Raw genomic sequence first — 66145 nt, 5'->3', positions numbered from 1 at the left:
CTGCGTTTTCAAGAAGCAGCCATTCTTTCAATCAGCAACAAGCTGCTGATTCGTAGTAAAGTTTAAGGTCTGGCAAGGCAAATCCACCTCTTTCCTTTGCATCTGTTAATATTTTAAATTTTATTCTTGGTTTCTTGCCCTGCCAGACAAATCTAGATATATCTTTCTGCCACTTCTTGAAACAATCCATTTTGTCAATAATTTGCAATGTTTGAAACAAAAACAGCATTCTAGGCAATACATTCATTTTTATCACAGCAATACGGCCTAGCAGTGAAAGCTTCAAATTTGACCAGATTTCTAAATCTTTCTTCACCTCCGTCCAACATTTTTCATAATTGTCTTTAAATAAATTCCCATTCTTAGCTGTCATATTAATCCCCAGGTATTTCACTTTCTTAACCACTGTCAAACCTGTCTCATTCTGAAACCTCTCTCTCTCATTTTCTGTTATTTTTCCCCCAAAACCTTTGTTTTTAATTTATTCAATTTAAATCCTGCTACTTGACCAAATTCTTGAATCAGTTCTAAAACTCTTTTTGTACTAGATTCTGGCTCCTGTAAAGTCAAAACTAGGTCATCTGCAAATGCTCTTAATTTATATTGTTTGGCTCCGACCTGTATCCCTTTAACCAATTGGTCCCTTCTAATCATGTTCAAAAGGACCTCCAGGACCGATATAAAGAGCAGTAGGGAGATTGGGCAACCTTGTCGTGCTCCTTTTTCTATCCTGAACTCCTCCGTCACAACATTATTAACAATTAATTTGGCCTTTTGTTCAGAATAAATTGCACCTATACCATTTTCAAATTCTTGTCCTACCCCCATCCCCTGGAGATTCTTCTTCATAAAACTCCAAGAAATATTGTCAAAGGCTTTCTCCGCGTCCACAAAAATCAGAACTGCCTTAGTATTAATTTTTTCTTGTAGTAATTCCAAAATATCAATTACATTTCTCACATTGTCAGATAGATGTCTGCCCGGGAGAAAGCCTGCTTGGTCTTTATGAATCTCCTCTACTAGAACTTTCTTTAATCTTCTGCCCAAAATGTCTGCAAAGATTTTGTAATCCACATTTAGCAACGATATAGGGCGGTAGTTCTTAAGTTGTGTCTTTTCAGTCTCTGTTTTTGGTATAAGTGTGATATACGCTTCCTTCCACGATTCTGGTGCCCTTCTCCCTTCCAGTATTTCATTACAGACTTCCTTCAAAGGTTGTATCAACCATTCTTTCAGCGATTTGTAATATCTAGAAGTCAGGCCATCCGGCCCTGGAGATTTACCCAATTGCATATTCTGAATGGCACTTTCTACCTCTTGTTCAGTTATTTTGTAGTTCAACCTTAGTTTATTTTCTTGAGAGATTCTTTGTAGTCCATTTATTTTCAAAAATTGATCTATATCCGCCTCTTTCTATGGCCGTTGTGTATACAGCTGTTTAAAATACCTCTGAAAACATTTTCTGATCTCAGCTGGGTTCTGTATAGTCCTTCCTTCAACCTCTAAATTGGTGATGGTGTTTAATTTTTGTCTTTTTCTCATTTGCCAAGCTAACAATTTCCCACACTTGTTTGCCGATTCAAATGTCTTTTGTCTCATTTGTCTAATTTTCCATTCTATCTCTTGATTTATCATTTGCATATATTGTATTTGATATAACTATATCTCTCTCAAAATTTCCTGTGACTTTGGTTTTGTTCTCAATCTCTTCTCACATTCCTTTATCTTCTCCAAAATTTTATCTTTCTTTTCATGTTGCACTCTCTTCTTTAGTGAGTTTTGTTGTATAAAGAACCCTCTCATAACAGCTTTGCTTGCATCCCAGATTACTCTTTTCTCTACTGTAGTGTTCATATTTATCTCAAAATAGTCTCTCAAGGTTTCTTGGGCCTTCTTGATCACTTCTTCATCTCTAAATAAAGTGGCATTCATCCTCTATCTGAAGGAGCCAATTGGTGCTAAATTCATCTCCATCTTCACCGCGTTATGGTCGGAGCAAGTCTTTGGGCAGATTTCCACTTTTTTTGTCTTTGGTGCCATACCTCTAGTTATCCAAATTTGGTCAATTCTTGTCCATGTCATTTTGGCTTCAGAAAAGAAGGTTCCCTCTCTCCCCAGGGGGTTCTTCATTCTCCAAATATCCACTAAGTCCAGGTTATCTGTCATCTCAAAAAAGGTTTTCGGTAGTCTGCCATCTTTAGTGACTACCTGTCGTTGCGCCTTATCCATATTTGTAGATACTACTCCGTTCATATCCCCCATCAAAATCACATTGTAATCCAAATATTCTATCAATGTCTCATGCAACTTTTTTAAAAATTCAGATTTCCCCTCATTTGGTGCATATACACCTACTATCAAAAACTTCTCTCCATGTATTTGAATTTCAATTGCCACAAATCTTCCTTGGTCATCTTTGAAGATAAATTTCGGTGATAGGCTCTCCTTTGCATAAATCACTACTCCTCTTTTTTTAACTCTGTCCGATGAAATAAACTCCTGGCCCAGTCTCTTGTTAATCAGTACTTTTCTATGTAGCCTTATCACATGGGTTTCCTGTAAACAAATCAAGTCCAATTCTTCCTTTTTTAATAAATGAAAAATCATTTTCCTTTTCTGCAGAGAGTTCAAACCATTACAATTCCAGCTTAATAGTTGCAGAGCCATGATGTATTTACCTTGCTTTTCCTCCAGTTGCTCCCAATGCGTCTTCTTGCTCTGTCGGTGTCTGTGGTGTCACCTTCTCCAAGTTGTCCAATCCAAGAAGTGCTTTTGCCTTGTCTATTGTTCCTCTTTCTGGTACTCTTTGCTCCTTTAAAAGTTCTTTCTGTAAGTCTTCCTCGTAGTCTTTCAGAAATCTGTCCTTGTCTTCCACTGATCTTATTTTGATCTTTCTTCCTTTGATGCTAAAAGAAAGGCCTTGGGGAAATTCCCACCTAAAGATGATACTATTTCTTCTCAGCAGGGCGACCAAGTCTCCGTAGTTAGATCTAAGTTCCAAAAGATGTTTCGGGATATCCTTAAATATCTCCACTCTTGACTGATTTATTTTCAGGGCCTTTTGGAAATGCAGTCCCAAGATTTTATCTCTCTCCTCTTTTGATCTGAGAGTAATCAGACAGTCTCTCACCTTAGTCTTCTTTCCCCCTCTTCCAAGTCTAAATGCACTCACTATCTTGAATTCTTCCTTCCGCAGATCTAAGTCCCAAAAGTCTGCAAATTCCTGCGTAAGAAAGTCACTTAGCTTGTCTTGTTCAAGTTCAGGTATTGCCCTGATCCTCAAGTTTGTTTGTTTCTCCTTCAATTCAATCATAGACAACATTGATCTATGGTCCTCCAGTTGTCTATGTATCAGTGGTATTTTCTCCTCTGCAGCCTCTGCTATCTCCTTTGCTTCCTCCGCCATCTTTCGGATCGTGGTAGATTCCTGTAACAATTTCTGTATGGTCTCCGTGTTAGTAGTGACCTTTTGACCCAAGTTATTAATACTTGCAGTATTTTGTTCTATTTTAGATGATCCTTCCACAACTCGTTTATTTGTTTCAGCTACTTCTGCTGTCAAGTTATTCAAAGATTCCTGAATTTTGGCTAATCCCGCAGCTAAAACTTCTTCGGTTGACATACCTTTTGGTTTAGGTTGTGCAGGAGCACCCCCTGATGGGCCAGATGCTGAAGCTCTTCTCTGGTGTCCAATATCCGTGCGAAAAGATCTACCAGACCTTGTTGTTTTTTCCTGAAGCAATTCTATCTTTTCTTTCCCATCTGCCATACCACTCTAGATAAAACTCAAGGTCGATCCCACAGCTGAGGTTGTTTTGCAATACAGTGGAAATTTCCCCTAGCCCAATTATTTTTGTAACAGTTCCAACATCCACTAGGGGGACACAGTAACAGTCAACTTGCTACTTTAGTAAAAATGTCCTCTTTTTTTCTTCTCCCCCTTTCTCCAAATAAACGATAGTATCGATTTTCCCTTAGTCCCAGATACTTTAATACCAGAAGAGACCCAACAGAAACTCTGTAACTCTCCTTGCAGAGTTAACTGTCAAAAAGGTGCTTTAGCGCTTTCCTCTATACGGCATACTACTGTCCATTGACAGCCCGATTCCAGGTTTTTAAGCGGTGGATTTTAAAACTTTATCTTCTTATCTTGCAGGAAATATATCATTCCATCCTTTCCCCCCTCCTCTCCTGCCACCAGGAGGGGAGATCTCTCATTTGACATTCGGATTTTAGTCCTTTTCAAAAATGTATTTAAAAGTTTTAGCTCGCAGTCTCTTTGCTTTGATCTATTTACAGAAAGCGGAAGGCGGACTTCCTGTTTGTACCTTACCGCTTCGGTTCCAAATTAGTCTCTTTCTCTTTCTTTCTTTGTATCCAATTTTTATATCCAATTTTATATCCAAATTTCTTTATATCCAGTTTTTCCCCTACTCACGGATAATTGCTTTTAAGTCCAAATTGTCCCAGGAAAAAGCCGGCGCTCTCTGATAACAGCTGTGCGGCTTCGCTCCAAAGAAGAAGCAGTCGACTCTCAGCACCGTGCCACACTCCCCGCTTCGCTCCGGAGCCCATAACCGGGTTCCTTTGCCAATTGGGGGGGGCGCAAAGGGTGCCTGCCGAGTCCCACGTTCGTAAGCTTCACCCGCCTACAATTCAAGGGGTCCCCGCTTCGCCGCAGCAGTACAGACCAGATTTCTTTGGAGCTCGTCCCTCCAGAGATCAGAGGGATTCCGCCATTACCGAAGGCGCTGACCCGGAAGTCTATCCAGCATTTTATTTTTTAAATATATATTCTGCTTCACTTCGGCTAGGGCAGGGGTTGGGGATGTGTGACACTTCAAATGCTGATGTATTCCAAAACCCACCAACCCCAGTCAGTATGGAAAATGGTCAGCAATGATGAGGGCTGTAGTCTAGAAATATCTGGAGGGCTATTGGCTTCCCATCCCTGCACTAGGGGGACGGAAAGCAGATAGCAAGATAAGAAATAATGTTTTACAGTGTTTTTATATCTGCTGTAAGCCACCCAAAGTGGCTGGGGAAACCCAGCCAGATGGGTGGGTTATAAATAATAATTTTTTTACTATCATTATCATCATTATTTGCACTACCTCTGTCCATTCCTGTCACCACTTGAATATCTGGACCTTCTGCAAGGGGGGCACAATCTTATAGACACTCATTAACAAGCATAGTTAGCTTGCTGTATAACAGTACAGATGTCTACTCAGAAATAAGTGTTTTAAGATTTAATGGGCCTTGCTCCCTGAAAAGTGAGCACAAGCTGACAATTTAGGCTCTGGTTTATGGTTGAAATTAAGAGAAAGCTGTGGCTTTGTGCCCTTAAGAGCTGTATAACAGGAGGTATAATTCAGAGGTTAAGCCTGGATTCTAGAAAGCTGAGGTCCGTTATGGGAATACACATACAACCTGAAGTCTCTTTGTCCTCTTTGATTCTACTTTCAATCTGATTAAGCTCTGGTTTACTTGTATTCTCCATTCATCATGGTTAGGTCTAATCAATTTTATCTGCTAATCAAACGTTGGCTGAAGGATGCCAACAGTAAGGGGAAAGTCCAAAAATATACTTTCCACAAATACATTACATATTTGTGTTAAGAATATAGTGTTCTGATCCATGACTTGTGTTGGTGAAAATAAAACGTTTCAGTTGCGGCTTTGTCGAATGCTTTGCCCAGTGAACTGTGCATGGTTCTTTGTTGCCATCTTTTCCAAGCACCAGGGCAGAAATCATTCACACTTTCTTATCTAGTTCTCTGAATTTCACCAAGGAGACCTGATTCAGACAAAATGTTGGGGGGAGGGAACCCAATTCAACAGGGGGTATGTTATTTCACAGTACATAGATAATTTATGGAACTCACTGCCATAGGAAGGAATGGTGGAGACACTGCATTTGCTTTTGGATATGGCTTGAAGGTTTAATCTCACTGTAAAAAAGTGGTACAGTGACAATAAATTATTTCTATTTCCCACAGCAATCTGGTTGGTCAGTGTGAGTACAGGCTACCATACAAGATGGGCCATTGGCCTGACTTAAGAGAATCATCTTACATTTCTACGATCTTGAGTATGGATAGGTTGATGATGAAATCTGACGGTGAGCAGTAGAGAACAATAGACCATAAATGAATACGCAAATATTCCATGGCTGCAATAGTACAGTTTCACATTATGCTGAAAGCTGTGAGAATTAAGGCTAGATACAGATTTGCTTACATTTATATTTTGACAAGAATTGCTCTGTTACCTTGTCAACACATGCTATAAGAGAATAATGTTTTTCCCAGTAGTTATATATGGAAGTGAAAGCTGGACCATAAAGAAGGCTGATCGCGGAAGAATTGATGCTTTTGAATTATGGTGCTGGAGGAGACTGTTGAGAGTCCCATGGACTGCAAGCAGATCAAACGTATCCATTCTTCAGGAAATCAGCCCTGTGTGCTCACTGGAAGGACATATTGTGAAGCTGAGGCTCCAATACTTTGGCCACCTCATGAGAAGAGAAGACTCCCTGGAAAAGACCCTGATGTTGGGAAAGATTGAGGGCACAAGGAGAAGGGGACGACAGAGGACAAGATGGGTGGAAAGTGTTCTCGAAGCTACACACATGAGTCTGACCAAACTGTGGGAGGCAGTGGAAGACAGAAGTGCCTGGCGTGCTCTGGTCCATGGGGTCACGGAGAGTCAGACACGACTAAACAACAACAAATTTATGGTTGTTTTCCTCAAAGCAAATAAGTCAATTTTACAAAGGATATTTCAACTATGGGAATTTGGAGTCTAGAAAAAATTGTTAAAGTGAGCAGCTGAACTTATATTTCTAACTATTCTACTGTAAACACAGAGAAAAACACAAAATACAGCAGATGACAGGTTTCTCATTTCTTTAATTTTTCTTTCTTATTAGCTGTTCCCTATTGTTCAGCTCAGGCCTCAGAATGATTATGTAACATTTGGGGAAGAAGATGCAACCCAGCAACCCACCACCAGAGGCTAAGATGGAGAAGATCTCCACAGCTACCATATATTTTCCCTTGGTGCTCAGGTAGGAGGGAATAAAGGACAGCCAAACACTGCAGAAGACCAACATGCTGAAAGTGATAAACTTGGCTTCATTGAAACTGTCCGGTAACTTCCTGGCGAGGAAAGCCACAGCAAAACTTACAGTGGCCAGGCAGCTCATGTAGATGAGGACACAGTAAAACATGGCCACAGACCCTTCATTACATTCTAGTATCATTTGTTCTGTCATTGAATGCATGTCCACATCAGGGTATGGGGGAGAGGTTGCCAGCCACACAGTGCATATGCCTGCTTGAACTATGGAGCAGGAAAGGAGAATGGAGTGGCCTAGTCCTTTGCCCACCCATTTCCTCATCCTGGATTCTGGTTTTGTAGCCATGAAGGCCAAAACCACCATGAAGGTTTTTGCCAGGACACAAGAAACAGCGGTTGAGAAGATGATACCAAAAGCTGTTTGCCGGAGGAGGCACGTCACCTTCTCAGGTCGGCCAATGAAGAGCAATGCACAAAGGAAGCAGAGCAGGAGAGAGATGAGCAGAGCGTAGGTGAGGTTTCGGTTGTTTGCAATGACAATGGGTGTGTCGTGGTGTTTTATAAACGTACCTAGTACCAGAGCTGTTATCAAGGAAAGGAAAAGAGAGAAACAGGCTAAACTGATGCCCAAAGGTTCTTCATACGACAAGAAGCTTATATCCTTGGGTAGACATGCATCCCGGTTCTTGCTTGGATAGTCTTGGTCTGGGCATTTATGACAGTCATTCATATCTGGTGGGAAAAAAATATATATTAGGTCATATATTTTAGCTTGCTGAAATGTTTACTTTCTGTCTGAGAAGAAAAGAGCTCTGTTTAAATCAAAGCACATGTTTAGTACTGCCTGATGCTCTGTAATGTGGTATTGTTGCAATCTAAGCTTTCTCTATGTCATGCATATGCCAATAAACCACATGAGACCGTGAGGGGAAAAGTTCAGTGGTACCTCAGGTTACATACGCTTCAGGTTACATGAGCTTCAAGTTACAGACTCTGCTAACCCAGAAATAGTGCTTCAGGTTATGTACCGTATTTTGCGCCCCATAGGACGCACCGGCCCATAGGACCCACCTAGTTTTTTGGGGGGAAAATAAAGAAATAAAATCCCCCCCCCAAGGTGTGGGGCTGGAAGAACCAGGTCGGGGAACAGCGAGAAGGTGCGCTCCGCCTCCCCGCTGTCCCCAGAGCTTGTGGGGCTGGCGATGGGGAGAAGTGCGCTGAGCCCGGGACTGGAGGCAGTTCTGTGCGGCCATCGGGAGCCAGGCAGGACCCACAAACCAGCTCCTTGTTAGAATAAAATTCACACTGACACAGAATCTTGGTTTAAGGTTATTGGGCAAAATTTTGGGCGCTGAGCCCGGGACTGCAGTCAGCTTTGCGCGGCCATTGGGAGCCGGACGAAGAAGAAGGAGAAGAAGTGCTTTAAACCACATACCATCGAACTACTCTGAATGCATGGTCATTCTCATCTGATTAGCATATTTAAACTATCTGAAAGGCAATGATCAGAAAGAGGCAGGATCACACACACAGTAGATTATCTCTTTTGAAAAGTAAACTCAGCCATCCTTACAACACCTTTCAATTATTAGTGCTGAGTCTTGATCTATTTAATCTATTTATTCCTCCTACCATCCTGGATTGCAATCTTTCCCTCTGCACATGGGATGCAATCGTAGCAGCAAGGTGGCTGTCCCTCCTTCACTTTCTTGCTGGATCCCGGAAGACATCTCTCAGTACAGAGCGAAAGAGGCCGAGTCTATTCCGTAAATGAAAGAGCAGAAGGATCAGCAAAAGAACAATGAGTTTCGAAATCTTCGTGTTCCTGGGCCCCTCTCTATGTTACTAAGCTGAGTTAGCATTTCAGAAATATGTAAAATGGTTATTTTTTTTAGTACAATGGTACCTTGGGTTACATATGCTTCAGGTTACATACGCTTCAGGTTACAGACTCCGCTAACCCAGAAATAGTGCTTCAGGTTAAGTACTTTGCTTCAGGATGAGAACAGAAATCGTGCTCCGGCGGCGCAGCAACAGTGGGAGACACCTTTAGCTAAAGTGGTGCTTCAGATTAAGAACAGTTTCAGGTTAAGGATGGACCTCCGGAATGAATTAAGTACTTAACCCTAGGTAACACTGTAGTAGTAATGTTTGAAGTGATGTCATACTCCCTCTATTGTTCAGGGATGTGTAAGGTGTTGTGATTACGTAGCAGTTCACCACTTTTTAGCAAGAAAGGCAAAATCTTGTGTGTTATCCTCTTTTCCTCAGTTAAAAACCAGTATTTTACAATTGCTAAGAAATATATAAAATATTTATAAATATAATAAAATAAAACATTTGCCTTTATACCATGAGTGACTTCTAGCAGTAACCTTTTGGCTCTTAATCTGGTACTTGTATGAAGAAGAAGTGTTTGGATTTGATATCCCACTTTATCACTACCCTAAGGAGTCTCAAAGCAGCTAACATTCTGCTTTCCCTTCCTCCCCCACAACAAACACTCTGTGAGGTGAGTGAGGCTGAGAGACTTCAGAGAAGTGTGACTAGCCCAAGGTCACCCAGCAGCTGCATGTGGAGGAGCGGGGACACGAACCCAGTTCACCAGATTAACCACTACATCACACTGGCTCTCTGTATGCATTGGTCATGTTCTACACAGGAACATGCAGTTTAAAAGACAGTGAGTAGACATGCAGGTGAATGATCATTGCTTAGGCAATACTGAATTTCTTTGGAATTATCTAATAATGTGGTCCTACCTGATTAAACCAACTGTGCCATGTTATGGCATCTTCATCAAGGATGAATGATGGGTCTTGAGAAGTTTGCGGATCTATCCTCCCAACGCTTACTCTGTTGAAACTTTGGTTGGAGAATATTATCCAATTGACAATATCTAAGCTAGATACCACCTCTCCATTCTGGTTGATGAAGACCACATCTCCGGCCGTATTGTTAAATGAGATACTTCTCAGAAAGTGATGGAGCTAGATTGAAAACAGAAAAGACAATTGTTTGGAAAAAGCTGCAGTCTAATGCAGAGCGGAGCATTTCTTTTTTTTTTCTTCCTGTAGGAAAAACCTCAATTCGTGGGGGTGACTCAGTCAACTGTCAGTGGATTCAGGTCCATGCATGGAGAGACCACCAATTTTCCGTCTTCCACATCCCTCTCTCCCCTCTCACATTTTTACAGCTTTCTTTATCTCCCCAGCCCCACACTTCTTTTCCTCTTTCCCTCTTCATCTCAGGAGACAACAGTCGTGTATGATCAGGTGATCTGAGGGAGGATTTGGTGTATATGGGATACAGAGAATGCTGAACATCTCTCTTGACCTTTATCACTGCTTCTTATCTGTGAATGCAGTGGCATCTCAGTGGTCTGAAAATTTCTCTCATAGAAGCGCTTTTTCATGTCTGAGATGAATGAGCAAAGTGACAACACTGTGGAAACCCATACCTTGTGGTGGAATAACAGGCCTCTTCCAGTTGAGGATGTTTAGCCAATTACCTGCCATAACTGTTGATTCTGATTCTTCCCTCTCCGTCCATACACCATATGCCTGAGTCTGGATGTGAACATAGCATGTAAAGCATGGGCCATGGCATAGACAGCATTGTGGATACTGTAACTGTGGCCTGTCATGCTCATTTCAAAAAATGATCCAGGAAGGTTCTCCAGCTTCTCTTCTCCGGTGCAAATATTCCCCTCCACCTTCTCTGAAGTGATATCTGGGAATACACATTCAAAGGCTTGTTGCCAGAAGTCCCTGATAAAACCGTCCCCATCTGGGCTGGAAGGGTTTCTGTGAACAACATACTGATGAAATCCTGGTGGGTTTCTGAAGAGAATCTCAAAGGATATACCACCATTGAATATTCCTGCATCCCAGTTCCTTTGAATGACAAATGAAGTGAACTCAACCTGGGAAGTTGTTATCCATACTTTACTCTTTATATTGTATGTCATGTCACCATGTTCTGATAGGTATGGAAGCCATCTAAAAGTTGCCATGGAATAAGATTCTCCATGGGCAACTATTACATTAGCTGTGCTGCTAAAAATTTTATGGTTTATCCTTGCCCCCTGTTGTAGCATGCCATTTATTTCAGAAATAAAACTTAAACTGCGGACTTTTTCCAGGAATGCAAAGCAGACACCACTCTTGGTAAATATTGGGGAAATGGTTTGCATAAATCTTTCTCCGTTGTCATTGTCCATTGCAATGAGTCCAATCCACGTCCACCTGAAATGCAGAAGCAAAGAGAGAATTCCCTCATACTGAAGGGCTTCTGAGGCTGCCATCTGGTAGAAGGGAAGCCCTGGCCTTTTATCATTCATCACTGGAGCAGAGCCATAAATGAGCTAAAGAGGGAATGGAGGAAGAGAAGAGACAAAGTAGATTCCTTTCACAGTATTCATATACATTATGTGGTGAACCCTGTTAGTCAAATATGCCCTTTGCTAATGTTTCAGGGTTTATTTGCCTCTCTCTCAGTTTTACAAAAGACACACATGCAGGTGGGCTGAAAACTGGGATCATCTCCCTTTTCTCATTTTAAAACCTTTGATTTGCTGAATGGAGACTGGAACTGTGTCTGTTTTATATTATTTTTATGAACCTAGATTACACATTGATGACTGGAGCAGGGCATTGTGTCTACTTCACTTAAAAACAAACAAACTTTTTTTATGTCATTGCAAAATTTGGCATGGTCTTCTAAAATGGATCAAACTGGATGGGGGAACATGCCATGCCCCAAACAGCAGATTACCTAGACAATTTCTGGCTTTGTCAGAATTGCAACTTGGGTTAGATGCACATTTCTTCTCTGGAGCTTCGTCTTTCTTCTTCATGATGCACATGACCCATCACACAGCAAAACTGTGTTGATTCTTCTCAGACTTTATTTATGAACATTTATTTCACTTGTGAATCAGCTGCTATCTACTATTACTGTTCACCTGCAGAACTGGATTCTATCTGCAGTTTGCATAACTTCTCTGTATCTTTAATTATGTTCGGTGTGCTAAAGAGGAATAGTTATTGTACTGGCTCCTACTTCTAAGGTTTTTTTTAGCTGTAACCCTTTCCCACACTTCCCCAGCTACATATTTGACATGCCCTTTTATCCAGTAAGCAATTATCCCTCTCCCTCAGCAACTCATTTCAAATACCCTCCTAACTAAGCAGAAAATGATGCAATATGTTAAACTGTTGGTGAGAGAGAACCCCACTCTCCCATCAGCGGCCTTTTGCATGTACTATACGTGATCTAAATGTGTGTGTAAGACAGGGAAAGTTACATATTTTTTCAGGTATTGCAACCTTCCCCTTTATTCAGGTTTTTCTGTGTGTCTGTTTGTTTGCTTATATTACAATTATGTACCACCTTTCTTTTCAAAGGATCTCAAGGTGGTGTACATGGTTCTCCTTGCAATTTCATCTTCACCCAGAACTGATGCTGAGGAACCTCTTCCTCTACGCAAGCTATTAGAGGTATTGTACATAGGTGTCCTACCTGCGGAATCTTATAGATATCCAAAATAGTTGCCACATAAAAGGAGATTTCAGAATCCAGTCCCCCAATGACCCCAGTCAGATTATTTTCAACATCACATATATAGTTAGGGACAAATTTCTTCACCATGGATAAAAGCAGCAGTGTGGCAAGATATGTGCTCCTTGCACTGATATAGCTGTCATATAAGTGGAAGCCCAAGGTGATATTGGGTAAGATGTGAGGGTCTTCGTTGATCTCCTTGACTGCATATGCCAAGGCCACGATGTGCTGGTAACCCTTAGGCACCACCCTAGAATGAGAGTTGCAAACTCTATCAGCAGGAACTTCAAGAGATGTTTCCCTTTACAGAATAGTTAATCATACTGAATTCAGGGGGGTTTACACTCTGCCCGTTCTACTATTGAATAGATCTTATCAGTGGAAAGTTCATCCTGATGTTTAGTTGAAATTTCCTTTCTTGTAACTTGAATACCCTGATTTGGAGCAAGAGAAAACAAGTGTGTTCCATCTTCCTGGTGACAGCCTTTGAGATATTTGAAAATGGCTATCATTCCTCCCCTCAGTCTCATCATAGCTAAACACATCAAACTCCCTCAACCATTCCTCATAAGGCTTGGGTTCCACACCATCTTTGTTGCCCTCCTCTGCACATGTTTCAGCTTGCTAATACGTATCCTTCTTAAATTGTGGTGGTCAGAACTGGATACAGGACTCCAGGTGACCAAGGCAGAATAGAGCAGTACTATTACTTCCTTTGATCAGGACACTATACTTCTGTTGATGCAGATCCCTTGAACCTTTCCACATGAACTACTGGCAAGCCAAGTGTTCCTCATCTTTGATTTGTGCATTTGTCTCTACTGAAATTCATGTTGTTACTTTTGTCCCAGTTTTCCAATATTTTAAGGTTTATCTAGAGCAGGGGTTGCTAATGTGGGGCTCATGGGATGTCTTCCCTTACATGTCTGAGGTCTTTTTCTGACACTTACAAAGTCTCTGGTCTCTCTGGTCTCTCTCTGCAGTGACTTCATTTTTGTGAGTCATTGAAGGTCGTTCGAATTCACTAAATTCTATACTTCATAATAAGTACAATTCAGTGCTGAAACAAATTTTAGTCTATGTTCAGAAAATGAAAGCATAAGAACCTTCAGTTTCAGAACAGGTTTTTAAGAATTCATTCTTCCTAACACTCTAGTAGTTCAGATAAAGTCTATCAAAATTTGCTGTTCAAAAGGCCTCTCCCAGACACACAAACGTGCATACATTTCAATACATTTATATTCTTTTCTCTATCCCATTCATATCTAAAGTGGATTTCCCTAGATAAAAGTGTGAATGTTTGCAGTCTCAGTCATTATTCTGAGGCTGGAACTCTAGGTTTGATCATTACATGGATGTAATAAATGAGTGGCTTACACAAGCTGTTCAGGCAGCGCTGGTGGGGGTTCCTCAGCGAATGTTGCTGGAGAGGAGAAGAATCCACCATGGGAAACAATGCCACCAATGAGGAACTCTCCTGGCTGATGATACGTGTGAAGTGGATGGTGTGGACCTTGGAGGATGCATTTCGCTATGTGAGCCAGACATACATTGTAAGAAATCAGTTCCAGCAGCCAGAAAACTAAAACCACCATTCTCAGTACAAAGGCAACTGTCTGTTCTACGTGGAACCCATGATTTCTCTGGCAATATTATAATTAGCTTCTCCAAAATAAAAATTGGCTCATTTGAACGGTAGTTATGTTTCTTGATACGATGCAATCTGGGAGTATGAATGATCAGACTTGTGGATCCCAGACCCTATTTAAATTATTCTTGTTAATTTTAGTATCCTTTCCGTTAGTTTTGCAAATGGCCCCTGAAAGTCCAGAGGGAATTTTGAGGAGCAGCAGATTCAATTATAGCCCTGTTAATAACCAGGCTGGAATTTAGTTATTTATTCAATGCTTGCGAACCCCTGTGGAATTGCTGAAGAAAATGTGTTTGTCACATATTCAGAACTATTGCGTTTTATTCCCTTTCAGTGGATAATAAGGGGCCAGTGGTGTATTGGTGAAGTTAGAAGTTCATAATAGAAGACCTTGTAAACAATGGAGACTCCTAAATGTGGTACGGTGTTGTCAGCATCTTGAAATTTGACTGAGTGGACCTGGATCCACATCAACCATGTGGCAATGACCCCTCACCACTTTTCCAGGGGGCGACAGTTGTGTTCCATCACTCTCAGCCTCCTTCCCCAATGGCCTAGGCACACAAATTTGCTGGCCTTTGGATGGGTTTTGACCTTCATGGCTACAAAACCAGAGTCCAGGATGAGGAAATGGGTGGGGAAAGGACTAGGCCACTCAATTCTCCTTTCCTGCTCCACTGTTCAAGCAGGCATATGTATGGTGTGGCTGGCAACCTCTCCCCCATACCCTGATGTGGACATGCATTCAATGACAGAACAAATGATACTAGAATGTGGCCATGTTTTACTGTGTCCTCATCTACATGAGCTGCCTGGCCACTGTAAGTTTTGCTGTGGCTTTCCTTGCCAGGAAGTTACCAGACAGTTTCAACGAAGCCAAGTTTATCACTTTCAGCATGTTGGTCTTCTGCAGTGTTTGGCTGTCCTTTATTCCCTCCTACCTGAGCACCAAGGGAAAATATATGGTAGCTGTGGAGATCTTCTCCATCTTAGCCTCCGGTGGTGGGTTGCTGGGTTGCATCTTCTTCCCCAAATGTTACATTGTCATTCTGAGGCCTGAGCTCAACAATAGGGAACAGCTAATAAGGAAGTCATGCAATGAGGCCGGCTCATGAAGCATAACGGAGGAGATGGGAAATGGCCACATAGCGGTCAATTGCCATGGCTACCAGCAGGAGCATCTCACTGCCTACAAACACATGGAGAAAGAATATTTGTGCCATGCAGCTCTGGAAGGAGATGATCTGATGTTGGGCAAGGAAATCCAAGAGAGATCTTGGGATGGCAAAGGAGGATAGGTAGAGGTCCAGGAAAGCCAAGTAACCTAGCAGAAAGAACATTGAATCTGAAAGACAGTGATCCTGGAAAATGACTGAGAAAATGAGAGTGTTGCTGATAGAAGACTCCAAAATTATCATGGTGTGGTCAGCATCTTGGAATTTGGCTGAGTGGACCTGGATTCACACCAGCCATGTGGTATGTGTGCAATGGCCACTCTTGTCTGTTCTGGGGGATTACAGTTGTGTCCCCTTCCTCTCAGCCTCCTTCTGCAATGGCCTGGGCACACACGTTTGCCCACACCCCCATGGGCAAATGCCTCTGTAACTCTGGAGAGGACCCCACAGTTCATCCAGATGCAGCTCAGGGTGGATAAGATTCCCAAAGTTGCTGAGCCTGACTTTCCAGCTTTTTGGTGAATTTTAATTCTGCGTCCAAATGCATTCAGTGATGCTGATGTCTCTGGCTTCTTCTGCAAATTTCAGCATTTTATTTTTTAAATATGTATTCTGCTTCACTTCGGCTAGGGCAGGGGTTGGGGATGTGTGGCACTTCAGATGCTGATGGATTCCAAAACCCACCAACCCCAGTCAATATGGAAAATGGTCAGCAATGATGAGGGCTGTAGTCTAGCAATATCTGGAGGGCTATAGGCTTCCCATCCCTGCACTAGGGGGACGGAAAGCAGATAGCAAGATAAGAAATAATATGTTTTACAGTGTTTTTATATCTGCTGTAAGCCACCCAAAGTGGCTGGGGAAACCCAGCCAGATGGGTGGGTTATAAATAATAATTTTTTTACTATCATTATCATCATTATTTGCCCTACTTCTGTCCATTCATGTCACCACTTGAATACCTGGACCTTCTGCAAGGGGGGCATAATCTTATAGCCACTCATTAACAAGCATAGTTAGCTTGCTGTATAACAGTACAGATGTCTACTCAGAAATAAGTGTTTTAAGATTTAATGGGCCTTGCTCCCAGAAAAGTGAGCACAAGCTGGCAATGTAGGCTCTGGTTTATGGTTGAAATTAAGAGAAAGCTGTGGCTTTGTGCCCTTAAGAGCTGTATAACAGGAGGTATAATTCAGAGGTTAAGCCTGGATTCCAGAAAGCTGAGGTCCATTATGGGAATACACATACACATACAAGTCTCTCTGTCCTCTTTGATTCCACTTTCAATCTGATTAAGCTCTGGTTTACTTGTATTCTCCATTCATCATGGTTAGGTCTAATCAATTTTATCTGCTCATCAAACATTTGCTGAAGGATGCCAACAGTCAGTGAAAAGTCCAACAATATACTTTCCACAAATACAATACATAATTGTATTAAGAATATAGTGTTCTGGTCCATCACTTGTGTTGGTGAAAATAAAACGTTCCAGTTGTGGCTTTGTCAAATGCTTTTCCCAGTGAACTGTGCATGGTCCTTTTTGCCATCTTTTCCAAGCACCAGGGCAGAAATCATTCACATTTTCTTATCTAGTTCTCTGAATTTCACCAAGGAGACCTGATTCAGACAAAATCTTGGGGGGAGGGAACCCAATTCAATGGGGGTATGTTATTTCACAGTACATAGATAATTTATGGAACTCACTGCCATAGGAAGGAATGGTGGAGACACTGCATTTGCTTTTGGATAAGGCTTGAAGGTTTAATCTCACTGTAAACAAGTGGTACAGTGACAATAAATTATTTCTATTTCCCACAGCAATCTGGTTGGTCAGTGTGAGTATAGGCTACCATACAAGATGGGCCATTGGCCTGACTCAAGAGAATCATCTTACATTTCTAGGATCTTGAGTATGGATAGGTTGATGATGAAATCTGACGGTGAGCAGTAGAGAACAATAGACCATAAATGAATACTCAAATATTCCATGGCTGCAATAGTACAGTTTCACATTATGCTGAAAGCCGTGAGAATTAAGGCTAGATACAGATTTGCTTACATTTATATTTTGACAAGAATTCCTCTGTTACTTTGTGAACACATGCTATAAGAGAATAATGTTTTTCCCAGTAGTTATATATGGAAGTGAGAGCTGATCGCTGAAGAATTGATGCTTTTGAATTATGGTGCTGGAGGAGACTGTTGCGAGTCCCATGGACTGCAAGCAGATCAAATGTATCCATTCTTCAGGAAATCAGCCCTGTGTGCTCACTGGAAGGACATATTGTGAAGCTGAGGCTCCAATACTTTGGCCACCTCATGAGAAGAGAAGACTCCCTGTGAAAGACTCTGATGTTGGGAAAGATTGAAGGCACAAGGAGAAGGGGACGACAGAGGACGAGATGGTTGGACAGTGTTCTCGAAGCTACAAACATGAGTCTGACCAAACTGCGGGAGGCAGTGGAAGACAGAAGTGCCTGGCGTGCTCTGGTCCATGGGGCCACGAAGAGTCGGACACGACTAAACAACAACAAATATATGATTGTTTCCCTCAAAGCAAATAAGTCAATTTTACAAATTGACTTCCTCAAAGCAAATAATTCAATTTCAACTATGGGAATTTGGAGTCTAGAAAAAATTGTTAAGGGGAGCAGCTGAACTTATATTTCCAACTATTCTACTGTAAACACAGAGAAAAACACAAAATACAGCAGATGACAGGTTTCTCATTTCTTTAATTTTTCTTCCTTATTAGCTGTTCCCTGTTGTTCAGCTCAGGCCTCAGAATGATTATGTAACATTTGGGGAAGAAGATGCAACCCAGCAACCCACCACCGGAGGCTAAGATGGAGAAGATCTCCACAGCTACCATGTATTTTCCCTTGGTGCTCAGGTAGGAGGGAATAAAGGACAGCCAAACACTGCAGAAGACCAACATGCTGAAAGTGATAAACTTGGCTTCATTGAAACTGTCTGGTAACTTCCTGGCAAGGAAAGCCACAGCAAAACTTACAGTGGCCAGGCAGCTCATGTAGATGAGGACACAATAAAACATTGTTACAGACCCTTCATTACATTCTATTATCATTTGTTCTGTCATTGAATGCATGTCCACATCAGGGTATGGGGGAGAGGTTGCCAGCCACACAGTGCATATGCCTACTTGGACTATGGAGCAGGAAAGGAGAATGGAGTGGCCTAGTCCTTTCCCCACCCATTTCCTCATCCTGGATTCTGGTTTTGTAGCCATGAAGGCCAAAACCACCATGAAGGTTTTTGCCAGAACACAAGAAACAGCGGTTGAGAAGATGATACCAAAAGCTGTTTGCCGGAGGAGGCACGTCACCTTCTCAGGTCGGCCAATGAAGAGCAATGCACAAAGGAAGCAGAGCAGGATAGAGATGAGGAGAGTGTAGGTGAGGTTTCGGTTGTTTGCAATGACAATGGGAGTGTCATGGTGTTTTATAAATGTACCTAGTACCAGAACTGTGATCAGGGAAAGGAAAAGAGAGAAGCAGGCTAAACTGATGCCCAAAGGTTCTTCATACGACAAGAAGCTGATATCCTTGGGTAGACATCCATCACGGTTCTTGCTTGGATAGTCTTTGTCTGGGCATTTATGACAGTCATTCATATCTGGTGGAAAAAATATATATATTAGGTCTTACATTTCAATTTGGTGAATTGTTTACTTTCTGTCTGAGAAGAAAAGAGCTCTGTTTAAATCAAAGCACATGTTTAGTACTGCCTGATGCTCTGTAATGTGGTATTGTTGCAATCTAAGCTTTCTCTATGTCATGGATATGCCAATAAACCACATGAGACTGTGAGGGGAAAAGTACAGTGGTACCTCAGGTTACATACGCTTCGGGTTACATGCGCTTCAAGTTACAGACTCTGCTAATCCAGAAATAGTGCTTCAGGTTATGTACCGTATTTTGCTCCCCATACGACGCACCGTCCCATAGGACGCACCTATTTTTTTGGGGGGGGGGGAAATAAAGAAAAAAAATATATTTTCCCCCCAGGTGTGGGGCTGGAAGAACCAGGTCAGGGAACAGCGGGAAGGTGTGCTCCGCTTCCCCGCTGTCCCCCGAGCTTGTGGGGCTGGTGATGGGGAGAAGTGCGCTGAGCCCGAGACTGGAGGCAGCTCTGCGCAGCCATTGGGAGCCGGGCGGGACTTCGCTCCTGGCTCCCGATGGCCACTCAGAGCTGCCTGCAGTCCCGAGCTCAGCGCTGCTCTGCGCGGCCATCAAGAGCGGGGCGCGGAGTCCCACCCGGCTTCGGATGGCCGCGCAGAGCTGCCTGCAGTCCCGAGCTCAGAGCAGCTCTGCACAGCCATCGGGAGCCAGGCTGCACTGAGCCCGGGACTGCAGGCAGGTCTGCGCGGCCATTGGCTCATTTATTTGTGTCGGAGGGGAGGTCAGCCATCTCCTGCCCCTCCATTGACCAAGGGTATTCTGTTAAAGGAATCCAGGGCCTGGATCCTGTCTGAAGTCCACTTGAGGGGCTAAGGCCATGGCAGGCCTCTGGGGACACCGAGGAGAGATGCAGGCGGGTTCCCCGATGTGGCTTCCTTTTTGGGTGGTTTACCCGTACTGACTTCCTGCAAAGGGGTCTGATATAGCCCTTTGCCAATTCCTCAGCCAATACCACTCACATTTCTGTAATCAATAAAGTTGTGGCCCAAAATTTTGCCCAATAGCCTTAAACCAAGATTCTGTGTCAGTGTGAATTTTATTCTAACAAGGAGCTGGTTTGTGGGTCTTGCCAAAGTAGAAGAAGACTAAGAATAAGACGAAGAAGACGAAGAAGACGAAGACGAAGAAGACGAAGAAGACGAAGAAGACGAAGAAGACGAAGAAGACGAAGAAGAAGAAGAAGAAGAAGAAGAAGAAGAAGAAGAAGAAGAAGAGTTTGGATTTGATATCCCGCCTTTCACTCCCTTTAAGGAGTCTCAAAGCGGCTAACATTCTCCTTTCCCTTCCTCCCCCACAACAAACACTCTGTGAGGTGAGTGGGGCTGAGAGACTTCAGAGAAGTGTGACTAGCCCAAGGTCACCCAGCAGCTGCATGTGGAGGAGCGGAGACGCGAACCCGGTTCCACAGATTACGTGACTACTGCTCTTAACCACTACACCACACTGGCTCTCTGCCACATACCATCCAACTACTCTGAATGCATGGTCATTCTCATTTGATTAGCATATTTAAACTATCTGAAAGGCAATGATCAGAAAGAGGCAGGATCACACACACAGTGGATTATCTCTTTTGAAAAGTAAACTCAGCTGTCCTTACAACACCTTTCAATTATTAGTGCTAAGTCTGGATCTATTTAATCTATTTATTCCTCCTACCTTCCTGGATTGCAATCTTTCCCTCTGCACATGGGATGCAATCGTAGCAGCAAGGTGGCTGTCCCTCCTTCACTTTCTTGCTGGATCCTGGAAGACATCTCTCAGTACAGAGAGAAAGAGGCCGAGTCTATTCCGTAAATGAAAGAGCAGAAGGATCAGCAAGAGAACAATGAGTTCGGAAACCTTCATGTTCCTGGGCCCCTCTCTATGTTACTAAGCTGAGTTAGCATTTCAGAAATATCTAAAATTGTTATATTTTTTTAGTACAATGGTACCTTGGGTTACATATGCTTCAGGTTACATACGCTTCAGGTTACAGACTCCGCTAACCCAGAAATAGTGCTTCAGGTTAAGTACTTTGCTTCAAGATGAGAACAGAAATCGTGCTCCGGCGGCGCAGCAACAGCGGGAGGCCCCATTAGCTAAAGTGGTGCTCCAGGTTAAGAACAGTTTCAGGTTAAGGATGGCCCTCCGGAACGAATTAAGTACTTAACCCGAGGTACCACTGTAGTAGTAATGTTTGAAGTGATGTCATACTCCTTCTAAATAATGATCTCAGGGCCAGTTGTAAGAAATAGCAAGCAGGGAGTAGGAAGGAATGAGATAGGGTTTAGGTCATGTTATGCTTTTAATAGGTCATGTTATATTCTGGATTATGTATGTTTTATAGATTATGTCTGAATGGGATGAGAGTGTTGGAGGTACGTGCAAATGTGTATGTGAAGCCGGTCTTTGGGTGGGTGTTTGATTTTCGTTGTTGTGTATACTGTGTATATACGGACAATGACAAATAAATTTCTATTCTATTCTATTCTATTCTATTCTATTCTATTCTATTCTATTCTATTCTATTGTTCTGGGATGAGTAGGTGTTGTGATTACATAGCACTTCCCCACTTTTTAGCAAGAAAGGCAAAATCTTGCAGGTTATCCTCTTTTCCTCAGCTAAAAACCAGTATTTTACAATTGTTAAGAAATATATAAAATATTTATCAATATAATAAAATAAAACATTTGCCTTTATACCGTGAGTGACTTCTAGCAGTAACCTTTTGGCTCTTAATCTGGTACTTGTATGAAGAAGAAGTGTTTGGATTTGATATCCCACTTTATCACTACCCTAAGGAGTCTCAAAGCAGCTAACATTCTCCTTTCCCTTCCTCCCCCACAACAAACACTCTGTGAGGTGAGTGAGGCTGAGAGATGTCAGAGAAGTGTGACTAGCCCAAGGTCACTCAGCAGCTGCATGTGGAGGAGCGGGGACACGAACCAAGTTCACCAGATTAACCATTACATCACACTGGCTCTCTATATGCATTGATCATGTTCTACACAGGAACATGCAGTTTAAAAGACAGTGAGTAGACATGCAGGTGAATGATCATTGGTTAGGCAATACTGAATTTCTTTGGAATTATCTGATAATGTGGTCCTACCTGATTAAACCAACTGTGCCATGTTATGGCATCTTCATCAAGGATGAATGATGGGTCTTGAGAAGTTTGCGGATCTATCCTCCCAACACTTACTCTGTTGAAACTTTGGTTGGAGAATATTATCCAATTGACAATATCTAAGCTAGATACCACCTCTCCATTCTGGTTGATGAAGACCACATCTCCAGCCGTATTGTTAAATGAGATACTTCTCAGAAAGTGATGGAGCTAGATTGAAAACAGAAAATACAATTGATTGGCAAAAGCTGCAGTCTAATGCAGAGCGGAGCATTTTTTTTTTCTTCCTGTAGGAAAAACCTCAATTGGTGGGGATGATTCAGTCAACTGTCAGTGGATTCAGGTCCAAGCATGGAGAGACCACCAATTTTCTCTCTTCCACATCCCTCCCCCCATTTTTACAACCTTTCTTTATATCCCCTGGCCCACAGCTCTTTTCCTCTGTCCCTCTTCATCTCAGGAGACACCACAGTGGTGTGTGATCACCTGCTCTGAGGTTGGATTTGGTGTGTATGGGATAGAGAGAATGATGAACATCTCTCTCAACCATTACTGCTGCTTCTTATATGTGAATGCAGTGGCATCCCAGTGGTCTCCATACTTCTACCATGGAATTGATTTTTCTTGTCTGAGATTAATAAGCAAGTTGCCAGCATTTTGGAATCCTATACCTTGTGGGAGAATAACAGGCCTCCTCCAGTTCAGGATGTTTAGCCAATTACCTGACAAAACTGTGGATTCGGATTCTTCCTTCCCCCTCTGTATGCCATTTCTCTGTGCCTGGGTCTGGATGTGAACATGGCATGTAAAGCATGGGCCATGGCATAGACAGCATTGTGGATACTGTAACTGTGGCCTGTCATGCTCATTTCAAAAAATGATCCAGGAAGGCTCTCTAGATTCTCTTCTCCGGTGCAAATATTCCCCTCCACCTTGTCTGCAGTCATATCTGGAAACACACATTCAAAGGCCTGTTGCCAGAAGTCCCTGATAAAACCGTCCCCATCTGTGCTGGAAGGGTTTCTGTGAACAACATACTGATGAAATCCTGGTGGGTTTCTGAAGTGAATCTCAAAGGATATAGCACCACTGAATACTCTTGAATCCCAGTTCTTTTGACCGACAAATGAAGTGAACTCAACATGGGCAGTTGTTATCCATACTTTACTTTTTGTATTGTTTGTCATGTCATCATGTTCTGATAGGTATGGAAGGCATCTAAAAGTTGCCATGGAATAAGATTCTCCATAGGCAACAATTACATTAGCTGTGCTGCTAAATATTTTATGGTTTATACTTGTCCCCTGTTGTAGCATGACCTCCATTTCAGAACTAAAACTTAAACTGGGGATTCTTTCTAGAAATGCAAAACAGACACCACTCTTGGTAAATATTGGAGAGATGGTTTGCAGAAATCTTTCTCCGTTCTCATTGTCGATTGCAATGACTCCAATCCACGTCCACCTGAAATGCAGAAGCAAAGAGAGAATTCCCTCATACTGAAGGGCTTCTGAGGCTGCCATCTGGTAGAAGGGAAGCCCTGGGCTTTTCTCATTCATCACTGGAGCAGAGCCATAAATGAGCTAAAGAGGGAATGGAGGAAGAGAAGAGACAAAGTAGATTCCTTTCACAGTATTCATATACATTATGTAGTGAACCTTGTTAGTCAAATATACCCTTTGCCAATGTTTCAGGGTTTATTTGCCTCTCTCTCAGTTTTACAAAAGACACACATGCAGATGGGATGAAAACTGGCATCACCTCCCTTTTCTCATTTTTAAACCTTTTATTTGATGACTGGAGAGGGTTTGTCTGTCTGTTTGCTTATATTACAATTATGTACCACCTTTATTTTCAAAGGAACTCAAGGTGGTGTACATGGTTGTCCTTCCAATTTCATCTTCACCCTGATCTGATGCCGAGGAACCTGCCTCTTCCTCTATGCAAGCTAATAGAGGTATTGTACATAGGTGTCCTACCTGCGGAATCTTATAGATATCCAAAACAGTAGCCACATAAAAGGAGATTTCAGAATCCAGTCCTCCAATGACCCCAGTCAGATTATTTTCAACATCACATATATAGTTAGGGACAAATTTCTTCACCATGGATAAAAGCAGCAGTGTGTCAAGATATGTGCTCCTTGCACTGATATAGCTGTCATATAAGTGGAAGCCCAAGGTGATATTGGGTAAGATGTGAGGGTCTTCGTTGATCTCCTTGACTGCAAATGCCAAGGCCACGATGTGCTGGTAACCCTTAGGCACCACCCTAGAATGAGAGTTGCAAACTCTATCAGCAGGAACTTCAACAGATGTATCCTTTTACACACCAACACAGTAGTTAATCATATCGAATCAGTGGGTTAACTCTAAGTTAATTCTACTATTGAATAGCACTTATCAATAGAAGATTCTCTCTGATGTTTAGTTGAAATCTCCTCTCTTGAAACTTGAAGAAGCTGATTTTTGTCCTAACCTTCGGAGCAAGAGAAAACAAGTGTGTTCCATCTTCCTGGTGACAGCCCTTGAGATATTTGAAAATGGCTATCATTCCTCCCCTCAGTCTCACCATAGCTAAACATATCAAACTCCCACAACCATTCCTCATAAGGCTTGGTTTCCAGACCATCTTTGTTGCCCTCCTCTGCACATGTTTCAGTTTTCTCATACATATCCTCCTTCCATTGTGGTGGTCAGAAATGGATACAGGACTCCAGGTGACCAAGGCAGAATAGAGCAGTATTATTACTTCCTTTGCTCAGAACACTATACTTCTGTTGATGTAGACCCCTTGAACCTTTCCACATGAACTACTGGCAATCTAAGTGTTCCTCATCTTAGATTTGTGCATTTGTCCCTATTGGAATTCATGTTGTTACTTTTGTCCCAAATTTCTAATTGTTTAAGGTTTATAGTATCTAGAGCAGGGATTGCTAATGTGGGGACCATGGGACGTCTTGCCGTACACACCAGAGGTCTATTTCTGACAAAGTCTCTGGTCTCTCCCTGCAGTGACCTCATTTTCGTGAGTCAGTAATGGTCATTGGAATTCACTAAATTCTGTACTTCATAAAAAGTACCTTTCAGTGCTTAAACAAACCTCAGCCTAGATCAGAAAATGAAACATTCAGCTTCAGAACAGGTTTCTAAAAATTCATTCTTACTAACACTCTAGTAGTTCAGATAAAGTTTATCAAAATTTGCTGTTCAAAAGGCCTCTCTCAGACACATACATACATTCATACATACATTTCAATACATTTATATTCATTTCTCTATCCAGAAATGGGAATTTCTCCTGTATTCCCTTAATTCACAAGAGATTCCTTCCAATTTTTTTGCACCAGCATAAGTCCCATTCATATCTAAAGTGGATTCCCCCAGGTAAGAGGGTAAATGTTTTTTGCCTCACTCATTATTCTGAGGCTGCAACTCTAGGATTGATCATTACATGGATGTAATAAATGAGTGGCTTACACAAGCTCTTCAGGCAGCGCTGGTGGGGGCTCCTCAGTGAATGTTGCTGGAGAGGAGAAGAAGCCACCATGGGAAACAATGCCACCAATGATGAAATCTCCTGGCTGATGATACATGTGAAGTGGATGGTGTGGACCTTGGAGCCTGCATTTTGCTATGTGAGCCTCACATATATTGTAAGAAATCATTTCCAGCAGCAAGAACACTAAAACCACCATCCTTAATACAAAGGCAACTGTTTGTTTTATGCAGAAACTATGGTTTTTCTGGCAATTCTAGAATAGGTTTCTCCAAGATAAAAATTGTCTCATTTAAATGGTAGATTAATTTCCTGAGAGGACACAATCCGGGAGTATCCAAAATCAGACTTGCTGATCCCAGACACTATTTAAATAATTCTGGTTAAGCTGTAGTATCCTTTGTGTTATGTTGCCAGTGGCCAGAGAAAATACACAGGGATTTTTGAGGTGCAGCATATTAATTATAGACTTGTTAATAAACAAGCAGGAGTGTAGTTGTTAATCCATTTCTTGGGATTCCCTGTGGAATTGCAGAAGAAAATTGCTGAAGAAAATATTCAGAACTGTTATTTTAATTTCCCTTTCATTAGGTAATAATAGACCAGTGGTGTATGCATGAAATTAGAAGTTAGAAGCTCATAATAGAAGACCTTGTAGCAAATGGAGACTCCAAAATGTAGCATGGTGTAGTCAACATCTTGGAATTTGGCTGAGTGGATCTGGATTCACACCAGCCGTGTGACATGAGTGCAATGGCCATTCATGGCTATTCTGGGGGATGACCTCTCATTCTCCTTCCCCTGTGCCTTTGGAATATTTGCCTATATCCCCATGGGCAAATGCCCCTGTGATTCTGGAGAGGTTGAATTGGTGCCCCATGCCCTCCTGTATGACTCCTTTCATAGAACCCTGTGAAAACTCTCTCTTGATTCTGTCAGCCTATGTGAGCTAGCAACTTAGGGAGAAAGGGTATTCCTGAAATCTCTCAGACCCCACAATTCATCGAGACGCAGCTGAGGGTTGTCAGGGTTCCCAAAATTGCTGAGCCTGATGCTTCAGCCTTTTGGTAGATTTTAATTCAGTGTCCAACTTCATTCAGCAATGCTGACGTCTCTGGCTTTTTCTGCAAACTTTGGCATTTTTATTTTTTAATTATGTATTCTGCTTCACTTCCACTAGGGCAGGGGTTGGGGATGTGCGGCACTCCAGATGTTGATGGATTTCAAAACCAACCAACTCCAGCCAGTATGGAAAATGGTCAGCAGTGATGAGGGCAGTAGTGTAACAATATATGGAGGGCTATAGGCTTCCCATCCCTGCTCTATATGCTGTAGGCCGTCCATAGTGGCAGGGGGAACTCAGCCAGATGGGTGAGATATAAATAATTAAATTATTACTATCATTATTATTATTATGAGTCCTACTTTTTTCCATTCCTGTCTCTATTTGAATACCAGGATTTTCTGCAAGGGGAGCATAATCTTACACACACTCATTAATAAGCATTGCTAGCTTGCTGTAAATTAATATAGATGTCTACTTAGAAATAAGTGTTTTAAGGTTTAATGGGGATTACTCCCAGATAAGTGAGTACCAGTTGGCAACCTAGGCTTTGGTTTAAGGTTGATATTGGGAGAAAGCAGTGGCTCTGTGCCATTAAGAGCTGTATGGAAGGAATAAAATCAGAGGTTAAGCCTGGCATCTAGAAAACTGAGGTCCATTATTGGCATACACATGCATACTGAAGTTTCTCTGTCCTCTTTGATTCCGTTTTCAATCTCATTAATCTCTGGTTTAGTTGCATTCTCTATTCAGCATCGTTAGATCTAATCACTTTTATCTGCTCATCAAACATTTGCTGAAGTATGCCAACAGTCTGTGGAATGTCCAACAATATACGTGACATACAGGATCTTTTTGATCTTATTAAGAATTCAGCCTCATTACATCTCCCGTCTTCACCTTAAGATCTCCATAGCATCATCTCTTATGAAATTAAACACATTCCATTCACAAGGAGGAAATATGAAGTGGCAAAGTTACTTGTGTTTTCTTGGCAGCTCACACCAAATGTAAATTTCCATTGTCACGTGGAGAAAAACTTTCAGTTCTCTCAGTTGTACATTATAACCATCTCAGAAAGGCTTTTCCATGCACCATACCCATGAGGGTTACTATGAGGTTTGGTGGCAAAATGTTGATTCCGTCACTCTTAAGTTGATTAACCCTGTTAGGATTCCCAGGAGCAGGTCCTGGTTTCACAATATCAATAGAGATGGGACTCTTCATCTCAAGGTCATGGGTTCAAGCCCCACATTGGGCAAAGGATTCCTGCTTTGCAGGCCTTTGAACTACAAAACCTCTGAGGTATTTTCCAATTCTACAATTCTGTGATTCTTGGAGTCCCAACACAGAAAATGGCTTTTTCAGAGCACCCGATGTTAATCCCCTGCTTACAAATTTATCCAGAGTGGATTTGATAGCAAAGATTTATGGCTGGCTATCATCAATCACCATGTAACAATCACTGTTGGCAGACTGCCACAAAAGCTGTTTGGTTTGCCATGTTTCTCTCTTAGAAGCCCACCATTGCTAAGGAGATTGATGTGCACACTTTCAACGTCACCTGCTGCTGCTCAGGCTGATTAGCTGCCAACCCACTTTCTTGCGTGTTTTAATTAATGGGATAATTTGATGAGCACACACATAGACACACACTGATGTTCCTGCAATTTGGTAGTGTTATTAGTCTCTAGAGGGTTTACCATGTCTTCAAATTCCAATTCCCTGAACCTATGTGAAAAGTTTGCCACTTTGATTTCTCTATTCATGTCAAAGGGATTTCTGAAGGTTTGGTTTCCAAATCTCAATTTGAATTCAGGGTTCTAAATGAAATCTAGACCACACTGATTCTGTCTGAAAGAAGAGTGGAGGATTTGAATCACCAAATCAGGCTCTAAATTGAATGGTGAGGTGTGTGAGGGAAAGCCCTGCAGATATCTGGTGAATTTTTGCCCCTGCCCAATCCAGGGACGTATATTATTAAGAATAGTGTGTTCTGATCCATCCCGTGTGTTGGTGAAATAAAACTTTTCAGTTGTGGCTTCCCATCTGTTGAATGCTTTGCCCAGTGAGGTCTGCTTGGTTCTTTGTTGCCATCTTTTCCAAGGACCAGGGCAAAATTCTTCGACATTTTCTTATCTAGTTCTCTTAATTTCTCCAAGGAGACCTGATTCTGATAAAATCTTGGTGGGGGGAAAACCTAATTCAATGGGGAGTATATTAGCTTACAGTACATTGATTAACTATGGAACTCACTGCCACAGGAAACAGTGGTTGTGATGGTACATTTCCTCTTGGGTACTGCTTGTAGGTTTCCCACATGCATCTGGTTGGTCAGTGTGAGTACAGGCTGCTGGGCAAGATGGGCCATTGGCCTGATTCAAGAAGATCCTCTTACGTGTCTATAACTGAAGGGTATCAGACCTTGAAGTAGAGGATGTGGGGGGGGGCACATAAACTTTATAACTGGCTATGTAATTGAATTGTATTTGAATAGGTATTGATATTTGGTATTCATATAATATGGCGTGTATTTGATTTTTGCAATAGAAAATTAATTAAAAAATTGAACAAAAAAAGAAAGATTTAAGGCCAGATACAGATTTGCTTACATGCATATTTTGACAAAAATTGCTCTGAGTCTTCTTGTCAACAAATGCTACTACAGAATAATGTATGTGTAAAGGGATCGTTGTTTTCCTTAAAGAAATTAGTCAATTTTACAAATGAATTTTCAACTATGAAAATTTGGAGTCTAGAAAAAAATATATTCTGTACAGAGAAAAGCACAAAATACACCAAATGACAGGTTTATTATTTCTTCAATTTTTCTTCCTTATTAGCTGTTCTCTATTGTTCAGCTCAGGCCTAAGAATGATTATGTAACATTTGGGGGAAAAGATGCAACCCAGCAACCCACCACCGGAGGCTAAGATGGAGAAGATCTCCACAGCTACCATATATTTTCCCTTGGTGCTCAGGTAGGAGGGAATAAAGGACAGCCAAACACTGCAGAAGACCAACATGCTGAAGGTGATGAACTTGGCTTCGTTGAAACTGTCTGGTAACTTCCTGGCGAGGAAAGCCACAGCAAAACTTACAGTGGCCAGGCAACTCATGTAGATGAGGACACAGTAAAACATGGTCGCAGACCCTTCATTACATTCTAGTATTATTTCTTCAGTCACTGAGTGCATGTCCACATCTGGGTATGGGGGAGAGGTTGCCAGCCACACAGTACATATTCCTGCTTGAACAGTGGAGCAGAGAAGGAGAATGGAGTGGCCTAGTCCTTTCCCCACCCATTTCCTCATCCTGGATTCTGGTTTTGTAGCCATGAAGGCCAAAACCACCGTGAAGGTTTTTGCCAGGACACAAGAAACAGCGGTTGAGAAGATGATGCCAAAAGCTGTTTGCCGGAGGAGGCAGGTCACCTTCTCAGGTCGGCCAATGAAGAGCAATGCACACAGAAAGCAGAGCAGGAGAGAGATGAGGAGAGCGTAGGTGAGGTTTCGGTTGTTTGCAATGACAATGGGTGTGTCGTGGTGTTTTATAAATGTACCTAGTACCAGAGCTGTGATCAGGAAAAGGAAAAGAGAGAAGCAGGCTAAACTGATGCCCAAAGGTTCTTCATAAGACAAGAAGCTGATATCCTTGGGTAGACATGCATCCCGGTTTCTGCTTGGATAGTCTTTGTCTGGGCATTTATGGCAGTTATTCATATCTGGGGGGAAATAAAGAAATTAGCTCATATCATGTCAACTTTCTGAAATGTTTACTTTCTGTCTGAGAAGAAAAGAGCTCTCTTTAAATCAAAACACATATCTAGTACTGTCTGGTGCTCTGCAAAGTGCTATTACTGATTTTAATTGGTTCAGAGCTGTGTGGTGCCACAGCCAGTGCCACTAACATCTAAATGTTTATTCACACTATCCTTGATGCAGCCTGTGTAAGTCAGAAGGAGTAACAAGGCCCCCTCTAGATATGATTTGAACCACATACCATCCAATTACTCTCAGTGCATAGTCACTGTCATTTGATTGGCATATTTAAACTACAGTGGTACCTCAGGTTAAGTACTTAATTCGTTCCTGAGGTCCGTTGTTAACCTGAAACTGTTCTTAATCTGAAGCACCACTTTAGCTAATGGGGCCTCCTGCTGCTGCCACGCCGCCAGAGCCAATTTTTGTTCTTATCCTGAAACAAAGTTCTTAACCTGAAGCACTATTTCTGGGTTAGCGGAGTGTGTAACCTGAAGCGTATGTAACCTGAAGCGTATGTAACCTGAAGCGTATGTAACCTGAGGTACCACTGAAAGGCAATGATCACAAAGAGTCAGGATAATGCGTACAGTAGATTATCTATTTTGAAACATAAACTCAGCCATCCTTACAACACCTTTCAATTATTAGTGCTGAGTCTGGATCTATTTAATCTATTTATTTCTCCTACCATCCTGGTTTGCAATCTTCCCCTCTGCACATGGGATGCAATCGTAGCAGCAAGGTGGCTGTCCCTCCTTTACTTTCTTGCTGGATCCTGGAAGACATCTCTCAGTACAGACAGAAAGAGGCTGAGTCTATACCATCAATGAAAAAGCAGAAGGTAACTCTTTTTTAAACGTTAAGAAGATAACTCTTTTTAAAAGACTAATGTATCCATACCGAATGCCCAGTCACTTGCTCTTTACACCTTTCTTCTCAGCTCTCTCCTTCACTCTCTCAATCTTCACCACTTCTCCTGCTTCCTCCTCTTCCACTTATGAACTTAGAAGATTAGAGGTCTCCTGCACCTGCTGCTGTCGGTTCCCATTTTCTTCCTCTGGTATTATTACACCTCCCTTTCCCAACCAGCTCATTCCTCCACCTTTTAGCAAGAAAGGTGAAATCTTGGGGCTTATCTATTAATGCATCCTCTTTAACTCAGTTTAAAATCAGTATTTTGTAAATGTAAAGATATCCTAATTCTTATGTTTATATTAATATAGATTTCTATTTTTACTTAAAATTCACATTGCAGTCTTCCAGAGGAAAGGAAAACCCATTAGTTACTCCAACTAACCACTTATGTGCACTCTCTGATGTAAGATTGCTTCAAGGTCAAACAGATCATCCATTTCATAGTTTCCTGGTCTTTCAACACGTACACCCTCTTGTGCAGGCAAAATAAATGCAGAGGCCCTGATTGGCTGGGGAAAAACCCTGCACTCCTATCTCCAGGCCTTTTCATAGAAAAACTGGTATTTGACCTAGATCAAAGCACCCATATTCACATGAAGGCGCTCTGTGTTCTGTTTTGTATCATCCTTAATAAAATATTTTCCTTTACTCCTGTAGTGGCTTCTAGCAGCAAGCTTTTGGCTCTTAATCTAGTACTTGGATGCATTCGTCATGTTCTACATAGTAACTTTCAGTTTAAAAGACAGTGAGTAGACATGCAGGTGAATGATCATTGCTTATGCAAGATTGAATCTCTTTGGAATTATCTAACAATTCGGCCCTACCTCATTAAACCAACTGTGCCATGTTATGGCATCTTGATCAAGGATGAATGATTGGCCTGGAGGAGCCTGTGGATCTATCCTCCCAACACTCACTCTGTGCAAACTTTGGTTGGAGAATATAATCCAATTGACAATATCCAACCTGGATACCACCTCCCCATTCTGGTTGATGAAGACCACATCTCCTGCAGAATTGTTAAATGAGATACTTCTCAGAAAGTGATGGAGCTAGATTGAATACAGAAGAGGCAATTGTTTGGAAAAGACTGCAGTTCTAATACACGACTGAGGTATCTTTTTTCCTGTGGGCAGGACCTAGAGCAAGAGGTGGGTGGTGATACAGTCAACTGTGAGTAGAGTCAGGTCCAAGGATGGAGAGATCACCAATTTTCTCTCTTCCACATCCCTCTCTCTCCCTCTCCCCTTATTTACAACCTTTCTTTATCTCCCCTGCCCCACACCACTTTCCTTCTGTCCCTCTTCATCTCAGGAGACACAACAGTGGTGTGAGACCACCTGCTCTGAGGGAGGATTTGGTGTATATGGGATAGAGAGAATGCTGATCTCTCTCGGCCATGACTACTGCTTATTATCTGTGAATACAGTGGCATCTCAGTGACCTCCCAACTTCTGTCATACAAAACCTTTTTTTCTCTGAGAGCAATGAGCAAAATTTGGAAACCCATACTTTATCAGAGAATAACAGGTCTCTTCCAGTTGAGGATGTTCAGCCTATTACCTGCCAAAACTGTAGATTCTGATTCTTCCCTCTCCCTCTGTACGCCATTCCTCTGTGCCTGAGTCTGGATGCGAACATGGCATGTAAAGCATGGGCCATGACGTAGACAGCACTGTGGATGCTGTAACTGTGGCCTGTCATGCTCATTTCAAAAAATGATCCAGGAAGGCTCTCCAGCTTCTCTTCTCCAGTGCAAATATTCCCCTCCACCTTGTCTGCAGTCATATCTGTTTTTTTTTTTTTTATAAATATTTTATTCGTTTTTGCATAAAAGACAACAAAGCAAAACAAAACAACAAACAATACACCAAAAACATACAGAATTACACAAACATAACATACTACAAAAAACAGAAATAAAAACAATCTTATCTTCATATTAATCTTGCATTAACTTGTTTCTCTGACTTCCCCGAGTCTCCCTTCCCTGTATTCCAATTCATACAATTAAACAACAAATCCCTTCCCTCTGTCATAATTAACCTCTTTTCTGATTTGAATGTCTTAATATAGCTTATTCAATGCTTAGAACTTAGAATGTTGGGTCTTCTGATCCTTAAAATTTTACTCCAATAACCTTCTACATTCAATCTGATGTTATTTTAACATTCATTAATCTTGTAGTGTTTCTGTAAATAGTCTTTAAATTTCTTCCAATCTTCCTCCACCGTCTCTTCACCCTGGTCTCTGATTCTGCCAGTCATTTCTGCGGATTCCATATAGTCCATGACTTTCATCTGCCATTCCTCCAGCGTGGGTAATTCTTGTGTCTTCCAATACTTTGCAATAAGTATTCTTGCTGCTGTTGTGGCGTACATAAAAAATATCCTGTCTTTCATACGTACCTCTTGGTTGACCATGCCCAGGAGAAAGGCCTCCGGTTTCTTTGGGAATGTGTATTTAAATACTTTCTTCAGTTCATTATAGATCATCTCCCAAAAGGTCTTAATCCTTGGGCATGTCCACCAGAGATGAAAAAAGGTACCTTCAGTTTCTTTACATTTCCAACATTTGTTATCGGGCATATGATAAATTTTTGCTAGTTTGACTGGTGTTATGTACCATCTGTATATCATTTTCATAATATTTTCTCTTAGGGCATTACATGCCGTAAACTTTAGCCCAGTGGTCCATAACCGTTCCCAGTCGGCTAGCATTATGTTGTGACCCACATCTTGTGCCCATTTAATCATTACTGATTTCACTTCCTCATCCTGTGTATTCCATTTCAGCAGCAGATTATACATTCTTGACAATACCTTAGTTTTGGGTTCTAGCAATTCTGTTTCCAATTTTGATTTTTCCACCTGGAAGCCAATTTTTCTATCCAATTTATATGCCTCCATTATCTGATGATAGTGGAGCCAATCACGGACTTTACTTTTTAATTTGTCAAAACTCTGCAGTTTCAATTTATCTCCATCTTGTTCTAGTATCTCCCAATATTTTGGCCAATTGGCCTCCATATTGAGTTTTTTGACTGCTTTTGCTTCCATCGGAGATAACCACCTTGGAGTCTTGTTTTCAAAGAAATCCTTATATCTAATCCATACATTAAACAATGCTTTCCTGACAATGTGAATCTTAAACATTCTGTGAACTTTAACCTTGTCATACCATAAGTAAGCATGCCACCCAAACGCATTATTGAATCCTTCTAAGTCCAGTATATCTGTATTTTCAAGAAGTAGCCATTCTTTCAGCCAGCAAAAAGCTGCTGCTTCATAGTAAAGTTTCAAGTCTGGCAGGGCAAAGCCTCCTCTTTCCTTTGCATCTGTTAATATTTTAAATTTTATTCTTGGCTTTTTGCCCTGCCAGACAAATCTGGATATATCTTTCTGCCACTTCTTGAAACAGTCCATTTTATCAATAATCTGCAGTGTCTGGAACAAAAATAACATTTTTGGCAATACATTCATCTTTATCACAGCAATACGACCTAACAGTGAGAGTTTTAGATTAGACCATATATCTAGATCTTTTTTTATCTCCATCCAACATTTTTCGTAGTTATCCTTATATAAATTCCCATTTTTTGAGGTCATAATAATTCCCAGATATTTCACTTTTTTCACCACTGTCAAACCTGTCTCATTCTGAAACCTTTCTTTCTCTTTTTCTGTTAGATTCTTTGTCAAAACCTTAGTTTTTGTTTTGTTGAGTTTAAAACCTGCTAATCGACCAAACTCTTGAATCAGTTCTAAAACCCTCTTCACACTGGACTCTGGCTCCTGCAATGTCAAAACCAAGTCATCTGCAAATGCTCTTAATTTAAATTGTTTAACTCCGACCTGTATCCCTCTTACCATCTGGTCCTTTCTAATCATATTCAGCAACACCTCCAGGACCGATATAAAAAGCAGAGGGGAAATAGGACAACCTTGTCGTGTTCCTTTTTCTATTCTGAACTCTTCAGTCAAAACATTGTTAACAATTAATTTTGCTTTTTGTTCAGAATAGATTGCACCTATACCATTTTCGAACTCTTGGCCTACCCCCATACTATGGAGATTCTTTTTCATAAAACCCCAAGAAATGTTATCAAAGGCTTTCTCCGCGTCCACAAATACTAAAGCTGCTTTTGTGTTTATTCTTTCCTGTAAAAGTTCCAAAATGTCAATTATATTCCTTACATTATCAGATAGGTGCCTTCCTGGGAGAAAGCCTGCTTGGTCCTTGTGAATCTCCTCCGCTAAAACCCTCTTTAATCTTCTAGCCAAAATGTCAGCAAAAATTTTATAATCCACATTAAGTAATGATATAGGCCGATAGTTCTTAAGTTGGTGTTTTTCCGATTCTGTCTTTGGTATGAGAGTCACAAAAGCTTCTTTCCACGTTTCTGGTGTCCTTTTCCCCTGTAATATGTCATTACATATATCCTTCAAGGGTTGAATTAGCCAGTCTTTCATTGATTTATAATATCTTGCCGTCAACCCATCAGGTCCTGGGGACTTGCCAAGTTTCATATTTTGGATGGCGCTCTCTACCTCTTGTTCTGTTATCCTGCAGCTCAATTTAAATTTACTTTCTTGAGATATTTCCGGTAGCCCATTTTCTTTCAAGAATTCCTCCATATCTGCTTCCTTCTGTGGTTGTTGTGAATAAAGCTGTTTAAAGTATCTTTGAAAGGTACTCCTAATTTCCACTGGGTTCTGAATAATTCTTCCTTCCTCTTCTAAATTTGTTATTGTATTCATTTTCTGTCTCTTCTTTATTTGCCATGCCAATAACTTTCCACATTTGTTTGCTGATTCGAAAGTTCTTTGTCTCATTTGTCTAACCTTCCATTCAATCTCTTGATTTATCATTTGCATGTATTGTACTTGATATAACTTTATCTCTCTCAAGATTTGTTGTGATTTTGGATTTGATCTCAGTCTTTTTTCACCTTCCTTAATCTTTTCCAATATCTTTTCTCTTTTTTCCTGTTGTAATCTCTTCTTGAGTGCGTTCTGTTGTATCAAAAATCCTCTCATAACAGCTTTACTTGCGTCCCATACAGTTCTTTTTTCCACCGTAGTGTTTAAATTTATCTCAAAATAGTCTTTCAGAGTTTTCTGGGCCTTCTTGGTTATTTCCTCATCTCTAAACAGAGAGTCATTCATCCTCCATCTGAAAGAACCAGTTGGTTGTAAGTTCATTACCATCTTTACAGCATTGTGGTCGGAGTAAGTCTTTGGGCAGATTTCTACTTTTTTTGTCTTTGGTGCCAGTCCTCTTGTGATCCAGATTTGGTCAATTCTTGTCCATGTCTTTTTGGCTTCAGAAAAGAAGGTTCCTTCTCTTTCTAAAGGATTTTTGGTTCTCCAGATATCCACCAAGTCCAGGTTATCAGTCAGTTCAAAAAAGGTTTTCGGTAGTCTCCCATCTTTGGTGACTACCTGCCGTTGTGCCTTGTCCATATTTGTAGAAACAACTCCATTCATATCTCCCATCAAGATCACATTGTACTCCAGATAGTCCATCAATGTCTCATGTAACTTTTTGAAAAATTCCGATTTTCCTTCGTTCGGTGCGTATACGCCAACAATCAGATATTTCTGTCCATGGTGTTGAATTTCAATTGCCAAATATCTTCCTTGTTCATCTTTAAAAATTAATTTTGGTGCTAGGCTCTCTTTTGCATATACCACCACTCCTCTTTTTTTAACTTTGTCCGATGAAATAAACTCTTGACCTAGTCTTTTATTAATTAGAATTTTTCTATGGAGCCTAGTTACATGTGTTTCCTGTAAACAAATCAAGTCCAATTGTTCTTTTTTTAAAATGTGAAAAATTGATTTTCTCTTAGAAACCACGTTTAGACCGTTGCAGTTCCAGCTTAATAGTTGCAGAGACATCTTGAAATTGGTCTGCTATATTCCTCCAGAAGCTCCCAATGTGTCTTCTTTCTCTTCTGGTCCCGGTGGTGTTGTCTTGTCCAAATCCAAGATTGCTTTAGCTATATCTCTCCTTTTTCTCTCTTGTGTATCGGACGGGTCTTGGTCTTTAAAGAATTCCTTCTGTAAGTCCTCCTCGTAGTCCTTTAAAAATCTGTCTTTATCTTCCACTGATTTTATTTTTATTTTCCTTCCTTTTATACTAAACGAAAGCCCTTCAGGGAACTCCCACCTAAAGATGATGTTGTTCTTTCTCAGCTGTGTGACCAAGTCTCTGTAGCTAGATCTGAGGTCTAAGAGATGTTTGGGGATGTCCCTGAACAATTCCACTCTTGATTCACCAACTTCCAAAGGCCTTTGGAAATGTAGTCCCAAAATTTTATCTCTCTCCTCTTTAGATCCAAAGGTGACCAAACAGTCTCTTGTCTTGATTCTCCTGCTTGTTTTACCCAGTCGGAAAGCACTTACTATTTTGATTTCTTCTTTATCCAGATCCAGTTTCCAGAAATCTGCAAATTCCTGTGCAAGAAATTCCTTAAGACCTTCTTTTTCAATTTCTGGCAAGGATCTGATCCTGAGATTCGTTTGTTTATCTTTTAATTCAAGCATGGAAAATCTTGTTCTATAGTCCTCAAGTTGCCTGTTAATCGGTGGTATTTTTTCTTCTGTGGCCTCTGCAGCTGCTTTAGCTTCTTCTGCAATTTTCCTTGTTTTTGATGATTCCTGCAATAATTGCTGAATTAAATTCGTATTTTGTTTAATACAAGCTGTATTTTGATCTATTTTAGAAGATGTCTCTGACACCTTTTTGTTTGTTTCTACAACCTCCTCTGTCAATTTATTTAATGATTCTTGAATTTTTGCAAATCCTGTATTGAAAAGGTCCTCAGTTGAAGACATAGCTTTTGGTTTAGGTTGTACAGATGCACCTCCAATTGGGTCAGGTATAGAGGCTCTTCTTCCTGAGTAAAAGGTTTTCCCAGATCTTGTAGTCTTCTCCTGCAGCTGGTCTACTTTTCCCTTATCACTTGCCATACCACAGCAACTTATTTCAAGGTCACTCTCAGCTGAGGCTAGCTGTCAGACTTGAAGTCAAAACAGTGGAAAGTCCCCAGTCACTTTCCCAGCTGCAGCAAGCTGTCAGATTTTAAAACCAAACAGTGGAAAATTCCCAGTTGCTTTCTGTTTCTTTGTATCAGTCTTTGTAACAATCCTTATGTCCACCAGGGGGATACAATAGCCCCTGGGAACAATGGCTCCCGTCTTCTCCTTCTCCTTCCCAGCAACTTTGCAGCTAATTCCTCCCAGTAACTAGACTTAAACAGTCTCAGCTTTTAACAGTATAATCCAGTTTGCAGAGCTTAAAATCTCAGAGTCTCTCTCCGCAGTCCCTCCTTTACCCTGTGTTTTCAGATTGACAGATCAGAGCCGGGCGCGCCGGGCGGTGGTTCTGGGCGCGCCGGGCGCGCCGGGCGGTGGTTCCCCCACAGTCAGCTCTTTCTTACGCAGGCAATACAGTTTCCAGTCCTTCCCCCCCTTTTCCCTGCCACTTAGGGGGGGAAAAGATCCTTATCAAAACGCCAGATTCCGTTTCTTCAAAAGCACTTTTAAAGGTTTGGCACGCAAAAGTCTTTGTTTCCAGCTATATACAGAGCGGAAGGCTGACTTCCTGGTTAAACCTTACCGCTTCGGTTCTAATTTAGCTTGCTTTTTTAACTTGCCAAATCCAAAAGTTCCTTAATTTGTTTCTTTCCCTTTTAAAATTTGTAATTCTCCTACTCACGGAAAGTTCTTTTATAATCCAATTTGTCCCAAGAAGAAGTTGAGCGCTCCTCCGATCACGGCTGTGCGACGTCTCTCCGAAAAAGAAGCGATTGACTCTCAGCACCGCGTTACCCCCTCCACACTCCGGAGCTCTTCCTGAGCCCCAGAAACGTTTTAGGGGATCGCTGTTGGTGCCCGCCGAGTCCCACGGACGTAGGCTTCCTCCGCCTACGTTTTCAGGGGTTCACCACGTCGCCGTAGCGGTAGAACCCTGTTTTTTTCGGAGCTCCCCCTCCGGTGCTCAGCAGGGGGCCGCCATGATCGCTGGCGCTCAACTCGGAAGTCCGTCTGCAGTCATATCTGGAATCATATCTGGAAATACACATTCAAAGGCCTGTTGCCAGAAGTCCCTGATAAAACCATCCCCATCTGTTCTGGAAGGGTTTCTGTGAACAACATACTGATGAAATCCTGGTGGGTTTCTAAAGTGAATTTCAAAGGCTATAGCACCATTGAATACTCTTGAATCCCAGTTCCTTTGAAAGACAAATGAAGCAAACTCAATCTGGGCAGTTGTTATCCATACTTTACTTTTTAGATTGTTTATCATGTCATCATGTTCTGATAGGTATGGAAGCCATCTAAAAGTTGCCATGGAATAAGATTCTCCATTTGCCACCATAACATTAGCTTTGCTGCTAAGAATTTTATGGTTTATAATTGCCCCCTGTTGTAGCATGCCATCAATTTCAGAAATAAAACTAAAATCAGGGATTCTTTCTAGGAATGCAAAACACACACCACTCTTGGTAAACATTGGGGAAATGGTTTGCACAAATCTTTCTCCGTTTTCATTGTCCATTGCAATGACTCCAATCCACGTCCACCTGAAATGCAGAAGCAAAGAGAGAATTCCCTCATACTGAAGGGCTTCTGAGGCTGCCATCTGGTAGAAGGGAAGCCCTGGGCTTTTATCATTCATCACTGGAGCAGAGCCATAAATGAGCTAAAAGGTAAATGGAAGAATAGAAGAGACAAAGTAGATTCCTTTCAAAGTATTCATATACATTATGTGCTGAACCCTGTTAGTCAAATATGCCCTTTGCCAACGTTTCAGGGTTTGTTTGCAAAAGACACACATGCAGATGTTCTGAAAACTGGGATCATCTCCCTTTTCTCATTTTTAAACCTTTCACTTGATGACCTTTCACAGGGGACTGTGTCTGTTTTAGTTTTAGTTTTGGAAATTTTGTTAACACTTTGATGACTGCAAGTTGGATCAGATTCATATTTCTTCTCTGGAGCTTCTTTCTTCTTCATGATGCACATAATCCATCACACAGCAAAACTGTGCTGATTCTTCTCAGACTTTATTTATGAACACTTATTTCACTTGCAGAACTGGATTTTATCTTCAATTTTCCATAACTTCTTTGTTTTGGTGCAATAAAGAAGAAGAATTATGGTACTGGAACCTACCTGTCAGTTGTTTTAGCTATAAGCAATTTCCCCCCTCTTCCCCAGCAGCTTTTTTGAGATGCCCTGATCACTAATTTTACTATTGGCACCTACCTGTCAGCTTTTATCCTGTAAGCAATTTCCCCTATACCCCAGTTATTCAATTCAAATACCCTCCTAACTAAGCAGAAAGTACTACATAACCAAAAAGCAGCTGGTGAGGGAGAAGCCCACTTCCCCATCACTGGACTTTGGGATAACAGTGTTTTAGATGTGTGTGTAAGACGGGGTGGGGGGGATGTGACCTTTTTTTCCTGGTATTGCACATTTCCCCTTATTGATGTTTGTTTCCTTATATTACAATTATGTACCGCCTTTCTTTTCCAAGGATCTCCAGGTGGTGTACATGGTTCTCCTTCCAATTTCATCTTCACCCGGAACTGATGCTGAGGAACCTCTTCCTCTATGCAAGCTAATAGAGGTATTGTACATAGGTGTCCTACCTGTGGAATCTTAAAGATATCCAAAACAGTGGCCACATAAAAGGAGATTTCAGAATCCAGTCCCCCAATGATCCCAGCCAGATTATTTTCAACATCACTTATATAGTTAGGGACAAATTTCTTCAGCATGGATAAAAGTTGCAGTGTGGCAAGATATGTGCTCCTTGCATTGTTATAGCTGTCATATAAGTGGAAGCCCAAGGTGATATTGGGTAAGATGTGAGGGTCTTCATTGATCTCCTTGACTGCAAATGCCAAGGCCACAATGTGCTGGTAAATCTTAGGCACCACCCTAGAATGAGAGTTGCAAACTGTATCAGCAGGAACTTCAGCAGATCTATCATTTTACATAACAGCACAGCAATTAATTATATTGTGTTCATTCGGATTAACTCACAGTCCATTCTACTATTCAACAGCTCTTATCAATGAAAAATTCTTCCTGATGTTTAGTTGAAATCTCCTCTCTTGTAACTTGAAGTAGCTAATTTGAGTCCTAACCTCCGGAGCAAGAGAAAACAAGTGTGTTCCTGGTGACAGCCCTTGAGATATTTGAAAATGTCTATCATTCCTCCCTCATTCTCATCATAGCTAAACATACCAAACTCCCTTATCTGTTCCTCATAAGACTTGACTTGGTTTCCAGACCATCTTTGTTGACCTCCTCTGCACATGCTCCAGTTTGCCAATATCCTTCTTAAATTGGTGATCAGAACTGGACACAGTACTCCAGGTGACCAAGGCAGAACAGAGTGTACTATTACTTACTTTAATCAGGACACTATACTTCTGTTGATGCAGATCCATTGAGTTTTTTGTCGTGTACTACTGGCAAGCCAAGTTTTCATCATCTTAGATTGCATTTGTCCCTATTGAAATTCATGTTGTTACTTCTGTACCAATCTTTTAAGGTTAATAGTATCAAGAGTAGGGGTTGCTAATGTGGGGCCCATGGGACGACTTCCCCTACATGTCTGAGGTCTTTTTCTGACACTTACAAAGTCTCTGGTCTCTCTGGTCTCTCCCTGCAGTGACTTCTTTTTCATGAGTCAGTGATGGTCGTTGGAATTCACTAAATTCTATACTTCATAATAAGCACCTTTCAGTGCTGAAACAAACCTTAGTCTAAGTTCAGAAAATGAAAGCATAAGGATATTCAGCTTCAGAACAGATTTTTCAAAAATACATTCTTAGTAACACTCTAGTTCAGATAAGGTCTATAAAAATTAGCTGATCAAATGGTTCTCCCAGACACATAAACATTCATACATTTCAAAACATTTATATTTATTTTTCCTATTGAGAAATGGGAGCTTCTTCAGTATTCTCTTAATTCACAAGACATTCTTATGGATTTTTACATCAGCATATGTCCCACTGATTTGCAAAGTTGTTATTCTTAGGTAAATGGGTAGAGGTTTGCAGCCTTAGTCATTACTCTCAGGCTGTGACTCTAGGTTTGATCGTTTCTCTGCTGTAATGGAAGAGTGGCTTAGTTCTTACACAAGCTCTTCAGGCAGCGCTGGTGGGGGTTCCTCAGTGAATGTTGCTGGAGAGGAGATGAAGGCACCATGGAAAACAATGCCACCAATGATGAAATCTCCTGGCTGATGATACGTGTGAAGTGGATTGTGTGGACCTTGGAGCCTACATTTTGCTACGTGAGCCTGACATACATTATAAGAAATCAGTTCCAGCAGCAAGAACAGTAAAACCACCATTCTCACTAAAAAACCAACTCTTTGTTCTACATGGAACCCATGATTTCTCTAGCAATATTATAATTTACTTCTCCAGGATAAAATTGTATCATTTGAATGGTAGTAACGTTTCTTGAGACGATGCAATCTGGGAGTATATAAGATCAGACTTGCGGATCCCAGACCCTATTTAAATTATTCTGGTTAATTTTGGTATCTTTTATGTTACTTCTGCAAGTGGCCACTGAAAGTCCACAGGGTTTTTTGAGAAGCACCAGATTTAATTATAGCCCTGTTAATAACCAAGCTGGAGTTTAGTTATTTATTCAATGCTTGTGAACCCCTGTGGAGTTGCAGAAGAAAATGTGTTTGTGACACATTCAGAACGGTTGTGTTTAATTCCCTTTCAGCAGATAATAAGGGACCAGTGGTGTATTGGTGAATTTTGAAGTTTGAAGTTCAGAATAGAAGACCTTGTAAAAAATGAAGACTTCAAAATGTAGTACGGTGTTTTCAGCATCTTGGAATTTGGTTTAGTGGAGCTGGATCCACATCAGCCATGTGGCATGAGTATAATGGCTGCTCACCATTTTCCCACGGGTTGACAGTTTTGTAACCTCACTCTCAGCATCCTTCCCTGATGGCATAGGCACACACATTTGCTGGCCTTTGGAGGGGAATTCTTCTTGGCCGGTGGATCTCAAAAGGGAGGGGTCTTTCCAACCCAAAAGGCACCATGAATGGGCCAGTCAGTGGTGCCTCCTGGAGTGCAATGCCTTGCTGGCTGTGGCTATTGGCTGCTGTCTTGTCTGGCCTGGCAGTGAGGCTTAAAAGGGCAGTTGCAGGAGGCTCTTGCAGTACGGCTGGGTGAAGAGGGACACCCTCCTTTATTATTTCCACTCTCAATTTGGGTCAATTAATTATCATGCTTGTAAAATGTATTTTCCTTTTCAGGTCATGATCTAACATAGCTTTTCTCCCTAAGCGTCATTCCATCTAATGACTTCATTTTTCTTGTACCTGCTGACCTTGTCATGGTTGATAAAGGTTGCCATATTTGGATCTTGGAAGGAATTTGCTTGTAGACAAATTGTCTGGCCTGGAGTTTTAGACTCCCTAATAGCAAAACATCAAAACTTTTGGTGGTTAAACCATTGGGTAGAATCTCAGTCTTCAAGCACTGGGTGAAGTAGTGCATCACCCAGTACCAATCCAGCAATGTATTCTGGGTACCTCATTAGCTCTACCTGCACCCAAAATTGCCTTGAGTCCTGGCTGTTCACCCCAGGTTGAGGGTGGTGGAACTGTGCAAAGCCTTCATATTTGTGCCATTTTCTGCACCCATTACCCAAATTACTTCACCAGCCACTGGTGCCTAAAGCTCTGTACAAACTGGGACCCAGAAACCTGAAAGATTGTCTAAGGTTGTTTTAAACTGTATTTAATAGGGTGAAGGATGAATGAATAATACTTAAATATCCCTGCTGTAACCAACTGGCAATTGCAGGTTCAGGGAACCTGTGGCTCTTTAGACAGAACACTCTCCCTGAATATGGAGAGGCAATTGTTTTTGAATAAAGGGAGAATGATATTATAGCATAGCACACACATATTCTAAAAATGAAATCTGTGCACAGCAATCAAAGTTTGATTTGTAATATTTTTGTGTAATTTCATATATTAAAAAAGGAGATGATGTGTCCTCCACCCCCAACTGAGAATAGAAATTGAATCCTGATGGATGGGTGCTGCTTGCATAGGAGCAACCTGGAACCAGCAGGATCAAACCCTGCCCTAACCAACTGCTGAGCAGAGGTTTCTGCAGGGAACATGGTGGTGAAATAGACCCTTCCCACCCACCACTCAACCATTCAAAACTCTGGATCACAACACGTGGCCCATCTCAAAATGGGACAATCTGTGCTTGTCTTCACTTGACTTGGACCAAGCTTTGCATGATCCAGTTTGGACTGGTCTTCATCCAAACCGCTGACAATCCTTTGTGACAGCAAAGTCTATTGTTCAAGAATGTGCAATATTTCAGCTCCATTGGATCAGCCTGGGTTATACAATCAGGAGACGGGGAAAATTTCTCCTTATTAACTTTTTCCACCACGTATAAATGCAAATTAAATAACTGACCATTTGCTATTATTCTGTGACAGCCATAATCAGCTGCTAGAGGTGGCCGCCTCATGCTGTCTAATGTTGGGGATGTCCCTGAGTGGAAACCTGCCCAGAAAGCCTTGCTGAAAGGCTTCTAATGGCAGCCTTTATCTCCTTGTTCTTCAAAGCATAGATGGTTGGGTTTAGCAAGGGGGTGACACAGGTATAGAAGACAGAAAGCACTTTATCAATCATGAACCGGGCTGATGGACGCAGGTAAATAAACAAACACGGCCCAAAGTACATGGTGACCACAATGAGGTGAGAGGTGCATGTGGAGGCAGCCTTGGTGGTCCCTTCAGAGGGACCCCTGGAGTGGATTGTGTAGAGGATGAATCCATATGAGATGAGCAGGCCAATAAAAGAAACTAGTGACAAAATTCCACTGTTGGTAACCATCATGACCTCCAAGGGATTTGTGTCAATGCAAGCCAACTTGATGACCAATGGGAGGTCACAGAAGAAACTGTCCACTTGATTGGGCCCACAGAAAGGCACATTAATAATGAAACCCAATTGCACAGTGCCATGGAGGAGCCCACCAGCCCATGAAGCAAGGAGAAGTGCCATGCAATGTGGCCGGCTCATAAGTGAGGCATAACGGAGGGGATGGGAAATGGCCACATACCGGTCAATTGCCATGGCTACCAGCAGGAGCATCTCACTTCCTACAAACACATGGAGAAAGAAGATTTGTGCCATGCAGCCCTGGAAGGAGATGATCTGATGTTGGGCAACGAAATCCAAGAGATATCTTGGGATGGCAAAGGAGGACAGGCAGAGGTCCAGGAAAGCCAAGTGACCCAGCAGAAAGAACATGGGTGAATCTGAGAGACGGTGATCCCGGAAAATGGCTGAGAAAATGAGAGTGTTGCTGAAGACACTAGCCATGTAGAGGAGGAGGAGGAAGACAAATAAGAAGAGTTGGATTGCCCAGGTTTCAGAAAGGCCAAGCAAGACAAACTCACTCACCATTGTCCGGTTTACACCCAGCATTCTTTTTTTGCATATCACTGTGAATATTGGAAAGGGAGAAAGGAGACAGTAATGAGATGCTTCCATGACAGTCTTTGGTGAAATCAGCAAAAAGTGCTTCTTTGTGTTATCTGGCATTATTCTTTTTATTATTCGTTTTTATTTGATATTCTTTTGTTAGACAGTTACATATTCCAATCCATACTTTAACATATATTAAATATAAAATAAATACAAACAATATCCACATTTCTTCACCCGTGACATCCCACCACCTCATTGCAGCTTCTTATTGACTGGGTCCTGAGACTCCAATCCCAGTGGATCATACATTGTTCATAGGAACACCTGAAGGTGACTTATATGGACCAAAGCCATTGCTCCAACTAGCTCAATAATGTTTGCAGTGGAGATGGGAAATCTGAAGGTCTTGTTCCCTTTCCTACACACACACACACAGACACACACACACAGACACACACACAGACACACACACACCTGCCTTTCATTGAGGGGGACCTCCAGTCTATTTTACTCAGCACCATAGAAGCCCACTTTTGGGGGCTGTGGGGGCTTCAGCCCCCACAATAAAATATTTGAGGGCGCCATGCTCCCACAAAGTTGATGTAAATTGCAAGATGCAAGATGGGGCTTACCTGGGCATCCGCAATATTTTATTCAAGTTGGCAGTCCTGCTCAATATAGTCTACACTGACTGATAGCTGCTTTTCTGTGTTTTAGACACAATAAATTCACAAACATAGCTGGAGATGCCAGGAATCGAACCACACCAACTGAATGTAAACAGATGCTCTGAACCCCCTCTCCATTTTATCAACTCAACTGAGATATGCTGCCCTCCTGCCCAAACTTTTGTACACACCCTAACCCACCACTAGCCCCACCAATTATCTAAATGATCAAAGGTTCCCTATCCTTGATTTAGACACAGGGCTATTGTTTTTTAGGATGATAGGAAGCTGCTTTATATTGAATCAGAGTTGGAGTGACAAGGAAATCAAATATGCCACAAAAAAGGCCAAACAATCCGAGGTACAGTTTGCTTAAGTTCATCAGTCTATGTGTCAAAGAACCCACTAGTTTTAGGGACTGGGTAAGAAAGAAAGGGACGCGGGTGGCGCTGTGGGTTAAAGCCTCAGCGCCTAGGGCTTGCCGATCGTAAGGTCGGCGGTTCAAATCCCCGCGGCGGGGTGCGCTCCCGCTGTTCGGTCCCAGCGCCTGCCAACCTAGCAGTTCGAAAGCACTCTCGGGTGCAAGAAGATAAATAGGGACCGCTTACTAGCGGGAAGGTAAACGGCGTTTCCGTGTGCGGCTCTGGCTCGCCAGAGCAGCGATGTCACGCTGGCCACGTGACCCGGAAGTGTCTTCGGACAGCGCTGGCCCCCGGCCTCTTTGAGTGAGATGGGCGCACAACCCTAGAGTCTATCAAGACTGGCCCGTACGGGCAGGGGTACCTTTACCTTTACCTTAAGAAAGAAAGAGCTTCTAAATGGGGACCATATTGAGAGACTTGCAATCATACTCCCATGTTTTGAATAAAAGAAGGGAATTGAATTTTTAAAAACATCTCTACTCAAACAATAAGAGATCAAGTACAAATGGGGCATAGCTTTTAAGCTAATTGTATACTGGGATGGAGAACGGAACGCCATAAAATCTATTCAGAATGCTTATGGATTCAAAGAGGCTAGACATTAGTGTACGCAGGGGAAATATGAGAAGGCACTCTGTACCAGGTATTGTAACTTTAATGGAGCAAAAAAAGATGTATGTCAAATCGATATTTGAAGAATCTGGAAATAATGTAGCAGAAAGTAGATGAACAAAAGAAATAGATGCAGGTTCAAAAAGGAGTCGAATTGCAAAACTTAAACACAAAAACCTAAACTGAGATACAGCAATAACTAACCAACTAACTGAATGGAGTTTCAGGAGTGAAGTAAATTCTCAACAGATTTTTTTGCCGCTCTTCCTTTTTTTCTTTTAAAATTATTTTCTTTTGAGTTATTTTCTTTATTTTGAGTTATCAAAGTTAATTATGGAATTATTTTCTCTGAACAAAACTGTGAAATTCTCCTGATAAAAGTTGCTGGTATGCATGTTCATTAGCAAATGAAAAAGCTGATTTTATTATTTCTTCTGAAAACTAGTACAATTCTTGTGTGTGTGTGTTTTAGCAAGATAGGAAGCTCCTTATACTGTGTCAGACCATCAATCCATTTAGCTCAGTCAGGGTTTCAGAGAGGAGAAAATCCGAAACCCTCCGTCCAGTATACCTGAAGGAGCTTCACCACCCCCATTGTTCTGCCCGGACACTGAGGTCCAGTGCCAAGGGCCTTCTGACGGTTCCATCGCTGCAAGAAGCCAAGTTACAGGGAACCAGGCAGAGGGACTTCTCGGTAGTGGTGCCCGCCCTGTGGAATGCCCTCCCATCAGATGTCAAAGAGACAGCTACCAGACTTTTAGAAGACATCTGAAGGCAGCCCTGTTTAGGGAAGCTTTTAATGTTTAATACACTATTGTATTTTGATATTCTGTTGGAAGCTGACCAGAGTGGCCGGGGAAACCCAGCCAGATAGGCGGGGTATAAATAATAAATTATTATTATTATTATTATTATTATTATTATTATTATTATTATTGAAATGTGGGGGATTGAACCTGAGACTTGATGCACACAAAGCAGATGCCGTCCCCTTCCACATCTCATCAACTCCTCTAAAATCCTTCTGCCTAAAGTTTTGTATGCTCACCAACTATTCCTCCTCCTAAGAATCAGTTCATATTCCAATATGCAATGTGAGGTGCTTGGAGCACAGCTGTTTGGAGTTCCTCAGAGTTACTGTAGAAGGAAATTAGGGGAGATTCTAAGAAGAACTTACCCTCCAGAGGACACTGTAGAAAAGAAAGCTGGAGGTACTCTGTGTCCTCTCACAGCAGGTTCCAGCAGCTGCTCCTTCCCTACCAGGGTGTGTGACAAAAAGTGGATCGTAGTACTGTGTTTGCAGAGAGTTCATCCAGACTTCCTTTTGTGCCACATTTCTAGTCACAGGTCCGAGTGTTAAATCTCTATGCTCGAGGCAGGGGGGAAAACACCAGTGGCAGAATGATTAACAGACCATATGCCACTATCACTATTTTGTGATTCCCTTCCAAACAAGAATCTGGGTAGGCACTGTCAAGAGACTGAGTCCTCAGCTAGATGGTCAGAGTCTGATGTGGAATGGTAGAATGGATTTCTCAAGTTCTGAAGTTTTTCCTTAGCAAGCAACACAACTTCTCTAACCTCAGTATTCCAACAACGTGCTGGGAATGATCTATTCCAGATCAGGGTCCGGCCATCTGGTTGAGCCTTCTGACAGTGGTTAGACCAGATGCCTATGGTAAACCCATAAAAAGAACATGGGTGCAATAGCCCTCTCCTGCTGTCCCCCCAGCATTTAGAGCCACACCACCTCCGAAACTGAAGGTACTAAATATAATCCCCAGGTTCTTGATGGACAATTGCATCCTTACAATGCTGACCAGTTCTGAGAATACACCCGTGCCCATCAGTAAGCTAGTCACCAAAAGGCATGTGGAGCGCTGGAGTTAGAGAGGGGGAAAGGGAAGATTAGCAGATGGAAACTGCTAGACAGCTCCTTGGAGCAGTCTCCAAAATGTCACTTTTCCCAGAGTTTCGCACCTGCCTGTTGGAAAAATCTAATACACCCCCAACTATTTTTTTTCACCCACCTGCAAATCCCAGCAGATATTCCTTGAGGTTTTCTGCAGCAAATTATTCTGTAAAGCTCAGAATCAGTATGGATAACTTTGTTCTCATTCCATCTGCTGCCTATGAGTGGTGATAGGATGAGATACCTGTGTGGATGAGATCTCTGCTTAAAAGGCAGGATGAAGAGCAAATCAAGAGTTAGTGAAGTGTTGTGTGTGTGTGTGTGTGTGTGTGTGTAATTAATTGCTCATTCTTTTTGAAATGCATTAGCTGGTGCATTTTCTGCTTCAAGGGAGCTAGCAAAAGAAGCAATACTTTGTCACTAAGGTACACAGCTGTCCTCAGGGGTGTATTGCGTGTTGATTTGACTTCTGGTTTGGTTTCCTGGTTAGATGGCAAGGGAGAACAAAAGATGGGGATAAAGAGGGTTTGATTTTCTACCCCTTTCTTGAATGTGTGATTCCACCACCTCCAGCAACTGAATAATGTCCAACTGTACCGATCAAGAGGAAAGGAAGAGCAAGATATTAAGTGGGTTAACAAGATTAGCAAGATGATGTGTGGCTAAACTATTTCCCAGCTGCCACCATTATTACACGTGCCTCTATGAACATGCATCCATGAACCTCAAAACAGGCATGTGTGAGAGGTGGAACTTTTGTGTGAGTCAAATACAAATGCCAGAAATTCACAACACAATTTAAAAATTGAACTTCTTAAAGTGTCGTTTTGGAAAATTGAGATTTAAGTTACTGCAATGCAATCAATGTGATGCAAGACAATAATGGGTTCATTTTAATAATAATACATTCACAATGCTTAATCTAAAGAAAAAGAAAAAGTTGTTTTAAAGTAGAAAACAAAATGATGGAGCATAACCCTAAGCTACAAGAAAATAGGAAAGAATACAATGACCTAACTTGGGCGTTGCAACTATCTTGCTGTTATGTGTATGTGAGTTGTCTCTGGGCTAAGCACTGGTCCTAGTGTTTTTCTGTTTGCCCCACAGCTTTCTCCAAGAAAGTCCACTGTTTACCGCTTAGGACTTATCCACCCCTCTGTTTGCCCAAGTAATTAAGTAACTAGTGATTTGAGACTCCATAGTGACAGCCTAAATCCAGTGCTAGAGGAGGGCATATCAAGCTGCTTAATGGTGGGGATGGCTCTGAGTGGAGACCTGTCCGGAAAGCCTAGACAACAGACTTCCGAGGGCAGCCTTCATCTCCTTGTTCTTCAAAGCATAGATAGTTGGGTTCAGCAAAGGGGTGACAAAAAGGGAAACAATGTCAAGCACTTTATCAATCATGAGCATGGTGGATGGACAGAGGTAAATAAACATAATTGGCCCAAAGTACATGGTGACCACAATCAGGTGAGAGGTACATGTGGAGGCAGCCTTGGTGCTCCTTTCAGAGGCGCTCCTGGAGTGGATCGTGTAGAGAATGAAACCATATGAGAGAAGCAGGCCAATGAAACACACCAGTGACATAATGCCACTGTTGGTGACCATCATGACTTCCAGGGGGTAGGTGTCAGTGCAGGCCAACTTGATGACCAAGGGGAGGTCGCAGAAGAAGCTGTCCAATTGATTGGGTCCACAAAAAGGCGCATTAATGATGAAACCCAGTTGCACAGTGGCATGGAGGAACCCACCGGCCCAGGAAGCAAGCCCAAGCCCCACACAATGGTGCCGGTTCATGAGTGTGGCATAACGGAGAGGATGGGCAATGGCCACATACCGGTCATAGGCCATGGCTATAAGCAGGAGCATCTCACTGCCTGCAAAGAGATGGAGAAAAAAGATTTGTGCCATGCAGCCATGGAAGGAAATGACATGGTGTTCGGAAAGGAAATCAAAGAAATTTGGAATGGCAAAAGAGGGCAAGCAGAGGTCCAGGAAAGCCAGTTGACCCAGCAGAAAAAACATAGGTGAATCTGAAAGGTGGTGATCGCTGAAAATTGCTGAGAGGATAAGAATGTTGGTGAAGACACTAGCCACGTAGAGGACGAGGAAGAAAAGAAATATGAAAAGTTGGACTTCCCAGGTTTCAGAGAGGCCCAGCAGGATAAATTCGGTCACCATTGTCTGGTTTGCCTCCATCATCCACTTCTTGCATATCACTGTGAAAATCGGGAAGTGAGAAAGAAGATGGTAAGAAGATACTTCCATCAGAGTCTTAAATCAGTGAAGAGGAGCAGCCTTTTGTCAGTTTCCATTATTCTTGACTGTGTCCTGAGACTACAGTCATAGCGGATCATATGTTATCATAGGAATATAGTGAGTCAGACTGTTGCTCCATCTTACTCAGCAACAACTGCCCAAGGGATAGGGAACCTGTAGCCCTTCAGACCACAATGGCTGAGACTGATGGGAACTGTAACCCAAAGGGCCGTAGGTTGCCTGTATTTATGATTTACACCCCTACCTCCCACCCCCACCCCTTTTAGGAAGACAGCAAGGTGCCTTATATTGATCATTGGTCCATTTAGCTCAGTTATAGTCTGCAGTAACTGGCCGTGTTTCTTCAGGGTTTTAGACACATGAAAATTCACATGTTGGGCACTGGATCTGTGAGGTTCTGAATACAAAGCAGATGCTTTGCCTCTGAGCTATGATCCTTCCCCATCTTATCAGCTCCTCTAAAATATACTGCCCATTTCCCCATGTTTTATACAGACACATGCAGCTGAAGTCACCAACTATCAGTCCTCCTAATAAGTAGACCACTTTGCAAAATGCAATGAAATAAGCATCTTCAGAGCTGCTGCAAAAGGAGATTGCAGGAGATTCTAAGGAGAAGTTATCATCCATTGATTAGTATGAAGAAAGCACAATCAGCTTTGTGTCCTCTCACACCTCTTTTATTTAGCAGCAGCTCCACCACCAGAGACTGCATCTCCGGACTCCTTTTATGGACACAAGGAGTAGTCTGAATGTATCCATTTGTCTATCTTCATTACTTAATTGTATCTATGAATGCTGTGTTGTTTAAAGGCTTATCTTAAAGGGGAATGCCTCTCCTCTTTTCATGTCTGTCTAAAATCCATCCTAGCCCTTGGTTTCACCCCACCCACCATTTGAATAAGTTTTCCACCCCCACCTCTTTTTCAGGAAATGTGGGCTGGTGGGCTGATGTTCCTCTTCCTTACCCATTCTATTCTTAGTGACTCTCAGATAGGTCTAACCATTTCTGTAAATGTTAATGGAAGAGAAGGGAAGAGAAGGGAATGTTACAATGAGGAGTGCTTCACTGTCCCACTTAGCCATCTCTTCTTCCTGTAAACTCCATTGTAGTCTCACTCTTCTAGCTCACCATCTTTCCACCCCCACCTTGAAAATAGCAAGAGGCAGTTAGCTTTCTGTGACCACTGGACATGAGCACAAGAGCACTCTTCTCTGCTGTGGATTCCAGCAACTGGTATTCAGAAGCATACTGCCTCCCACCATGGAGGTAGAGTTGGGCCATCATGACCAGTAGCCACTGATGGCATTGTCCTTCATAAATTTGTCTAATTCTTTTTTAAAGCTACCCACATTGGTGACCATTGCTGTTTCCTGAATTACTTTCCTTCATCCATACTTTTCCTTCTGGGGTGTCACAGTTGGATGGGTGGGGTAATAATAATAATAATAATAATAATAATAATAATAATAATAATACCGGACATTTAGAAGACATCTTAAGGCAGCTCTGTTCAGGGAAGTTTTTAATCTGTGATATTTTACTGTATTTTTTGTTTCTATGGAAGCCGCCCAGAGTGGCTGGGGAAACCCAGCCAGATGGGCGGGGTAAAAATAATAAATTATTATTATTAATAATAATAATAATAATAATAATAATAATAATAATAATAATAATAATAATTTCCTGAAAGAATTTTGTTTTCACTTTTGATGACCTTCAGATTCCACTGAGGATGCTGACCCTTCCCTTTCGTTTCTCAGTGGTCCTGTTTTCACTACATCTCTTTTGGTGCCAAGATCACTATTAGACAGGACCACAGATGTTACAGCCATGATATTCCATTATGCAAAGTAAAAAGAACCAGCTAGAGAGCTCATGGGTAGCTTGTGAGATTTACTGCTTCAGCATATTGTAATGTTCAGTAATAATGAATTGCACAAATGCACACAAACACACAGACTTTGTAAACCACTTTGAGAGCTTTTTTATGATCAAGTGCTTTATAAATAGATATCTCAGTGACTTCCACCCATTGCATCATGTTTAGAGTACCAGGTGTAGGAATTCTGGAAGAATTATTAGTAGGTGTTCAGCGAGATGATCACGGTGTGATCTGGAATAGCAGTTCTAATTCATCAAATTATTATATTTTGCTTAGCAAGGAATATCACTTTCCTAACCTCATTATTCCAAAAGCATGCTGAGACTGAACCATTCCAGATCAGGCTGTAGCCATCTAGTGGAATGTTGTGTTCTGACAGTGGTCAACCAGACACCTATGGGAAACCCACAAAAAATAGTTGCGTGTAATAACCCTCTCCTGCTGCCTTTTCCCAGCATTTAGAAGCATGCCACCTGTTTCTGGAGGCATTATTAGGTCTTCAGTGTTCTGGGTGGACAATTACATCCTAATAATGCTGACCAGGAGACGCGGGTGGCGCTGTGGGTTAAAGCCTCAGTGCCTAGGGCTTGCCGATCGAAAGGTCGGCGGTTCGAATCCCCGCGGCGGGGTGCGCTCCCGCTGTTCGGTCCCAGCGCCTGCCAACCTAGCAGTTCGAAAGCACCCCTGGGTGCAAGTAGATAAATAGGGACCGCTTACTAGTGGGAAGGTAAACGGCGTTTCCGTGTGCGGCTCTGGCTCGCCAGAGCAGCGATGTCACGCTGGCCACATGACCCGGAAGTGTCTTCGGACAGCGCTGGCCCTTGGCCTCTTTGAGTGAGATGAGCGCACAACCCTAGAGTCTGTCAAGACTGGCCCATACGGGCAGGGGTACCTTAATGCTGACCAGTAGCCATATTACCCCTATCACCAATCTACCCACCAAAAGGCATGTGGAGTGCTGGAGATAGAGAGGGGAGATTAGCAGATGAAACTGCAGGAGAGCTCCTTGGAGGAGTCTACAAAGTAATACTTTGCAGAATTTTGCACTTGCCTTTTGGAGAAATCTAATGCATCCTCAACTGGGTTTTTACTCACCTGCAAATCCGAGCAGAAGTGTCTTGATGTTTTCTTGATGTTGGAGGAGACCCCTGACTAGCTCAGAATCAGCGTGAACCTATTTGATCCAGTTTCTTCTTCTGCCTGTGAGTGGTGTGGGGCTGTGAATAGCTGCGTGGATGATATAGCTGAAGCAGGATGAAGAGCAAATTAACAGTCAATGGAATGTGTAGGATTAATTGCTCATTCTTTTTGAAAGGAGACTGCTGAGGCTGGTGCCTTATCTGCTCCTAGGGAGCTAGTGGAAAAGGTAATGCTTTGTCACTGTGGCAAATGTTACATGATGTCCCTCAAGGGTGAATGGTGCTGGTTTAAGTTCTGGCTTGTTTCCCTTGGTAAATGACAAGGGATCAAAGAAGATGGGAAGAGAGAAGGCTGCAATTTTCTACCCCTTTCTTGAATACATGATTTCACCAACTCCACCAATAGAATCATTTCAAACTGTTCCACTCTGAGTGGAAGGAAGGATAGGATTCCAAGTGAATAACAAGATTAGCAAGATTTCTGAGAGGTAGATCTTTGTGTGAATCAAATGGTCCTTGCCTGCAAAATGTACCTAAACAGTTCTCAATCCAGAAATTCACAAGACAGACAATTTAAAAAGCATATTTTTATTACACTGGGGAGGGAGAAAACAAGGTTTCAGTCACAATGGTCTAATCAATGCAATGCAATACAGTGGTACCTCGGGTTACATATGCTTCAGGTTATATATGCCTCAGGTTACAGACTCACACCTACTAGTAAAGAGGTCTGAGTTGGTTGTACCAAACTCAGACCACATGGCTTAAACAATATATATACAAATGATTTATATACAAATGATTAAAAAACACTCACCACTTTGAAACCTAAGTTTTAATGCCCATGTTTTCAGACTGCTGTATGGACAAGCACATGAACCTAACCTTTGAAGCGTTTGTAAGCAAACCATGTGTAACTTAACAAATGTGTGGACTCTTTCTATGCTGAGGGAAGATGGGAACTTTGGGAGCAACTTAAAAGGGGACATTTTAAAAGTCTAACAGCCTATGTTGCCACATTTTACTTTGCTGCATATCTTGTGATTTTAAATCTCTGTTGGGGTTCTCTAACCAACGAGTACTTGCCCGAAACCTAGATGACTGAAGAATACAGAGAGATAAAACACAAGCTGAACAACTCTGTATGCAGTTTACAAAAATTCATTAACAGTAATAAATGTCATTTCAGCACCTTCTAAAACATGGAATTTTAAATGATATCTCCAATGCCAAAATAATAATGACATACGCAACTACATAACTCAAACCCAAACAGTCCAAATACTTCTAAAATAAGTCCGTAAGAACAACTCTACATGTGTATACTTGTGCTGGTGCTATCCAGATGGAACTCCAACAATGGTATTAAAATTGTTGTGTGATTCACCTCATGTTCAACATATTGGTAATTACCATAGAATTTTCTGGATACTGCAGGTAATGTAGCTATCATCAGCAGTAGCCATTGATAGCCTTGTCATCCAGGATTTTTTCTAATGCATTTAAGGCATTCAAAGTGGTGGCCATCCCTTGTACTAGCAAAATTATCATCATCATCAAACCTTTATTGGGATCACTTACAAACATTCAGAATAAATAGGTCAATGCGATCTCGTCACCATTTCAACAGTACAGTCATTTACCAAAGGGAAGAAGAGGCAAGCAATCTATTTCACCTCTGTGGGACTCCAGCAAGGGCAGGGTCCTGTAGCATACTTTGGTGGCAGAAAATCAAATAGAGGAACTTGGCTACTGTCTTGGTGAGCTGCTGGTCTCTCCCCAGTAATAAGAAGCATATAACTTCTGTCTCTGGTTTCCATGTTGGGATACATAGGTGGTCTAAGAATTGCTGGCGGAGAAGTAGCAAAATCTATTGTTCAATTGGTTGCTGTGTAAAGAAGCACTTCCTTTCCTGATTGACTGGATAAGCCCAAGTTCTACAATTACAAGAGGAGAAAAAAATGCACCCTATACACTTTCTCCACATCATGTATAAATGCAACAGGAACAGTAAAATAAACAACTGACAATTTACTGCTCTGTTGTGACAATCAAAATCAGTTGCTAGAGGTGGCTGCCTCAAGCTGCCTAACAGTAGGGCCATCAATGAGTGGAAACCTGCCCAGAAAGCCTCGCTAACAGATTTCCAAGGGCAGCCTTCATCTCCTTGTTCTTCAAAGCATAGATAGTTGGGTTCAGCAAGGGGGTGACAGACATGTAGAAGACAGAGAGCACTTTATCAATCATGAACCGGGCATATGGGCGCAGGTAAATAAACATAATGGGCCCAAAGTACATGGTGACCACAATCAGGTGAGAGGTACATGTGGAAGCAGCCTTGGTGCTCCTTTCAGACGCCCCCCGAGAGCGGATTGTGTAGAGAATAAATCCGTAGGAGAGAAGTAAGCCAACAAAAGTCACCAGTGACATAATACCACTGTTGGTGATCATCATGACTTCCAGGGGGTAGGTGTCAGTGCAGGCCAATGTGATGATCAAGGGGAGGTCACAGAAGAAACTGTCCACCTGATTAGGCCCACAGAAAGGTGCATTAATGATGAAACCCAATTGCACAGTGGCATGGAGGAGCCCACCAGCCCAGGAGGCTAGCACAAGCCCCATGCAATGCCACTGGCTCATAAGTGAAGTATAACGGAGAGGATGGGCGATGGCCACATACCGGTCATAGGCCATGGCTATCAGCAGGAGCATCTCACTGCCTGCAAAGAGATGGAGAAAGAAGATTTGTGCCATGCAGCCATGGAAGGAAATGGCATGGTGTTCGGAAAGAAAATCAAAGAGATTTGGGGTGGAAAAGGAAGACATGCAAAGGTCCAGGAAAGCCAGGTTACCCAGAAGAAAGAACATGGGTGAGTCTGAAAGGTGGTGATCCTTGAAAATTGCTGAGAGGATGAGGATGTTGGTGAATAAAGTAGCCATGTAGAGGAGAAGGAATAAAACAAATAAGAAGACTTGGACTTCCCAGGTTTCAGAGAGGCCCAGCAGGAGGAACTCAGTCACCATCGTCTGGTTTGTTGACATTCCTTACAGTAGTTGCGTATCACTGTGAAAATTTGGAAGGGAGAAAGGAGACAATAATGAGATACTTCCATCACATTCTTAGGTTAAATCAGCAAAGGGTGTGCCTTTGTATCATCTGACATTATTCTTGACTGAGTCCTGGGACTTCTGGCCTAGTGCTTCATGCATTATCACAGGAACATATGTAGGTGACTTATAATGAGTCAGACCTAGCTCACTAGCTCATCTAGTTCACTATTGTCTTCACAAGGGATGGGGAACCTGTAGCTCTTCAGATGTTGGTGTTATTCACCTTATATTATCATCCCAAAAACTGAGCATGCTAGCTGGGGCTCATCGGAGTTGGAGTCCCCTGCAACCACAGAGAGACCGACCTTTTAGGATGACAGCAAGCTGTCTTATTTCAAGTCAGAACATTGGTCCATTTAACTCAGTATAGTCTGTAGTAACTGGCAGTAGTACTTCAGGGTTTTTGACAACGGAGGAATGCTGGAGACAGCTGAGCTATGACCCTTCATCTTATCAGCTCATCTAAAATATACTGCCCTTGTGTCCATAGTTTCATGCATACACCCCAATTCCCTAATTACCCATCTTCCTAAGAAGCAGACCACTTTCCAAAAAAACCTGTGTAAATAGAACTCACTGGAACTCAGTTCTGGCACCTCTCAGGTGTGTTCCAGAACAATGACAATGGGTGTCATTGCTATTATAAGAGAAAGAGTGAGTTCATGGTGAGTTCCAGCACCTCTTTTTCTAGAAAAATAGCACTGCCTGGAGCACAATCCCTTTGGGTTCTTTAGATCTGATGCAGCAGAGATTAGGGGATATTCTAAGAAGATGTTACCATTCAGAGAAAATTGTGGAGAAGAAAGCATAAGCTGCATTGTGCCCTCCGCAGCTCTTTACTTTGTGGCAGCTCCACCACCAGGGTGTGTGGCAGTGACTACATGTTAGGATTTTAGTTGTCACCCTCCACCTCTTTTTTAAGGAAATGTGAGCTGGTGAGCTGGAGCTGTGGTCTTTCTCTTCCTCACCCATTCCATGGTTCCTTGCACATGAAGGACTGCTGGAAGTGTAAGTAGAGTTACAACATCCACCATGTTCTCACAGTGGCCAACCAGATTCCTGCAGGAAACCTGTAAGCAGAATCTGAGCACAAGAGCACTCTCCCCTGTTGTGGCTTCCAGCAACTAGTATGAAGAAGCATATTGACTCTGACCATGGAGGCAGACCATAGCCATCATGAGTTGCAGCCTCTGATAGCCCTGTCCTCCATGAATGCATCAAATGCTCTTTTAAAGCCATCCAAGCCGGTGGCCATCATTGCCTCCAGAAGTACTTTATTTCATCTGTTTCCCCTTTCAGCTTCATTGGTGCTTCCCTATTTTATTTGTGGCACTTCTGTTAACCTTGGGGTTCCATTGAGGATGCTGATACACTGTTCTTCCTCAGCAGCCCTGTTTGGGCTACAGCCCTGTTGGTGCCAAGATCACTATTAGACAGCATTACAGATGTTACAACTATTGTGTTCTGCTGCGCGAAGTAAGAAGAACTAGCTAGGCCGGTCATACCCTAGGAGTTATTGTCTCAGAATATTGTGATAGAATAGAATAGACTAGAAGAGAAGAGAATAAAACCTATATTCACACACACACACACACACACACACAGAGAGAGAGAGAGAGAGAGAGAGAGAGAGAGGTATCTCAATGACTTCTATCCATGACACCATGTTCAGATGCAGAAACAAACTGACAGAATTATTAACAGCTTCAGATGCATTATCATGTCTTATTTTGTTATTCTCTTACAAAGGAGCATCTTGTTAGGCACTGCCAGAAAATGGAGTTCTCATCTAGATGGTCACCTTTTCCAATGTTTCTCTAAATGTTAATTTTCACATTATCTTTGAGTTTTCATACATTGCAAAAGGCACTTTCAGACCTACACTAGAATATGGCACAAACTTTAGTGCTAATTTCTATGTTATTTGCTGCCAGGGGAAAAATAAATCATTGGAAATAGTATTGAAATAAGTGGTAAACCAAGGCTATATTTCTCTATAATTTTGGAAGAGGATTTTGCATCATGTGAAAGCTCAAATGTAATGTAAAAAACAACAGTTAGGGAACTTTTGGGAAAGTGGAATAAACATGCACATACAAGCCACAGTCTGATCTGGAATGGTAGCTCTGATTTCTTAAGATCTTATATTTCGCTTTGCAGGGAGCACCAGTTCCCTAACCTCAGGATTCCAACAACATGCCGGGCCCAAACCATTATTGATCAGGCTGTGCCCATATAACTGAGTGCTTTGCCTTCTAACGGCACCTATGCGAAACCCACAAAAAGGACATGAATGTAATAAGCCCTCTCCCGCTGCTGTTCCCCAGGAATCAGAGGCATGTCACCCCAGTACTCAATGTAATATATATTCTCCAGTCTTCTAGATGAATGAGTATGTCGTAACAATGCTGACCAGTTCCCACATTGCCCCATATTCCATCAGTAATTCAACCACCAAAAGGCATGTGGGGTGCTGGAGTTGGAAATGAGAAGTTTAGGTGACAGAAACTGCTGAAGAGCTCCTTGAAGGAGTCTGCAATGTGTCATTCTTCCCAAAAGCACTTGCCTTTGGACAAATCTAACACCCCCTCAAATGGTCTATATCACCCACCTGCAAATCCCAGCAGAGATTCTTTGAAGTTTTCTGGAGCAACTTCTTCTGTTCAGCTCAGCATCAGCATGGAGCTGTTTGATTCAGTTTCGTCTTCTGCCTATGTGTGGTGTGAGGATGAGTTATCTATGTGGATGTGATCTCTGCTTGAAAGGCAGGCTAAAGAGCAAATCAAGAGACAGTGGTATGTGTGTGTAATTAATTGCTCACACCCCCCCCGGGGGCTGCTTTAGTTGGTGCCTTATCTGTTCTTACAGAGCGCGGGGGGGGGAGTAATACTTTTGTCACTAAAGCAAGATTTACGCAGCTGCCCTCAAGGATGCATTGTGCATTGGTTTGACTTCAGGTCTGGTTTTCTGGGTAGATGGTAAGAGATAAAAAGGGGGGATAAATAGGGGTGTGATTTTCTTTCCCTGTCCCAAATGTGTGTGATTCTACCACCTATCCCAATGGAATGATACTCACCTCTATAGGAACGCCATCAATTTCTATATCCTCAAGTGTTGACCACTGGTTTACTTGATGACATTGACTTGTCTTGAGAGACAATGGAAGAGTGTGATATCTGGGCTAAAGTCAATCAATCAATCAGAGGCATTTGTGTGGTGTGGAGCTCCGGGGTGGCTTCTCTGACCCCAGATTTCTGAGGGGTTGCATCCCAGTGGCCCTACAACAGGCTCCCTTGCCAAGGCTCCCTTTCAGAACCGCAGGGAGCATGGGCTGGGCCTTCAGGTCTGTGCTGGCACTGCTTCCCCCTCATGGCTGGTGATGGGAGGCCTCCCACTTGATGTCCACAAAGACTCCTGGCTCTTCCACTTCTGCACCGGCAAGATCACTCAAGAAGACATGTTAAATTCTTCTCACCCATTCTCTTTCCTCTTCCTCTCTTTCCTCCCCTCCCTCCAATCCCACCATTGTCTCTTTCTTGTTTCAGTTTGATCACTGCCTTCCTGGTCACAATCACCTCTCAGTCAAGCCAAGACAAGCCAGCTGGCTAAATCAGTTGTGGGTAGCCAATCAGTCTTAAGTTCTTAGTAAGCTAGGGACTTGTTACCCACTGCATGTGAAGACATCTGCAGATTGAGCGGATGAGAGCAATAATGGGTCCAATGGGTCAAGAAGGTGATTTCTAAATTTGCTGTAGAGGGAAATAAGGGGCAGACCTGGAAAGGTAGCCCACCCAGGAAGGGGTGGAAGGTTTACAGGGTTTTCAGTAGACAACAAGATCAGCAATAAGATTTTTGTTTATACTTTCCCCCTTCTATTTTATTTTTCTGTTGCAAAATTGTACACATATAAATAATAAAACATGACATGACTGGCAAAAATGGGTAGGTAAAAAATAAATTATGGTGCAGGTAAAAATAAATTATAGTACATAATGATGACGCGATTACAGTAAGCCAGTGCAATGGATTTTTCAATAAATCAATTTGGTAAACACAGAACAATAGGAGTGAGCTAAGGAGTATTGCCTGCACCACCAAGTTATGTCTCTGCTCCTTCACAGGGAGAGTAACCCCCCCCCCAAAGGAAGCAGTCTCCTATCCATCCTGTCTAGGGAACCACCTACTAACAGTACCTCTGTCTTATCTGGATTGAGGTTCAGCTTACTGGCTCTCATCCAGTCTATTACCAAAACCAGACACTGGTCTAGCACATCAACTGCCACACCTGTAGATGCAAAGGAGAATAGAATATTTATTAAAACGTCAATAAATACTGATTGGATTAAAAACAATATTCAGGACCTCCTGATAAGATGATGCCCTGGCATAGTAAATAAGGGGTGTGCTGGTCTTTCCGGTATCCTGGTCCCCAAGCTGCATAGGTCTTTGCGTATCAGTGGCTGGTCAAGTTATTTTGGTAGCTGAGGTAGAAAATCAAAGAAATCCTAGGGTGGCACACAGCACCTCATTTGACCTGAGGCTACCCAGAGAACATCTGGTCTACATCCAGGCACAAATCAGTTTAGGGGTGGGTGGAGCTAATGTTGAACGAGGTTTCTTAAAAAGACTTTTAAAAACTTAGCTTCCCCACCCATCAGCTGTGTGCTGTGTAAGGAAGCACTTCATTTTCAGCTCCACTGTATGAGCCCGGGTTCTAGACTAAGGAGAAAAAACTTCTCTCTAACTGCTTTCTCCACCCCATGTATAAATGCAAGAAGATCAGTAAATTAAATTTGTTGCTCTTTCGTGACACCCAAATTCAATTTCAAGAATTGCCTTCTGCTGCCTAGTGGTAGGTTCATCCCTAAGTGGAGACCTGTCCAGAAATATTTGCCAACAGACTGCCAGTGACAGCCTTCATCTCTTTGTTTTTTAATGCATAGATACTTGGGTTCTCCACATTGTGAGCAGTAAATTAAATAACTATTGATTTTGCCTCTTTTGTGACAACCAAAATAAGCTGCCCGAGGTGGCCATATCATGCTGACTAATGATAGGGCTGGCCTTGAGTGGAAACCTTCCCAGAAAGCCTTGCCAGCAGGCTTCCCATAGCAACCTTCATCTCCTTGTTCTTCAAAGCATAGATAGTTGGGTTCAGCAAGGGGGTGAAACAGGTGTAGAAGATGCAGAGCACTTTATCAGCCATGAATTGACTGTATGGCTGCAGGTAAATAAAAATACAGGGCCCAAAGTACATGGTGACCACAATGAGGTGAGAGGTACATGTGGAAGCAGTCTTTGTGGTCCTTTTAGAGTGGGGCATGGAGCAGATGGTATGAAGAATGAATCCATACGAGAGAAGCAGAGCAACGAAAGACACCAGTGACAAAATGCCACTGTTGGTGACCATCATGACCTCCAGGGGGTAGGTGTCAGTGCAAGCCAACTTGATGACAAAGGGGAGGTCACAGAAGAAATTGTGCACAAGATTGGGCCCACAGAAAGGTGCCTTAATTGTAAAAACCAATTGCACAGTGGTGTGGAGGAGCCCACCAGTCCAGCAGGCTAGCACAAGCCCCATGCAATGCCGCCGATTCATGAGTGTGGCATAATGGAGAGGATGGGAGATGGCCACGTACCGGTCAATTGCCATGGCTACCAGCAGCAGCATCTCACTGCCTCCAAAGAGATGAAGAAAAAAGATTTGTGCCATGCAGCCATGGAAGGAAATGACATGGTGTTGGGCAAGGAAATCAAAAAGAGATCTTGGAGTGGCAAAGGAGGACAGGCAGAGGTCCAGGAAAGCCAAATGAGCCAGGAGAAAGAACATGGGTGAGTCTGAAAGATGGCGACATCTGAAAATAGCTGAGAGGGTGAGAATATTGATGAAGAAAGTAGCCATATAGAGGAGGAGGAAGAAGACAAAGAAGACCAATTGGACCTCCCAAGTTTCAGAGAGGCCCAGCAGGACAAACTCAGTCACCATTGTCTGGTTTCCCCATGCCATTGTCTTCTTGCAGATCACTGTAAAAACTGGAAAGGGAGAAAAAGGTGGTAATGAGATACTTCCATTATAGCCTTAGCAAAGGGTATAGCTATGTGTCAGCTGCCATTACAGTGGTACCTCGGGTTAAGAACCTAATTCATTCTGGAGGTCCGTTCTTAACCTGAAACTGTTCTTAACCTGAGGTACCACTTTAGCTAATGGGGGCTCCTGCTGCCACCGTGCCACTGCCACGCGATTTCTGTTCTCATCCTGAAGCAAAGTTCTTAACCCGAGGTACTATTTCTGGGTTAGCAGAGTTTGTAACCTGAAGCGTCTGTAACCTGAAGTGTCTGTAATCTGAGGTACCACTGTATTCTTGACTAGGTCCTGGGACCCCAATCCTAATTGTTCATACATTAGTCATAGGAAGATGACATATACAAAGTCCATTCCTCTATCCAACTCAGTATTATCTGCACCAGGAGTTGAGAACCTGTGGCCCTACAGAGTCCAGCTCCTTGCCTGTGACCATTGTCCAAGCTAGCTGGGGCTGATGGGAGTGGGAGCTCAACAGATATCTGAAGGGCTGTAGTACACACACACACACAAACACACACCTCTTTTAGGGAAACAGCAAGCTGCCTTATATTGAGTCAGAGTTCATATAGCTCAGTATCGTTTACACTGACTGGCAGTGGTTTTTCAGAGTTTTAGAGGATAAAATTCACACTCCTACTTGGACTGAACCTGGGACCTTCTAAATGGAAAGCAGATGCTCTATTAGTGGGCTATGAGCCTTCCCCATCAATGCAGCTCCTCTAAAATATATTGTCCTTCTTCAACACACACACACACACACACACACACACACACACACCATCTTTCCAACTATCTATCTTCCTAAGAAGCAGGCCACTTTCCAAAATACAATCTAAATTTGTGGAATATCTGAAGAACTACCCATTTGGGTACTCCAGTTCTGCTGCAGAAGGAGATTCCAAGGAGAATTTACCACAGAGAAGAGCCCATGGAGAAGAAATAAGTAGCTGCCTTGTGGTTTCATTTAGCATCAGCTCCACCGGCAGGATGTTTGACTGAGACTGCATCACCGGACTGTGCACACACACAAAGGTGGATATGATAGATCCATTGTCTATCTTCATTACTGAAGTGTATCCACTTCTTTTTTGTTGTGCAAAGACTTAACTTAATATTGTGTGTTGCTCTGATTGAATTATTAATAGGCCAGATGCATTAGCTTCCCCTATTTTGTGATTCCTTTCCAAAGTAACATCTGGTTAGTCACCATAAGAAGACAGAGTGCTCAGCTTGATGTCACAAGCTGAAATCACACTACAGTTTATTCCATTTTCCCATTTCGCGAACTGTTAATTTCTGCATTCACATGATGCAAATATCACTTCCAGAACTATAGTGCCATTTAGTCCTAGTTTCCATGTTATTCCTTTCCAGAAAAAAATAAAATCATTTGCAACTAATATGGAAATGAGCATTAAATATTCACTATATTCCTCTTTAGTTCTTGAAGTGGCTTTTATGTCATGTGAAAGCTCTACTTACATGCAGAAATTAACAGAGAAACATCAGGAAAATTGAATAAACTGCCATGGGTATGTAGCTGCTGTCTGATGTAGAATGACAGTTCTAATTTCTCACATGTAACACAAGTGCAGTAGACCTCTCCCACAGCTGTTCCCCAGGATTTAGAGGCCCATCATATCAGAAGCTGGGTATAGTATGTAGTCTTCAGTGTTCTGGGTGGACAATTACACGATAATAATGCTGACCAGTCCTCACACTACTCAGCAATCTATCCACCAAGAGGCATTTGGAGTGCTGGGGTTAGAGAATGGGAAAGAGAAGATTAGTTGATGGAAATGGCTAGAGAGCTCCTTGTAGATGTTTGCAATATGTCATTCTTCCCATTGTTTCACACCTGCCTTCTGGAAAAATGCAATACATCCTCAAGTGGTTTCTTACCCACCTCCAAAATCCAACAGAAATTCCTTGAGGTTGCTACAGCAACTTCTTCTGTCCTGATCAGCATC

At 42.1% G+C, this 66145-nt stretch overlaps 7 protein-coding genes across 7 annotated transcripts; all 7 read right to left on the bottom strand.

Annotated features, from left to right (window-relative positions):
- Positions 1-6019: 6019 nt before the first annotated feature.
- On the bottom strand, positions 6020-11443 carry LOC310662992 (vomeronasal type-2 receptor 26-like). The gene is made up of 4 exons (XM_083410452.1): positions 10595-11443; positions 9846-10073; positions 8716-8842; positions 6020-7815 (listed from the first exon to the last, which is right to left on the bottom strand). The coding sequence occupies exons 1-4, from the start codon at positions 11423-11425 to the stop codon at positions 6914-6916; spliced, it is 2088 nt and encodes a 695-aa protein (XP_083266578.1). The 5' UTR covers positions 11426-11443; the 3' UTR covers positions 6020-6913.
- A 6765-nt stretch (positions 11444-18208) lies between these two features.
- LOC310662988 (vomeronasal type-2 receptor 26-like) lies at positions 18209-23865 on the bottom strand (the record flags this gene model as incomplete). The annotated part of the gene is made up of 4 exons (XM_083410447.1): positions 23011-23865; positions 22271-22498; positions 20835-20961; positions 18209-19110 (listed from the first exon to the last, which is right to left on the bottom strand). Exons 1-4 carry the CDS (start codon positions 23845-23847, stop codon positions 18209-18211), a joined length of 2094 nt encoding a protein of 697 aa, XP_083266573.1. The 5' UTR covers positions 23848-23865.
- Positions 23866-29671: 5806 nt separating this feature from the next.
- Positions 29672-33232, bottom strand: LOC310662240 (vomeronasal type-2 receptor 26-like; the record flags this gene model as incomplete). Its single annotated transcript, XM_083409013.1, has 4 exons — positions 29672-30573; positions 31302-31428; positions 32353-32580; positions 33092-33232. The coding sequence occupies 4 exons, from the start codon at positions 33230-33232 to the stop codon at positions 29672-29674; spliced, it is 1398 nt and encodes a 465-aa protein (XP_083265139.1).
- A 6333-nt stretch (positions 33233-39565) lies between these two features.
- LOC310662239 (vomeronasal type-2 receptor 26-like) lies at positions 39566-40269 on the bottom strand (the record flags this gene model as incomplete). Its single annotated transcript, XM_083409012.1, has 1 exon — positions 39566-40269. Exon 1 carries the CDS (start codon positions 40214-40216, stop codon positions 39566-39568), a length of 651 nt encoding a protein of 216 aa, XP_083265138.1. The 5' UTR covers positions 40217-40269.
- A 4828-nt stretch (positions 40270-45097) lies between these two features.
- LOC310662238 (olfactory receptor 4K14-like) lies at positions 45098-46036 on the bottom strand (the record flags this gene model as incomplete). The annotated part of the gene is made up of 1 exon (XM_083409011.1): positions 45098-46036. One exon carries the CDS (start codon positions 46034-46036, stop codon positions 45098-45100), a length of 939 nt encoding a protein of 312 aa, XP_083265137.1.
- A 4883-nt stretch (positions 46037-50919) lies between these two features.
- Positions 50920-51873, bottom strand: LOC310662237 (olfactory receptor 4K3-like; the record flags this gene model as incomplete). Its single annotated transcript, XM_083409010.1, has 1 exon — positions 50920-51873. The coding sequence occupies one exon, from the start codon at positions 51871-51873 to the stop codon at positions 50920-50922; it is 954 nt and encodes a 317-aa protein (XP_083265136.1).
- Positions 51874-57082: 5209 nt separating this feature from the next.
- On the bottom strand, positions 57083-65182 carry LOC310662236 (olfactory receptor 4K3-like; the record flags this gene model as incomplete). The annotated part of the gene is made up of 3 exons (XM_083409009.1): positions 57083-57585; positions 63644-64123; positions 65089-65182. The coding sequence occupies 3 exons, from the start codon at positions 65180-65182 to the stop codon at positions 57083-57085; spliced, it is 1077 nt and encodes a 358-aa protein (XP_083265135.1).
- Between the last annotated feature and the right edge of the window lie 963 nt (positions 65183-66145).

The sequence above is a fragment of the Podarcis tiliguerta genome, assembly GCF_965153285.1.
Source record: "Podarcis tiliguerta genome assembly, chromosome: 13".
Classification (NCBI taxonomy): domain Eukaryota; kingdom Metazoa; phylum Chordata; class Lepidosauria; order Squamata; family Lacertidae; genus Podarcis; species Podarcis tiliguerta.
This window is presented reverse-complemented; position numbering and strand designations above follow the sequence as displayed.

What these genes read in the sequence shown, in the direction of transcription:
- LOC310662992 (XM_083410452.1), bottom strand. Translation starts at nt 11,425, where the DNA reads ATGAATGATAAAAGGCCAGGGCTTCCCTTCTACCAGATGGCAGCCTCA. An exon ending in AGAATCAACAGTTATGGCAG is followed by an intron (nt 10,074 to 10,594) that starts GTAATTGGCTAA and finishes TTTTCAATCTAG; the next exon opens with CTCCATCACTTTCTGAGAAG. An exon ending in GGCACAGTTGGTTTAATCAG is followed by an intron (nt 8,843 to 9,845) that starts GTAGGACCACAT and finishes TTTACGGAATAG; the next exon opens with ACTCGGCCTCTTTCGCTCTG.